Source organism: Ambystoma mexicanum, chromosome 4p (assembly GCF_040938575.1).
Source record: "Ambystoma mexicanum isolate Mex_15411 chromosome 4p, UKY_AmexF1_1, whole genome shotgun sequence".
NCBI lineage: Eukaryota > Metazoa > Chordata > Amphibia > Caudata > Ambystomatidae > Ambystoma > Ambystoma mexicanum.
Window position 1 is genome coordinate 784,338,985 of NC_090927.1, and position 72,089 is coordinate 784,411,073.

Below are 72,089 nucleotides of genomic sequence, written 5' to 3' on the forward strand. Positions count from 1 at the left end.
CCAATGACGTTCACCATATTCAAGTGCAGTCACTTCACGCTACCTCTACTTGCAAAATGTCCTCCACAACCATGCTGTCACATTAAGCACCCACAGGAGACATACATATTTCCAACCGCGCACGCTGCAGTTACACATCAGTATAATAATTGACCCAAAGAAGGCAACATTCTGAAACCTACTTCCAAACAATGTCCACATTGTTACTTCAAACACCCGTAGCAATCCATACAAGGCAGTAGGCGCTTGTCACTCCAAACACAACATGGTACACTGTTTACAGAAATGCCTATATCATCTGCAATACACGCCCCATCCCTAATAGGCTCTGAAGGTTGTTGCCTGCACACCTACCCCAGAACTTATATGTTAGTATCTGCGTACATGGGCCATGTCGCAAACGTCACGCAGTGAAACAATCCTTTCATGTCCCACTTTCTTACTACATTCCCTGAAGCAAAGCTCTGTTCACGTCCACACCACTCCTAAAGCAAATGGTGTCTTATCTCACCCATTCTCCTTTACGAACTGGACCATGTCCTCCACAGTGATTCTGCAAAGGCGGGAACCTTACGACACTTACATATATGCAAATGTACTGTATGGCACAAGATATGCTAATAATAAATTATGCAAATGACCTAAGACAAAGTGAAAGTACTCTTTGTACATATGTCTGCAATCCACATACAAATATCACAGTACTCCCATGCATAGCAGCATTGCGTTGCCGGTTTGTTAACAGGCTACTCCTTCACCACACCCACTGCAAAGCAATAGAACCATGCATGGAACATGTCACCACTTAACTTTTCTGTCCACGCATACATATCAATTCAGTAATGAACACAAACAAGGCAACTTTCTGTTACCTACTTCCAACCAGTGCCCGCCCTGTAATCTCCAAGGGCCCCAGCCATGCACACAAGGCAGTGTGGGTTTTGCAGGCACAATACAACATAGCACTTCCACTGCAAATATCCTCATATTACCTCCAATGCACTCCCCAACCCCAATGGAGTCTGCCTGCACTCACCAAAAAAATGATAGTCGTCCTACAAGTACCCACCGATAAAGTATATGCGAGTACCCAGGGGCGCAGAGTACGGGGGGGCTACGGGGCCCGACCCCCCCCGGCAAAATCAAGTGGGGGCTGAGCCCCCCCCACCCCCCGGGCCGGAGAGAAGTGATGCAGTATCGATGGCCCTTTCCATCGATACTGCATCACTTTAATTTGGCCCGGGTAAAAGCGCGAGAACGTCCGATTAAGCCCTCCCCTCCAGGACATACACCAATAGGAGCCCTGTTGGTGTATGTCCTGGAGGGGAGGGCTTAGGGGCAAACCGGAAGCTTCTGTGTTTTGCTTCCGGTTGGCCCATGTTTAAAGCAGGAGCGGCATCCATCGCATCCAGCAAGCAGAGAGAGCAGTATGTTCGGAAAACGGCAGCAGCAGGTAAGTGATTTTATTTTTGTTTTGTGGCCATGGTTAGGGGGTGGGCGCGAATGTTTGTTGATTTTGTCGGGGGTGGGCTCGGGCCCCGAAATTATTCTGTTAATATTTATGAGGCTCACACAACCATGTGAACCTGGGACATAGGTTTATATGCGATTACCAGAAATCCATGCAGCGTGGCACTGGTTATGTCTGGTGCCATGGATTTATCATAACATCCAATTCTGCGTGTTATTTAATAGGCAACCATTGCATATGCTGAGCAAGGGGGGAGTTGTGATAGCAGGGGTTCAGGTTAACCGTGTCCTGGCTACTGTTCATGAGTTGAATCCATTTCACGATTGTGACCTTCAGTGTTTAATTGGTGGAATTCCCACAGACCAGGAAACAGCTGAAAAGACTAAGGAGCTTTGTTCAATCTTTAAATAAGCAGTGAGTTTGTTATGTGTGTGTAAGAGTCGAGGGCCGTTTGGAAAAGCAGTTACATATAAGAAGGTAAGATTCATGGTGACAAACTGTACCTGGAGCAGTCCATGGTTACCCTGGTTCCTAGATATGCCAGTGCCCAGAGGCCTTCCCTCAGTGCATATCTCCCACAACTGCTATGCACTGTGCATAGCATGGTTATGCTAGTTCCTAGATATGCCAGTTCCCAATAGATTTGCCTTATTGCATTGCTCCAACAACTGCTATGCCCCATGCATAGCTTGGTGTATTCCATGGTTATCCTGGTTCTTACATATGCCGGTGCTCGATGTTGTTGCCTTAGTGCTTAGCTCCTGCAACTCTGTCCCTTATGCATAGCAGGAGTGTTCCATGGCCACCCTGGGTCCCACATTGGGCGGGAATGTCATGGGTGCAAGCCCGGGGTGCATGCAGTCCTGTTAGGTGGACCATGGTTCTTCAAAAGGGAGAAGGATATATCCGGCAGTGTTGTGATAATTAGGCTCCCTTTCCAGGGCCGACTTGGAGAAGTTCAAGTTAGTACACAATGTAATGTTGGATTCCCGAGGGGCTCAAGAATGTGCTTGGTTTATCCTGGCAGTTTTGGGCTCATTTGCCTGGGACCTCTACACTTTGTGCCCCAGGTAAAACTACAGAACGTTAATTCTGTGACTGCAAAGCCTGAGCCATGAGTGGCAGAGTCCAGGACAGACTGTGTATAAAGGTGAATGTTGTTGGTAACAGGAGGCACAGGAATGGAGTGGCCAATCAAGAGTGTGATTATATCATGTTAGGCTGGTTATGTTGGTTGTACAGCACTCATACAGTGGTAGAGCAGTCTCATAGCTCTGAGTTTAAGGGTAAGAGCGGGTGCACAAGAGGGAGGATGAAAGCAACAGGGGAGGGATGGACTGAACCAAGAGAGGAGCGTTCTGCTTTCAAATGCTCCAAGAGACTGCATGGTGTAGAAGGACCGTTTTGTGGTTGATGAGTTCCGCTGAGCCCATGAAGATCTGCCAGCTAGCGCTTGCAGTAGGGTGGTGTGTGGTGTCCAGTCAGCCTGCTCCCCCTCATCTGCCTATTCCAAGTGCACACTGTAAGAGAGAGATGGAGATATGGGGCCTATCTCCAGAGACCAATGCTCGGAGGGCAGGCAGGGGGTCTTTTTTTACGGCCTTGTTATGCCTGCATGCTTTGCTGTGAATGATGCTTATGTCTTGTAGACGGGGGGGAGGAAGTGGGGAGGGGAGGGGCAGGAGTTTTATGGATATTTCCCCACAGCCCACTCCCAAGATAAAGTATTTGTCTGGCTCAGCAGCCGAGTGGAGGGGTGCAGTGGAAAGAAAAGTCGGCAGCAGATGCTTGATTGTCTAATTTGTGGATATGTAAACTGTTAATAATGCATTGTGTGCTTCATATTTTCTCTAGATGCTGGTTTGAAACAGTGGCTTCTGTGTTGTGAATACAATAAGGCAGTATAAAGAGGTGTATGCTTGTTTCTTGGAAGGTAAGACGTTAAGCATAAGTGCGGTGCACTTTGTCTTACTGACTCCTTCATTTTTTGAATAAGTGGTGTTTCAAATGAATGTTGAAAACCAGGAAAGTGGGAGTTTTTAAAACATGGAGACAACCATGGCTATAACTTTTAGACGCGAGTGCTTCCATTAGTCCCAAACATCGCCTGGGTAACTGCTTTTTATCATTGTACACTACTTTACCAGAATGAACACTCTTCTCCCAAGTCTGAAACCACACTTGATTGCATTATACTTCACCAGAACATCTGATGTGTCCACTGAAAGGTTTAAGATTAAGCCACATCCCTAACTATCTGGTTACCCAGAGGTAACATCTTAGCAAATGTCACTTGGGTATGGCATCTTTACAGTAGGTTAATGCAAGAGGTGCCAGCCATAATAGCCAGGGTGCCTCTATACAGCATTTGAAGTGTATGGGGTCATAAATAATGGACACAATGATATGCACGATGTGCAGGATGCTATGTACTAGCTTCTTGTTTCCAAGTGGGAGAATCATAGGTCATCAAATCATAAGAAACCTATGGATATCTACTGTGAAATTACCAGGCATCTGGACCTCGTGGCCCTTGGAAAAAGACAAAACTAAAGATCACCCCCTGAAGGTGATACATTGATTGGTGATGAATTAAACCTAATACAACGTAAAGTTACTAAGCACAAATAGAAATATAAGAAAATGTCTTGCATCAAGAAATACATTTTGCATGGATTATAGCAACCAATTTTCTTTCTTGCAGTTGTATGCCAGTTAGATGTTTTCTGAGACATTAGACATAGCAGCGACCGCTTAACCCACGTCCCCTGGAAAAGACGCAAAGTGATCATGGAGAGGTTTATTACAAGAACCCCTGCTAAACCAAAGCAGAGTTCCCATGTGTCTGACGAAGCAGTTGTAGCAATTTCGAGCTCCACAGTTGCATCAATCTGCCAGGCACAATGCGTGATAAGTATACCAGATGCGCCTACAGTCATTGATGTTGGCAGCATCAATGTGACACAAGAATGCTGCCCAAACATGAGTGATTTGAATGTTTTTAAGTCCCAGCAGGGCCGCACTTTTCAAAAGAAATGGTTAGAAATGTATAATTGGCTTAAATATGAGTCTGTTCAAAAATGTTCTGTAAGGTATGTCAGTCTGCTGATGAAAAGGGCGTGCCATTGCCAAAAAGTAGCCGTGATAAGGATGCCTGGAATGCTTTTGTTAAACATGGCTTTAATAATTTTAAGACGGCCATAGAGAGATGTAACGGGCATCAGACTTCAAATCTTCATCGGGCGGCTGCAATGGTGCTAGTATCTGTGGAAAGGGGTACAAATGTTGTAGCAGCTCTGTCGAATATCTTGACCACATTGTTGGCTTTAGCTCGGCAAGGTCTTGCAATTCGGGGCCATACTGATGAGGACTCTAATTTAAATGCAATTCTGTCGCTTTGTGGAAGTGATGTCCCAGAACTTCAAACTTGGCTACAAAGAACAGAATACAAATGGATGTCGCATGACATAGTAAATGAAATGCTGGCAATTATGTCACATCATTTGCTCCGTGGTCTAATGAAAGAGATTCATGATGCAAAATTCTTTTCGATTATTTTGGATGAGACTGCTGATGTGTCAATAAAAGAGCAGGCCTCTATAGTCTTTTGTATTGCAAAAGAGGATCTTCAGGTAGGAGATTTTTTTGGGCTTTTATCAAACGTCTAGCACTACATCACAAACTCTGTTTACCATTTTAAAAGATGTTCTCCTGAGGTTTGGCTATGAAATGGAAAACTGTCGGGGGCAGTGTTATGATGGTGCTTCCAATATGGCTGGACATTCGACATGGTTTGCAGACATTGGTGCAGGAGGTGGCAGCTTGAGCTATTTATTTGCACTGCTTTGCACACAATCTGAACTTAGTAGTTCAGGATGCAGCTATGGGCATTGCCAAGTTCAAGGATCTGTTGGTATTTGTAAGGGAATTGATTGGGTTCATTCGAAATTCCCCAAAACGGCTTGCTTGTTTTGAACGTTGTCAAGAAGAAGGGAGTGTCAAACTGCTTCCATTCTGCCCTACCCGATGGACCGTTCCAGCAAAATCTTTGAAGACTGTACTAGCTAACTACAGTTCTGTAATTGAATTTCTGGGACTTGCAGCCGGTGACCACAATGAAGCGGGAGCAAAAGCACATGGGTTGCACTTGCAGCTCCATAAACTCGAAACCTATCTAGGTCTTCATCTTCTGTACTTGGTATTTTCCCGTGTTGAAACTGAACACTGCTCTACAGAAGGTCAATTTAAGGTTTCATGAAGCAGCGGTTAGGATTGAAAACCTTAAGACCATAGTTGCACAACTGCGTGAGGGATTTGGAGACTTCTTCTCAAAAACCACATCAGCGGCCAATGATTTAGATGTGGAACTAGAGGAACATTTTGTGCAAAGAAGGGCCAGGAAAATCCCACGGCGCCTGGGTGAAGGGTCAGTTCCTCATGTTTTTGAGTCTCCCAAAGACCTCTATAGACAAGGTTATTATGAACTCATGGACCGTACATTGGTAGCTTTGTCAGAACGTTTCAATACAACTGCATGTGACCATATGGTTAACATTGAAAAATTTGTTACAGGGAATGCCACCAGTGATTATGTCATTAATTTTTATAAGACTGACTTCCATGAATGCAATCTAGAGTTGCATAGAAATATGTTCCTTGAACTTATACAGAGGGCTAAGACTCTGGTTATGTGTTTTCAGGATGTCCTTGACTTGTTCCAAGGTGAAAGGGGTCGTCCTATGCGCAATTTGTTCCCAGAACTGGCACGACTGCTTCAGATTGCAGTAACCATCCCTGTATCCTCTTGTTCTTCGGAGCTTTCATTTTCATGCCTTCGGCGCATCAAACCCTACCTGAGAGCTACAATGGGCCAAGCTCGATTAAATACTGTTGCTTTGCTACATGGACACAAATATGAAGCTGCACATTTGGATGTTGAGGCCATTGCAGATGAATTTATTCAACGAACTATTGTCCGTAAAAATACATTTAGCCTGGGGAAGGTGCTGCAATGAAAACAGTTCACCTGTTCTCCTCTACAGCAGCACTATTGTAAGTTTGAATTGTTGATGCTTTGCTGAACTATGGGACCACACACGTCTTGCTTGGTAGTTTCTAATCGGTAAACGTCTTTACTTCTCGTTTCTCTTGAATTGGGAACTTTTTTTTGGTGGAGGTGGTGGTACTCCACCTTGCAGCTGTACCTTCTGTTTAGCAATCATTTCATTCTCCCATGTTGCTCTGCCTTTTGAGAGAGGGCTACTCCAACCTGGATGATTATAGAGGGGTGGAGTAGGGGCAGTGATGGCTAACTGGAATGCAACTTGATGGCTTAAATCTCCTTCTTTCTTGACTTTAGTATATGCAGTACATGCTAGCCAATGACCCTACCCCCGCGTGCCGTTGCATTAAGTTGGCGACTATATGCACATTTTCGGTCATGTAACTGCCAGTGATGTCACTTCCTGTATTTGGCCCCCCCCCCCCGGGAAATTCATAAGTCAAGTCGGCTCCCCTGTGAGTACCTGCATACAAATTCTTTCCATGTGCTAATGTCTTACTGGCCTCCCTAAAACAAGGCTGTGCCCAAGCCCTACGCTCTTGGGTACATAGGCAGAGGCCTATGGCCTCCGCCCATACGCCCAATAGCCTACTCCTTCATCACACCCACTAAAATGCAATATAGACATGCATGCTACCATTTGGCCAGATACCTTTCCCGACTACCAGTACGTATGGGTACACTAACAAACTCACACAACACTACATTCTCCAACCTACTTCCAACCAGTGGCCAAACTGTTACATGCAATAGCCCTAGCCATGCACACAATCCAGTACACCTTTACAGGCAAAACACACCATCATACATCAACTGCAAATACCCTCATATTTTCCAATTCACACCCCATCCCCAATGCACTCTACCTGTACTCAATGCACTCTTTCTACATATGTGTGCAATTCACACACCATTATCACAGTCCTCTCATACATGCCTACATGGCATTTCAGGTATTGTGCCGAACACCTATGCTACTCTTTGTACATGTGTGCAATCCACATACCAATATCACAGTACTCCCATACATTACAGCATTTCGTTGTGGTTTTATTGCCAACAGCCCACTCCTTCGCCACACCCACTGCAAAGCAATGGAGCCATTCATGGAAACATGTGAGCACTTATCTTTCCTACTTCCAACCAGTAGCCACCCTGTTATGTCCAAGGGCCCCAGCCATGCACACAAGCCATTAGGGGTTTTGCAGGCACAACACAACATAGCACTCTGACTGCAAATATCCTCATTATCTCCAGTGCACTCCCCATCCCCAATGGAGGCTGCCTGCACTCACCGAAAAATTATAGTGACCACTACAACTGCCAACCGATACAGTATATGTGAGTACCTCTATACAAATTCCTTCCATGTGCAAATGTCGGACTGCCCTTCCTACACCAAGGCTGTGCCCAAGGCCTAGACTCTTGGGTACATAGGCGGAGTCCTACAGCCTCCACCCATGCACCCAAAAATCCACACCTTCAACACACTCAGTAAAATGCAATCGAGGCATGCATGGTACCATCTGGCCACATACCTTTCCTGACTACCGGAACGTATGGGTACACCAACGACCTCACACAACGCTGCAAGCAAGCAAACATCTTGCCACAAAACCACCGCCGCAAATCAACGTAAACACACTAAGTCAACATAACCACTGGCAGCCGTGTGCTACAGCAGAAAGCATTTCCACTAGCTTTTCTTCGCTCTCTTTAACCCAGCCAAACCTCGCCCAACTTTTCAGGGGAGCAGCCAGTCAGCCAGCCTGACAACAGAGGAGGAGACGGGGGACACTGTCCTTGCGCTGCATTGCCCCTGCCGGCCACGAACGGCCAAGCCTTATCTAAGGGGTGCACTCGGGGGGATCCTACCCCGAGAGCAGTTCGGGGTGACATTCGGCCCTGGCACCGATGGAAATGTGGGGGCGGAGCCATGCAAAAATGTACCTACCCTACCGCTGGGCCTGCTAGACTCATGCAAACGCTAGGCCCGGCCAAGGAGTCTGCAGCAGAGCGTGGCTGAGTCAGCAGGAGAGCTGATCAGTGGTCTTCCAGCGGACCCTTTCGGGGCATCGCTTCTCGGCCTTTGGGCAAAGAGAGTGCAGGGACTTCCTTCGTAGTCTGGCTTGTCCAGTCCGGAGAGACTCTTTGCAGCTGAACCCCACAGGCCCACGGATCTGGGGGTGGGCTACTGATCCTGCTTTGAAAGGTCTGGAACTTTCGTTACTCGGCTTGGGACCTTGTTCCGCATAGAGGTGGAAGCAGTCACCCTCTCTCCCTGAGGAGGGGGTTGGCTAGCACCATCATTTGGATTTCGTTTGGGAGGATTGGAGCAGTGCGCTTCGGGCCTTTCCGTCATTATGGCTGCACCACCACGGACCATACAGCCAGCGACGCAGTTGCGTAATTCTGCTCTGAATTACAGTTCAGCAGGAAGTTCTCGAGGTGAAGGATTTTGACTATGTTCTCAAGAATGTTCTTTTTGATGCTCTACAAGTGGAGAAGAACACGGTTTATTGCATGCAGGAGCACAGGTATGCCAATACCTATGATTTCACCTTTGTAGATGCGGCCTCTTCCATCAGTGCTCATGAAACCTACAAGGTGGAAAAAAAGAAGAATGTTTTGAAGGGTATACTGGTTGAACTTTATGTTCGTCAGACGGTGCCTTTGACAGTCCACATGTATAACCCGTTTGTGTCTGCAGATAAGATCAGCAACTGTCTAATAACATATTGTGATGAGGTGAAAGGTGGTCATGAACAAAAAAAATATTTTTGGCTACTTTAATGGCAATAGAAGGTTTGTAGTTGTGCTGAAGAAAAACACAGCAGGAATATGAGGACTGTGTTACCCCCAGGGGTTTTCAAGATAAATGATCAAAATGGGTACCTTTATTACCCCAATCAGAGTTTTTTGCAGGAAATTTGGACATGTGAAGCAAAATTGTCCAAAGGATAAATGTCGGAATTGCGGTAGCACTGAGCATAAATTTGCGAATTGTGATAAGCCTTTGCGATGTAGCCATTGCTATGGACTATCCGACTACTCCCCGTACATATGCACAAGCGGCAGGTGGGGATGATGTTTACAAGGAGTATCACGAAAGATCCGCACGTCTGACTGACACAGTGGAGAAATTGAGAGAAAGGGAGGATACGGTTGAAGAGGCAGTAGATGTGTCACCTGATCTGAGGAAAGAGGAAGTCTTAGAAATAGTACGAGAAATGGTGAAGTGATGGCCGAGAGGCCCGGAGAAGGGTGGTAAAGGTGTGTCGTGTTTATCTGAGAATGATGAGGTTGGCTGAGCGTTTTATACATCTTTGTGAAACAAGAGATGTCCTTGGTACGCCAGCAGAGTTGGCTTTAGAATATCATGATTTTCGGCAGTCTTCAGCCAGCACTGTTATTTCAGAGGCAGGTGTTGTGTTGCAAGAGGATGTGTTACCTGTTGGAATGGATTTGGAATCTGGAATGTCTCTGGAAGGTGAGATTCCATCTATATTGTCCTCTGGTGACAGGGATGTGAAAGAGAATATGGAGTTCATGAAGAGTGAGAGTACATCTTCTTTGGGAATTGATGTATTATTATTACCGGCTCAGATTTCAGTTCCTTCTCTTCCGTTGCCACCACGAGTCAAGGAACAATCAGAGCGGGACAGAGTTACTGTTTTGCAGACCAATAAATGTATGGGTAAAGCAGAGGTGGCCTGAAGTACCATTGTGAGTTCCAAGAAGGGTAAGATTAAAGGTGTTAGTTCGGATTTGGCTGAACCACGTGTCCTCATTAGTACACAGGATGTAGATACTTCGAACATTTATGATATTTTGCAGAGTGATTCTTTGGACCCTGTGGACCCTGTGGATTCACAAGTTCTTGTGAAAAATAGTCCTTTTACCGATTCTTCATCAGAACCAGAGAGTGAGGAAGAGGAGGTTCGGCCTTTTCAAAGAGGCTCAAGGCGTCAGCGGAGGAAACCAAAAGCAGACCGGAGTCGGTCCGTGCTCAGAGAAGCAAGGTTATCTTTAAAACCAAACCAATGATGGAGCCTCTTAAAGCTGCTACCTTGAGAGTTGCGACCCTCAATGTGCGAGGGATTACCTTGTGATGTGTTTTGTTTGCAGGAATGTGCTATGTCTTGGGATGTTTCTAATGCTAAGTAGAGTGCGGACTGGACGAGAGTCTATCTTTCCGGTCGGGCTCCAACGTGAACAGAAACGCAGGCACTGCTGTGTTGCTGAATTCTCACTTGATGTCTGATGTTAGACTTGTGGAGTTGATTTCAGGTTGAGTCCTCCGAGTGTCTTTTAATTGGCATAATATTCACCACCGGCTGATTAGTGTGTATGATGATGTACACAAACAGGACCAGATTTCTTTGTTCCAGTCGTTGCAGACTTTTTGTGCAGGAGGTGCTCCTTTGATGGTCATGGGTGACTTCAATTGTATTTTGCAATCTGCAGGTAGGGTGCGGGGAGGTGTTCCGGTTGGTACAGGGAACCAGGATATCTCGTCCAAAGTCTTGAAGGAGTTGAAGATTTGTACCTTATAGACACTCATGCAGTTCACAATGCTCCAGGTTCTGTGTTCACTTATCGTGAAAATAATGGTTTGGTCCAATCTCAGATTGACTTTATTTTTGTATCTAAGGCGTTCACTACGAGCGTTACGGAGGTGGTGCCTACCCTTTATTCGGATCACCATCTGGCGATTTCCACTGTAATGTTGCCATCTTATTTACCGAGTGGTCGTAATTCATGGACGTTAAATGTTCAGTTGTTAAAAGATGAGGAAACGTACACCCGCTTTCACCTCCTGCTTCGGGAGTGGGTGTTGCAGCGCAATTTTTACCCTTCTGTCCAAGATTGGTGGGAAGATATTAAGAGGAGAACAAAAAGGTTTTTCATTAGCAGTGGTCAAGAGGCTGCGAGGAAACGCAACTCTGTATATAAGATGTTGGTGGGTTCCCAACAGACATTACATCAGTTGCAGGATATGGGGGTGGAAGTTCAGGATGAATTGGATGCTGTAAAAAGGGACATACAAGGATGGATACATGAGAAGGGGAAGTCTATTTTTAATTCCAGAGTTAAGAATTTTGAAGAGGATGAAAAATGTTCAAAGCTGCGTATTATCAGAAGGTAGTGCCAACTGAGTTTTTTGACACACAGGGGGTGGTGCAGGACACAACACAGGGGATGTTGGCAGTCACGCATGCTTTTTATTCTGATTTGTATTTACCAAAGGTGTTGGATGAAGAGCAGGTGGAATCCTTTAGGGCCACCGAACAAGATAAATTGGAGGCAGTTCAAAAGGTCACAATACTGGAGCCTTTTACTTTAGAGGAAGTGCGAGTTGCGGTGATGGCTGCTGCACAAGTGAAGGCCCCGGGTAGCGATGGTCTCCCGTGTGAGTGGTATACCACTTTTTGGGATATTTTGGGTCCAGTGGTCTTGGAAGTTTTGGATGTTTATTTTGAATCAGGCAATTTGGTCTCCAGTATGCAACAAGGTATCCTTACCCTTTTATACAAAAAAGGTGACAAAACGGACATCAGGAATTGGCGGCCGATTACTTTGTTAAATATGGATTATAAAATGTTGGCAAATGTTATTGCTAATCGCCTTAGGGCTGTAATTCAGAGCCTGGTGCATGCTGACCAGACTTGCGCAGTCCCGGGGTGGCGTATCCATGAAAGTTTATTGGTTGTCCGGGATTCAGTGCAGTCAGCTATTGACCGAGGGACATCCTTGGGGGTTCTTGGGTTAGATTTTGAGAAGGCTTATGACCAGTTTCTCATAAGTTCATGTTGAGTATTTTGAAGAAAATGGGTTGTCCTGTTCGTTTTTTGAGTATTGTTTCCACACTCTATGCAGGAGTTTTTAGTCAAATCCGGATTAATGGAGTATTGACGGGTAGAGTGCCGATTTTGTCAGGAGTGAGGCAAGGTTGTCCTTTGTCAGCCTTGTTATATGTTTGTGCGATAGAGCCCCTGCATATTAGACTTCATGACTATCCAGGGATAGTGGGAGCTCCAATCCCGGGGACACCAATCCAGGCAAAGACTATTGGGTATATGGATGACGTTACTGCTTTATGCAGAGATGCTCAATCAATCGGGTGTTGGTACAAACAGAATTGTTTTGTCGAGCTATAGGTTTTAAGTTAAACACTCGCAAGTGTGAGTTACTGACTGTAGGCTCATGGGATAACTTGCTTCTTTGCCCCGTTTGCAGAGCTGTAGAAGGGGTGAAAGTGCTAGGTGTAGTCTTTAATGAACGTATGGATGGGGCGGAGCAGTGGTTGGCTGCAACAAAAAGAGTGGAAAAAAAGGTTGGTTTGTGGGCTCTACGGAGTCTGTCAATTGAAGGGAAGATACTACTGATGAAAGCAGTGCTCCTGCCTATTTTACTTTTTTTGGCTTTAGTTTCTCCCCCCCCCATGGTACGACAAACCCAGCAGTTACAAAGACTTTTCTTTTTTTTATGGCGCTCGAAAATGGATCGAGTGAAAAGGAGTACCATGTATAAACCTAAGACATTTGGGGGTAGAGGGGTTCCAAACTTGGAACTTTTTCTTAAAGGGCATTATGTTGGTTTTTGTGTAAATACTTTAAAGCATTCAGCATCGTTGGCAGCACCCTTGGTAAGGAACGCATCAGCAAATATACTGGAAAGATTTCTTGTTATTTCACGCAGCAATGTGTTGCCAAAAGCATTGATATTACCAACCTTTCATCACTGTTTTGATCCATTCTTGCCCTTGGTGTCTCCTATAGAGTTGTTGCACACAAAATGGATGGTCCCCCAAGATATTTTGATGGCGCTCCATTTGAAAGATATGCCTGAACCGGTGGGTAATCTGGGGGGGGGGGGCAAGGTTGTTGAGGGTGTGGGAGAGTTTTTCATCTGCTAAAGTGACTAACGTGCAAAAGGATATCAATTGGTTGATTTTGGTGGACGCATTGGCACTGAAAGCTTTTATGCATCAGAGGCAGTTGGTCAGGTCAGCAGTGTGTCCAAGGGAGGGTTGCTCACATGATGAGACGACCTTCCATTTCATGTGGCAGTGTGGTTTTTTAGCACAAGTGTATGATTTGTTCCAGCCCTTGATTTTTGCCGTAACAGGGGTGCAGTTTTGAAATGGCGCTCATTGGGTTTCAGTGGAGGAGGAAAAAGTTAAATAGACTTTTCGACCAGATTACCTCATCCATAAAGGAAGCCTTACGGAAGACTATATCGTTTCTGGTTTGGCAGCATAAATCCATTTCCCCGCAGGAGTGTGCTAAATTGGCGTTGTGTTTTTTGTATAAGTATTTTTTCATAGATGCCAAGCGCAGCAGCTTTGGCAGCAGGGCAATTGGCAAGCATTGACATCCTAGAATCTGGGATAGTGTGAGTTTATGCACACATTTTTTCACAGTTTTTTTCTACAAATGTATTTTTGATTAGTGAACATTTTAGCGTTTGATTGGCTTTTTTTGATTTGTTGTTGGTTTTGTAATTTTTTTTTCAAAATTGGAGGATTGGGACAGGTAAAGGGGTGATGTGGAGACCGTAAAAAAAAAAGAAAACAAAAACACTTATTATTGTCTTGATGCCAAAGACAAGGGAAAGGAGGAGGCACAAATACTTTGGCAACAAGACAATTGGAGAACGCTAACCATTTGAATAATCTGGGTTCGATTTTTATTCCAGTTTACCAATTTTTCTTTTTCCGATGATGGAAGATTGCCACCTTACAATACTTTAATTTTTTTATTTTTATTTTATTTCTTTATACGGTTTATGCAAACCTTTAGAAGAAAACAAACAAACGCACAGTGATAGCTCCCCTCCACATCTTAATGTTCGCCTTTAAGGATGGTCCTTCTCACTGCGTATACTTTAAGCTTTGAAACAAACTTTAAAATGGAGAAAATACCAAGAACAATCCCACCAGCAACTGAATTGAGACACTCAATCAGAATAACAGTAGATCATAATATAAGTCAAGAAAAAGACTGACTACATAGTCAAAACCGTCTTAATTGAAACCTTGAAAATAGAAAAAAGTAAGTTAGTCTGCATTCAGGAGCATATGAATGCCAATACATATGACATTACATTCATAGATAAAGCTGCAGCCATAACGGCGCATGAAAACTCAAAATTACCAAACCCCACACTAAATGGGGTTAAAGTAGAACTTTGCCATGTGAGACAGGACACACCACTAACTGTACATATGTACAACCCTTTTGTTTCTGTAGAGGCAATAACTACCTGGTTAAGCATATACTGTGAGGAAGTAAAAGTAGGTTTTTCCATTGAAAAATAAATACAACTTCTTCAATGGGAACAGCAGATTCACAGTAATATTAAGAAAAGATGCCAACGGCATAGAAGGACTAAAACACCCTCCCGCCATGTTTAAGTTTAATAAACATAAAGGGTATTTATATTACCCCAGTCAACCCTTATTCTGTAGATTTTACAGAAATTTTTGACACGTCAAGCAATATTGCCCCAAAGATGCATGTCAAAACTGCGCAAGCAGCGAGCACAAAGTGGCTTCATGTGACAAAACTTTACACTGCAATGATTGTAACCAGGATGGGAACTATATGGACATATGCCCAAAACGAAAATTGTCCTACGCACAAACAGTCCAAAAAAATGGGCGAGCTCAGCGCAGATGAATTGGAAAATATGCATGTGGATATAGACATCAGTGAAATCATAAACAGTGGCAGAGATCCACAAGATTACTTACAACCAGAAGCAGATATGAAAGAGGAACAAGCGGGTCCGTCAACGCGGGACCACAAGATGCTGGGGCCAAGAAAAATCATGGAGCTAATAAACACGGACAAAGCAGCCGCGAATAAAAGAATGGAGAAGAATGCTGAGGCAGAGCACACGATGGTTGCGAGTGCACAACAATGCTCATATCCTCCCAGCACGCCACCTGGGGACGGAAATGAGAATGCACTTGCCGGCACAGGACAGAGAGCCACAATGAGTGCAGATGAACAAGGGGGACACAGCAATATGCCCTCTACAGGTGAAAGCACTCAAATCAGGAGCGAAAACTTTTCAAATGCGAAAATGTCCGCATTTGTCATAAAAAACATATGGAGCATGAGCGGAACACAGAAAGGAGAAATAAACCTGCAAAGCAGCACACCGCAACTCATGGTGTCCCCGTTTGACACGCAGAGTGGGAACAGTGCAAGCAGTGAGCACGTAATATCTGACACACAAGAGGAACTACAAAAACACGCTTTAAGCAGTGACGTGATTTTAAATCACCTAACGAACAGAAATAGCTCAAGCACACAAAGGGGCATTGTCCACTGCAGTACCACATCCTAGTGCACTACCGTTCCTAACACCACAGGACTTTGGATACAACGCACCAGGGAGCAACAGGACACCACCTTTACCCAGACTAGGAGGGAAAACAGGTGGAAGAAACTGTTGTCACGCAAGAGTTGCAACAAACAAGCTTGTAAGCCACACCAGGCTTGTCTGACCTACAGCAAGTTGTGGAAGCTGGAGAAGCTTTAGCCATAAAGACAAAACAAATATTAGTGGAGAACAAAGATGAAGAGGGCTGGACAGTACTAGCAAGAAAAAAAACAGAAAGAAAATGATAGCAGCAAGAAGAACACACCCACATACACAGAGAGCACCACAGTCAGCTCACTTGATAAAGAAGCATCCAACATGTCATGAACACCTGTAGAATGCCTCAGTGACTCAGAGAACTCAGAGGAAATAGAACAAACAGGCAGTTTACATAGAACACCTACAGTGTTCAGAAAAATGGAAAAGTTAGCAACAAGAGTCAGAAGCCGATCCAGAACAAGAGAGGCTAGAGCAACACTCCAAAAAATAATAATGGGGGTACAGAAAATAGCAACACTAAATGTAAGAGGAATAAATAATATCACTAAGCAACTAGCTTAATTTGCTTACCTAACCACAATTCCTTGTGATATCATTTGTTTACAGGAATGTGGTTTAAACTGGGATGTAACCAACAAAGGATGGAGCAAAGATTGGATGTGCAGACCATCTATCTGCTCTGGCTCCAATATAAACAAGAATGCAGGCACAGCAGTCTTGTTCAATTTACGCGCGGCCACTGATATTAGACATGCAGAATTAACTCCAGGCCGGATACTGCAAGTAAACTTCTCATGGTACGGTATCCAACATACTCATAAGTGTATATGCAGATGCAAAAAAAACAAGAACGCTTAACCCTGTTACAAGGATTACGCAATTTCTGTACTGGAAATTCCCCTTCGATTTTTGCTGGGGATTTCAATTGCACAATAAATAGGATAGAGTATGAAAAGGCACCCCAGCTGTTTCAGCAAACTGGGACCCATTGTCCAAAATCCTGAAAAGTATTGTTGAAGATCTCAATCTAACCAATAGACACGCATCTCGCAACGTACCAGGGTCGGCCCTAACATATAGGGCAGACAACGGTTTGGTACAATCTCAAATAGATTTCATCTTTACATCCAAAAACTTTGAAATAGTCAAAACTGAAGTGAAACCAAACCTTTTTTCAGACCACCACTTAATAACAACGGAAGTAACTTTAAAAGAGTACCCTCCAAAACAACAAAACGCTTGGTCACTAAACGTAAACCTATTACAAGACAAAACAATGACAGGTTTAGACCACTGCTTAAAGACTGGGTATCACAGCACATTACTCTCTAATAGACAAGAGTGGTGGGAGGATATTAAGGAAAGAAGTAGAGAGTTTTTTTTTTTTTTTAAAGTGGCAGTATAGCTGTGAGACAGCGAAATGAAGCATGCAAAACTTTGCTAGGCAAACAAACACTACACCTACTCCAGGAAATGGGAGTAGATGTCCTAAATGAACTAGAAAAAGTAAAAAACGAAATTCAGGCATGGATGCTTAAGAAAGGGAGAACCATCATCTTCAACTCAAGAGTGAAAGATTTTGAAGAAAACGAGAAATGCACTCACTTTTTCTTCAAAGCAGCACAACATCACAAGGTTTTACCTACTGAGTTTAGAAACTCACAAGAAGTAACAAGGGACACAGTATCAGGAATGCTTGAAATAGTGCAAACCTTTTACTCACCAAAGCCATTGGACGAACAGCTGATAAAATAGCCAACTGGCTTCTCACTTATTGTGATAAAATTAGGAGGTGATCAAGAACTGAAAAAATCAATTCGGAATCTTTAAATGGCTATAGGTTTAATGTCATGCTAAAGAAAAATCCTTCAGGGATTGGAGCTTATGTCACCCTCCTAGTGTATTCACAATTAATGAGCAGAATGGATATTTATATTGTCCTAACCAGCCCATGTTTTGCTGCAATTTTGGACATGTAAAACAAAACTACCCCAAGGACAAATGTAGAAATTGCAGCAAGAAAGACCACAAGGAAGCCCGATGTGACAAACCATTCAGATGCAAAAATTGCAATTAAGAGGGTCATATCACTATGGAGTGTCCTGAAACTCCCCAGACTTATGCTCAAAAAGCAGCTGGGGCTGCTAATATGTTTGCCGATGCAAACACTGATAAAAGGCCTTCTTACAGCACTCCCAGCAATTTTCGTGCAAGTTCCAGCACAGAAAATGGTCCTAGGAAATTGAAAAAGAAAAACTAAAACATGAGGCTTTACTCAAGGCACAGGAAATACTAAACAGATGGCCAACAGGCCCTGCATCAAAAAACACCTCACCTGTTCAAAACAGGAAGAAGCTGCAATGTTCAGTAAGGAAACAAACAGGAAATAGAGCAGTGCATACCTTTTGCATCCGATTATGCAAATTCGCCTGCACTACCCAAAAATCCTGGGGAAAAATGGGAAAAGCAGACACTTTTCAGGAGGGTTTCTCTCTAGGAAAGATACTGCAAATTATGTACAACCATAACTACTTATCTTAATTCCTCTATTGCACTTAATCTTTTGCTTTCACAGGTGTTGTATTTTTACCCAGATTTTATGCACATTTCTACAACAATGGAAGGCAGGGTCCTTTTTTGGTTTTTGAAAGGGTAGATAGCTTAGACACAAATGGAGAATGTACAAAGGACAATACCTCCTGCTACTGAACTACGGAATTCCATAAGAATTACTGTTGAGCTCAAATACAGTAAAGAAAAAGATTTTGACTACGTAGTCAAAACTATTCTTTTTGAAGTGTTAAAAGTCCAAAGAGACACTTTATTCTGTATTCAAGAACACAGAAGCGCTAATACATATGATTTCACCTTTACTGAAGAGCCAGCTGCAATCACAGCACATGAAAACTCGAAAAATGCACATCCAGCCCTGACCGATGTAAAGGTTGAGTTATGTCATGTGCGCCAAGAAACCCCATTAACTATGCACATGTATAATCCCTTTGTCACAGCAGAGGCAATAGCAAATTGGTTAGGTTTGTACTGTGAGCAGGTTAAAGGAGGCACCCCATTTAAAAATTAATATTTTTAATGGGAGCAGACGTTTTACAGTAGTCTTAAAGAAAGACCCAAATAGTATTGGGGGGTCTGAAACATCCACCAGCAATGGTGGACTTCAACAAACATAAGGGATATTTGTACTACCCGAACCAACCTCTTTTTTGTAGGTTCAGTAGGAGTTTTGGCCACCTAAAGCAATAGTGCCCCAAGGACGCTTGCAGGAATTGTGCAAGCAGAGAGCATCAGACCAACATGTGTGACAAGCCCTTTCTGTGCGAGGACTGCGGTCTGTGTGGTCACAAGACATTTGCCCGAACAGGAAACCCACATATGCACAAAAAGTGTGAAAACCGAGTGAAATCATTGCGGACGATTTAAATATTAGCAACAATGAGATGGATCTGGGAGAAGCGGCTAATTGAGCCAATGAGCAGCAGGGAGAAGATCAGGACAAAGACATCTCAAACGGAGATGAGGGAACCTCAGCCCGTGATCCAGTAGGCCCCAAACGACTGGAGGAGGTGCGTCACGCAAAGAAAAACAAAATGACGGCCGCGTCGAATAAAAATGCACAAATACCGGCAGAAATGAGAGAAGACACCACACTTATTGACATCATAAAGCGGGCAGCAGAGTAGACTGTCCAAGTTCTCAATATCGAGGCACAAGCACAGGAAGACACACGCTGTGTAAGTGCGCCCCCTAAGATATGATGAAAGTAGTGCAGCGGATGCAGCTTTGCCCAGTTTTTTGACAAAGGGGAAAAGCGTACATACGCCAAGCGTGGACACAGGAAAAGGGAGCATTGGACACTCAAAGGAGGCGCACCCTACAGGCGAAACCATACATGAAAAAAAAGTAAAACAAAACAATGCGGATGCGAGTCAAAAACACGGCGAAATGCAAGATTTGCAGAGTGGGCAAGAAAAAAAAGAGTAAGATGCAAAAAATCAAAAGACTCAGCAAACTGACTCGCAGAGCAGAGAAAAGGTCTCACCAATCACACCGCTGCTCATGGTATCACCATTTGATACCATCACTGCCAAAAGCACGCAGAACTCGCTAATAGTGGTGGAGACACAGCTTGATTCCCAGGAAATGGAACAAGAGTCTTGCACAGGAGGAGCAGAGGGGGAGTACGCTTACGCAGACCCAGAGTCATATTCCACTCCTGTTTTATCCACTGTAGAAGACATGATCCAAGAGACAACGCCACAAGGTGGTTCTGGGAGCAGGGGTAAGCCCCAGCGAGGTCCTAAGCTTCCAGGACTACCTGTCATGCGAGGTATTCCTCCTAACATTCATCTCGCAGGCCCTCTGCGAGAAATATTGGGACATCTTCCAAGGGAAGAAAACGGAGGCCCCATACAGCACGTTCGAGATGGAGACGCAACGGGAGTCACGAGAGAGAAGGATAACGGTAGAGATGACCAACCCACACGTCTCAGAATCGGACATAGGCGCCCTGCTGAAGCGGTATGGCACCATCAAGGATGGGCCCACCAAAATCAGGGACGCCAATGGGGTTTGGAACACCTCATGGAGGGCCACGATAGAACTCGATCAGGGCTTCGGAGGTCGAGATGACCTAAAACACCTGCCATCGGTGTTCTACCTCGGAGCAGATGAAGGGAGGATAAGGTACCAGGGACAACCCTTCACCTGCAGGAAATGCAATGGCAAGGGACACAAAGCCAACGCATGCCCCCAGCCATTCTGCCGGAAATGCAGGGGGACAGACCACGACACATACGAGTGCACGGGACAGAAAAGGTGTAATTTCTGCGGCACACAAGGGCACACGTACTACGGGTGCCCGTACTCGGCCAAGTCCTACGCCCAAGCGGAGCAGTCAAGGTGCTGCAGCCGACCGGTAGGCCAACGACCGAGGCGGCTAAGGCACCGCCAAGCGACAGGAGGACAGTCATCAGCAAAAAGACCTCGGACTGGCTGATGACCCTGATGACGGAGATCAGGAACGAGGGCCTGGAAAGAGAACGGGCACAGCAGGCACAGGAAAAGGCTAAACCGAGCAAGGCACACCCGGAGAAAGCGGCAAACCCGCAGACCCGGACAAAGCCGAGCACGGCAGAGCCAACCCCCGGACCAACCCTGGTCATCACGATACCGACAGAGCCGGAAGGACCAACCCTGGTCGCCGCGGCACCGGCAAAACCGGAGGTAGCTGGAACCACCACCCCAGCTCCTCAGGCCCCAGCCACGGGGCCACCCGAGGCAGAGGAGGAGGCGACAGCACCCGAAACGACAGAGGCAGCTGTACCACAAGCCCCTCAAACAACAGCCACGATACATCCCCACCCCTCCAAAGTGGAAGACCTCTCGGACCCCGAAGACCAAGGGAAAGGCCGGGCAAAAGGGAAGAGAAGGTCCAAGCTAAGGAGGGACAGAAAAGGGAAGCAGGCAAAGGATGGGTCTGGCAGACTCAGGAGCAGAAGCAGGTCCGACCGCGAAGCTGCGTCAGAACAAGCTGAGGAAAGCGGGAAGGAGAGCCCCGTGCGGCTCTCCCGGGCCATGAAGAGGATGGCCCTGCAAGCCAGGGTAGACCTCCTCAAAGGAAACAAGGCAGGAGCAAGAGAAGAGGTGGTGGTGATCCCCGGCTCGGACTCCGAGGAGGAGGACGACGACTGCACACCCCTCAGCGAGATCGCGCTCCTGCACTAGCGGCTAAGGACAATAGAAATGCTGCAAAGCCTGGAGAGGCCGAACAGCTGGAAAACGGACAAGGACAAGGAGGGGCCGGGCACAGACTCAGACTCAGACGGAATGGAACTCGAGGGGGAGGGATGTTCGGAGCAGGATTGACCCAAGATCCGAACAAGAACACCCCCTCAGAGAACCAGAACCCGTAGCTTACGCATTGCAAGATGGCCATATCACTGCTCACCTTGAATGTCAGAAGCTTGAAGGACAGGAACCGAAGGGCAGGCACAATGAGCTATCTGGCAGCCCAGAACTGCGATGTGTGCTTCGCCCAGGAATGTGGAATACCGTATGACCGGTCGTACAAACAACTCGAGGAAGAGTGGAGTCACGGGCCGTCCTTCTGGTCAGGAGGGAACGACTGCAAATCCTCAGGAGTGGCCATCCTTGTAAGGGGAAGGCACTTCACAGCTGAATCAGTAACAGAGCAGGTGAACGGCAGAGTGCTGTCCGTCGACGGCTCATGGGCAGGAGAACCCGTACGGCTGATCAATGTGTATGCCCCCCCGACCAAGAATGAAAGGTTAGAAGTCTTCGAAAACCTGAGACTGCTGCTCGTTACCTCCAGGACCATCCTGATGGGGGGGTGACTTCAACTGCACCATCGAGGAGGGCGGACGCACGGGCCCCGGCTCTGCAGGAATGGACGCAACGTCCCGGCTGCTCCGGGGGATTGTCGAGGAGTCCTCCCTGAGGGATGTCATCGGGGCCATGGGGGCGAACGCCAGGAACTACTCCTGGAGTTGGCCCGATGGCTCTGTGCGCTCCAGGATCGACTTCGTCTTCACCTCCCAGACGGTAAAGCCGGTACAAAGCTCCATGGTTGCCGTACACTTCACCGACCACAGAGCAATCAGCTTCACAGGGGAACTTTCGGGGAAGTTCCCAACCGGGCCGGGATCCTGGAAGCTGAACTGCACGCTGCTGGAAAGCGAAGAGGCTAAGGCAAACCTCAGGCTAGCATACGCAGAGTCCGGAGCTTCTTCCAGGGTGTCAGCAGGGCTGCGGCATGGGAAAAGAAGAGGACATTCAGGGCCCTGCAATCGCGGTTGCACGGACTGATCGACCTCGAGCTCAGAGGCTGGGACGTGCAAGACGACCTAGAGGAAACCAGGAGAGGTCTAGACAACCACTTCCAGGCGGAAGCTAGGAAAGTCATGTTCCGTTCCAGGGTCGAGCGACTTGAGAAGGACGAAAAATGCAACGCATTTTTCTTCAAGAAGCTACACTCCACTACCACACCCCTACTGGAACTACGGGACCCAGAGGGAAACCTCCAAGACGAGAAAGAACTGGTGATGAAGGTCGTCACAGACTTCTACAGCAGCCTCTACTCGCCTAAGGTGTCGGAGAGAGCCCAGGCAGACAAGTTTCTGGCTGGGATCTCGAGGACACTGGGACCGGAGGAAAGAGAGGGCCTGAACGCTCCCTTCACGCTGGGGGAGCTGCACCAGGCGGCCACCTCCTTCAAACGCGGCAAGACCCCGGGCTGTGACGGGCTCCCAGTGGAACTCTACACCGAACTCTGGGACCAGATCGGGCCGGACTTGCTCGCGCTATACGAGGAGATGGCGGAGAAGGGCAGCATGCCACGGACCCTGAGGGAAGGTACGATTGCCCTCTTGTACAAGCAAAAGGGTGAGAGAGATGACCTCAAAAACTGGAGACCCATCTCGCTCCTAAACGTGGACTACAAGATCCTGGCAAAAGTGATGGCAACCCGGCTCAAGAAGGTAATCGGGAAGCTAGTCCACCCGGACCAATCGTGCGGGATACCAGGGCGCCAGATAGCGGACAGCTTGGCCCTGGTCAGAGACACGATCGAGTACGTCAGGGACCGCAGGATCCGAGCGGCCCTGGTATGCCTCGATCAGGAAAAGGCTTTCGATAGAGTGTCCCACGAGTTCATGGACCGTGCCCTGCGAGCGATGGGTCTGGGAGACTTCTTCTGTGACATGGTGCGGACCATGTACCGAGACATCTTCAGCAGCGCAATGGTAAACGGGTGGAAGGCGGACTCCTTCCCGGTGGAGTCAGGTGTCAGACAGGGCTGTCCACTCTCACCCTTGCTGTTCGTCTGCGTCATCGAGCTCCTGGCGGAACACATCCGGCAAAACAAGGACATACGAGGGGTGAAAGTGCCGGGCAGCGAAGGCAAGGGGGAAGTGAAGTGCTCCCTGTACATGGACGACGTTACCGTCTTCTGCACAGACGGGTGCTCGGTCAAGGCCCTCGTAAGGACCTGCGAGGACTTCGGCAAGGCGACAGGGGCCAAGATAAACTGCACCAAGTCAGAGGCCATGCTCTTCGGAGACTGGGACCCAACGTATGACCCTCTGCCCTTCCCCATCAGACCGGTCCACATGAAAATCCTGGGTGTGTGGTTCGGCTACGAGGGGGCCGCAAGAAGGTCATGGGACGAGCGTGTGGCGAAAGCCAAACAAAAACTAGGGCTATGGAGCTTGCGGAAGCTGACCATAGAGGGGAAGACGCTGGCTCTGGCGAACAACGTGCTCCCGGTCCTACAGCACCTGGCACAGGTCTGGCCGGTGCCGAAGTCCACCGCAAAAACCATCACGAGGATGGTATTCTACTTCATCTGGAACTCCAAGATGGATAGGGTGAAGAGAGCAACCATGATCAAGACACACGACAAAGGCGGGAAGGGGGTGCCGGACATCCCCACCATGCTGAGAGGCTTCTTCACCTGCAACTGCGTGAGGCTCACGCTGAGGAGCAGTGATGAAAGTCACGTAGGCTTCCTGATGGCCCGCTTCTTCCTACTCCCGGTATGGCGGAGGCTGGGATGGGTGGTGTGGGACACCAGGATCCCATACAACTGGACGGCCCCCTGGTACTACGCTGAGGCGGAGCGTTTTGTACGGGAATTCCAGCTGGAGGCGGCGGCGCCGGACCAGTGGAAGAATGGGGCCATCCACAAAAGCATTCGTGACAGGGACGTTTGCGAGCCGATCAGGACCCTATCATCCGAGGCCGCAGAGCGCGTATGGGGCAATGTGGCATCGAAACGGCTCACAAACAAGCACAAAGACATAGCCTGGATGGCCATCCAGGGAGGTCTACCGGTGCGAGCGTTCATGCACGCCAGAGGTCTCAACCGCTTCAAAAACTGCCCCCGGGGCTGCACGGCAGACGAGACAGAGTACCATCTCCTCTGGGATTGCCCCTACGCACGCAACTTGATGCGGGACTTGGCCACGGAACTAGGGGGCAAGATCCCGACAGCAAACATCAATGCCGACGCAGTGATGTACGGTTTGTTCCCGGGGACCCACGCACAGGAAGACATCCAGGCCTGCTGGAGAATCCTGTGCTGCGTAAAAGATGTGCTCCTATTTTCCAGAAACCGCCTGGTGGTAGGGAAGAAATACAACGACGGAATCCTGCCGCCAGATGATCCACAGCCTCCTGAGAGACTACGCAATCATCGACGGGCCAGAGGACGACAACGAAGAAGAGTGAGTAAACGTACATTTACACAACATGTTCTTGTGCTTTTTCTCAAACAGGACCCACCTCTGAGTGGAGAAAACGAAGGAATCGTCGGCCGCACGCGAGGCGGCATGACGAGGATACGTAAGTAATGTACACCATAACCTAACACGACCTGTTTCCTTTCCAGCTGAAAAGGTCGACAAAGTCAGGCTCGGGCACAAGCGTCTAGGGAGACCGTGCTCGAAGCCTCCCTTTTTGACAGTTTCCAAACCAATACACGGATAACCTGTGAGAACCTTTAATTGGAAACCTAATTGGCATATAGTCGCAATGTAGTACATCCTACCTTGCTGGAAGAATGGGACGGTTGTAAGGGGAGATGTGGAGACCGTACAAAAAAAAAATCTGTTCTTATCAGTTTAATATCTGATACGTCCTCTATCTGGGGACCATATATTAAATTGATTTTTGGAACAGGGAGATGGAATGGGAGCTTGCTTTGTCCACTCCACACATCAACCTGGTATTGCAGTACCTCCAGGACTGGTGCACTTCCCCACTCGGGGAAAACAAAGCTGTCAAAAAGAAAGACTTGGGCGATTCTTGAAAAAGAGCACACACGGCAAAATATAGCAAAATATATCTGTACTTATGCAAATAATTTTTTTTTCCCCTTTCTTCCTTCTTTTTTGTTTAGATGTCCTGTTGAACATTCCGTGTCTTGGAGCAAGTTGTCGGAAGGAAAAAAGTCTGCCGTTTGGCTCCTTTTTCAGGGGAGCAGCCAGCCAGACAGCCAGCCGGAGGAGGAGAGCATGGGGGACACTGTCCTTGCCCTGCTTCCTTCCTTCCTTCCTCGCCCCTGCCGGCCCCGAACGGCCAAGCCTTATCTAAGGTGGGCGCTCGGAGGAGCCTGCCCCCCAGGCAGCTCGGGGTGACTTTGGGCCCTGGCACCGAGGCTGCTGGAGATGTGGGGGCGGAGCCATGCAAAAACAGACCCGGGGCTGCTGGTCTTTCATGCAAACGCACGCTAGGCCCGGCTGCCTCCGAGGTGCCTGGGAGTCTACGGCAGAGGGCGACTTCGAGTCAGCGGGGGAGCTGCCGAGCAGCGCTCTTTCCGACGGACCCTTTCGGGGCATCGCTTCTCGGCCTTTTGGCTAAGATCAAGTGCAGAGAGTCAACTGGTTAACTGGCTTGTCCGGTACAGGAGGACTTCTCTTTGCAGCTGATACCCCCGGACCTACGGGTCTGAGGGTGGGCTTCTGATCTTGCTAAGAAGGTTCGAGAACTTTCGTCACTCTGTTATTGGTTTCGGAAGAAGAAGGAGGTAGTCACCCTCTCTCCTGGGGAAGGAGAGAGGGGTGACTTGCATCAAAACGAGAGGAATTTGGCTGCTTTATCCAGGATGGCGATGCCCTCGAGAAATATACCACCGGCAACAGAATTAAGGAATTCGATTCGGATATCAGTTCAGCATGGATATACAACGGAAAAGGATTTTGACTTTGTCAAAAAGGTACTTTTTGATGCATTACAAGTAGATAAAAGTACAGTGTATTGTATGCATGAGCATAGACAGTTTTTTACATATGACTTTACCTTTATGGATGAAATATCATCTTTGAATGCACATGAAGTTTATAAGGCGGATAAAGAAAAGAATAAAATTTTGGAAGGTGTTTTAGTCGAATTGTGTTATGTTCGGCAGAAGATACCGCTAACGGTGCACATGTACAATCCGTTTGTGCCAGCCGAAAGTATAAAAAATTGGCTCTCAACTTATTGTGAGGAAGTAAGAGGAGGGCACGAGATGAAAAACGTTTGGTTTCTTTAATGGGAACCGAAGATTTGTATTAGTGTTAAAAAAAGATCCGGTGCAAGTAGGAGGAGTGTGTCATCCTCCGGGAGTTTTCAAAATCCAGGATCAAAGTGGTTATTTGTATTATCCAAGTCAGCCTGAATTTTGTAGAAAATTTGGGCACACTAAACAGAAGTGTCCAAAGGATAAGTGTAGAAATTGTGGAAGTTCAAGCCACAAAATGGCAAATTGCGATATTCCAATAAGATGTAGTTATTGTGATCTTGAAGGACATGTGGCAGAGAATTGTCCGGATACCACAAAAACGTATGCTCAAGCTGCCAGTGTGAATACTGATTTCTATACTTATCGTGGTGAAAGTGATCAGAGGAGAGTTGATGAAGAAAATCTGAGAAAGAAGGAAGATATTTTGGAGAGTGGGGTCGGTGGAGAAAGGAATGAAGATGGAACAGATTCTATGAAAAGAAGGGTTTTGGAAGAAGTGAAACAACGGATAAGTAGAAGACTAATAGGTCTAAAAGGCAGTAAACAGATTTCAGTTCAGGAATTTGAGGATTTGGTTGGAGCGTTTATGCAGGATTGTGAAAAGAGAGAAAATGTGGGTACTGTGGAGGATTTGACCATGGAGTTTCTGCAGAAACGGGTATAGTATTCTCAAAGTGATGACGAGATATTACAGGAAGAATTAGTTCAGAGTGGAGGTGAAGATGTTGGTATATTGGATGAAGAGGTTGAAATGATGGAAAAAGAGGAAACGGTAACAGTAAGAAGTAAAGGACAGTCGGATAGAGATAGAGCTACTATTGATCAAATGAATAAATGTACGGGACGGGCAGAGTTAAATTGGACGCAAATAGTAAAAAAGCCAAGTAAAGTAGTAATGGAAGAGAGAAGTAAAGTACAGGAACAACTGGAGAGATCGGAAGTGGAAACTATGAATAAGTATGAAGTTTTGCAAGAGGAAATTGCAGATCCAGTATTTTTTTTTCCTACACAGGAATTGGATGTAGAACAAGATAGTGGAAGTGAGGGAACACGGATGAGTTTCAGAGGAAATTTGCGTAAAGAGAAAAAAAAGAATAAAGACCATAGTCGGTCTGATCACGGAAAATGATGAAGAAAGGGTGTATATAATTGGGTTTTGTGATGGAGCCTGTCAATAATGCTACCTTGTGAGTGGCTACTCTGAATGTGAGAGGAATTAATAGTAGTACGAAAAGAGTAGCATTGTTCGCATTCTTAGCGACAATTTCATGTGATATATTTTGTTTACAGGAGTGTGCCATGTCATGGGATAGGACAAATCAGAGATGGTGTTCAGAGTGGACAAATGGTATATCAATTTGGTCAGGAGCAAATGATAATAAGAATGCGGGTACAGCGATTTTATTTAATTCCCATTTAATGATGAATGTGAAGCATGTGGAGTTGATTCCTGTGCGTATATTACAAGTGTCTTTTGAATGGCAGAACACAGTACATAAATTATTAAGTATATATGCGAATGCAAAGTTAAGAGAAAGGGTTTGTTTGTTTCAGAGTCTGCAGTCTTTTTGTGTGGGAAGTACCCCGTTGATAGTGGCAGGGGACTTTAATTGTATATTACACCCAGCAGATAGGATAAGAAGTGGTAGACCAGTGTGTGAAGGAAATAAAGACACATCGTCTAAATTATTGAAAGAATTAATAGATGATTTACAACTTATAGATACACATGCTGTACATAATGATCCAGGGACGAGGCTTACTTATAGTGAAAATAATGGGTTAGTATTATCTAGGATTGATTATGTTTTTGTATCGAAAATTTTTGTAATAGACGATACGGAAATTATTCCTACTCTTTTTTCAGATAATCATTTAGTACTTTCTACAATCAAGTTATTGTCTTACACACCAAAGAAGAAGAGTTTGTGGAAGTTAAATGTACAATTGTTAAAAAATGAGGATATATGTTTACGTTTTAGACATTTATTGAAACAGTGGGTGTCGCAGTAGGAGTCTCATCCTTCCATATTAGATTGGTGGGAAGAGACGAAATTAAAAACGAAAAAGTTTTTTATAGAATGTGGTCAGGAAAATGCTAAGAATAATAATTTTGTTTACAGAATGTTAGTGGGATCACAGCAAACATTACATCAATTACAGGATATGGGAGTAGAGGTACAAGAGGAATTGGATTTTGTAAAAAGAGATATACAAAAATGGATGGAGGAGAGAGGAAAGACGATTATTTTTAATGCAAGAATAAGAAATTTTGAGGAAGATGAGAAGTGTACACGGTTTATTTTTAAATCAGCCCTTTTTCAAAGAGAGAGTTCTGTAGAATTTAATAATACACAAGGAGTAGTACGAGATAGTTTGAATAATAGTTTGAATATTGCACAGGAGTTTTATTCGGAACTATATTCTCAGAAAGTGTTAAATAAGGAACAGGGAGAAAAGTTTTGTGAGCCTATACGAGATTCATTAGGGACATTGCAAAAAAAAAAAATGGTGGAAACTTTTTCATTGGAAGAAGTAAGTTTAGCAGTGATGTCAACTGCGCAGGGTAAGTCACCAGGTAGTGACGGACTCCCAAGTGAATGGTATGTTAAATTTTGGGATATTTTGGGTCCAGTATTGGTGGAGGTGGCGGATGTGGTGTTTAATACGGGAAGATTGAGTTCAAGTATGCGAAAAGGTATAATAACTTTAATATATAAAAAAAAAAAGGAGATAGATATAAAAAACTGGTGGCCAATTACCTTATTGAATATAGATTATAAAATTTTGGCTAAGGTAATTGCAAATCGCCTTAGGGCGGTAATAAAAGATTTAGTACAGGCTGAACAGACATGTGCAATTCCAGGAAGACGTATTCATGAAAGTTTGTTGATTCGTGATTCTATATGTGCAGCTAAAGAAAGAGGGACATCTTTAAGAGTTTTAAGTTTGGATTTTGAGAAGGCATATGATAGGGTTTCACATGAATTTATGTTGAAAGTGTTGGGAAAGATGGGATGTCCGAGTCGTTTTTTAGATTTTGTTTCTACTTTGTATAATGGGGCTTTTAGTCAAGTTCGTTTAAATGGTGTGTTGTCCGGAAAGATACCGATTTTGTCTGGAGTAAGACAAGGGTGCCCGTTATCGGCATTGATTTATGTGTGTGCGATAGAACCATTGCACATAAGTATACAGGATCATTTAGGTATTGTGGGTGCTCCAGTTCCAGGAACAAAAATACAAGCAAAATCCATAGGTTATATGGATGACGTAACTGTTTTGTGTAGAGACGCTCAGTCGGTGGGACATGCAGTTTCACTCACTGAGTTGTTTTTTCAAGCAGCAGGGTTTAAGTTAAATACTAATAAGTGTAAATTGTTTACGGTAGGGGTATGGGATAATTTGTATTCTTGTCCGGTTAGTAGAGTTGGGAAAGGAATACACGTGTTGGGAGTAGAATTTAATAGTTGTATGGATGGTTTGGAACAATGGGAAAAAGTAGTAAAAAAAGTGGAGAATAAGGTGTGTTTTTGGAAATTAAGGAGTTTGACGATTGAAGGAAAAGTCATGCTAATGAAAGCGGTATTATTGCCTATTGTACTTTTTTTGGCATTGGTTTTTCCACCTACAATAAGACAAATTGTGAGATTACAGCGTTTGTTTTTTTTTATTGTTATGGGGTTCTAAAATGGACAAAGTACGCAGACATGTAATGTATAAACCCCAGATGTTAGGTGGTAGAGGAGTTCCAAATTTAGAATTATTTTTAATAGGGCATTATGTGGGGTTTTGTGTGAATACAGTAAAGCATTCTAAATCGTTGGCAGTTTTTTTTGTAAAATATGCCACAGCAAATGTCTTAGAACGTTTTCGAATAATACCACGGAGTAATTTATTACCAAAGGCGTGGTCATTATCAGTTTTTTATTTATGTTTCCAGAGTTTTTTGCCGTTAGTATATCCATTAGAATTGTTATATGAGGAAAGAATGGATCCCAAGAAGATTTTGAAAACATTACAGCAAAGGGAATTGCCTGAGCCAGTAGGTAATTTGGGAGGTCCAAGATTGTTAAGGGTGTGGAATTTTTTTTCAAGTACTGCAGTTACAAATAAACAAAAAGATATAAATTGGTTGATGTTAGTGAATGCTCTTCCATTAAAAGATTTTATGTATCGGAGGCAAATATCGAAAACGGCAGTGTGCCCGAGGGAAGGGTGTGCGCAAATTGAGACAATTTACCATTTCATATGGCAATGTAATTATGTAACTCAAGTGTGGGAGTTATTTTATCCTTTGATTTTTGCTTTAACTGGGGTAAGGAATGTTACGTATGATATGGTATTGTTGGGTTATCAGTGGAAGGGAGAGGTTTTGAATAATAGGCTCCTTTATCAGATTGTTTCATCGATAAAGGAGGCTTTATGGAAATCTAGAGTTATGTTAGTTATGCAACATACTTTTGTTTCTCCTCAAGATTGTGTAAAATTGGCGTTAAGTTGTTTGTATACATATTATTGCTTAGATGTAAAGGTTTTGGGGGAAACGCAAGCTCAATATATGTGGCAACAGAGAAATTGTAGACTTTTAACATCTTAGGCCATGTGGTATTGAACCTTGAAATTGTGAAGGTGAAAAAGATGTGAATATGGAGTATTTGTGTTTTATTTTTGTCGATTGGCTTTTTTGATTCTGTAATTTTTTTTCAATTTTTATAAAATTGGAGGATTGGGACGGTTAAAGGGGTGACGAGGAGACCGTATTTAAAAAAAAAAAAATCTGTTCTTATCTTTTTTTGATTTGAATTAATACTATAGGCACTGGTGATCATTTCTGGCGCATAGGTGGATTTATGCTGGAGAATTTATTCTCCTAACACCTTACCCAGGATCCTTTTTGGACTCGGCCCTTTGAGGTGGGGATTTATGCTTGGTTGCTTGCAGCCATAACCCACTTCCTAGCGCTTGGCAGGACAAAAAGTGACCCAGTAGGACTCGGAGTGCAATTTCCGAATTTTCGCAGGCTTTTTGGCTCCTTTTTCAGGGGAGCTGGAAAGGCAAAATCGAGCAGGGGCCATCCTAGACATGACAGAGAACTCAGGGCAGCAAGGCGAAGCGCTGGTCCAAGGGGGACAAGGCCCCCACGAGGACTCCATGGAAGTGGGGCCGGCGCTAGCAGCAGAGACACCCAGCAGGGTGGACCCGGCGACAGGGGCTGGGAACACCCCGACCCCCCTGCCCAGGGGAATCCCAACGGCAGGGGCTGGGGGAAACCCGGCAACAGGGGCCGGAAGAGCTGGAAAAGGAGACCCTGGGACCCAGGCGGGGGCACCCCCAACAGCAGGAAAAGGCGGCAGCGAAGCACAGCCCAGCCGCCCCAGTACAGTGGTAGGGAAAGGAGGTCACCAGTGGGACCGGTCACCAGTGGGACCCAACCAGTGGCCGGAGGCCCAGGACCAGGGCAGAAAGACAAGCCAGGGACCTCCGGCAAGGCGACAGGGGCCAAGCCAGACCCCCATGGCAAGGCGACAGGGGCCAAACCCGGGGGAAACGGCTCGGCCTGGGTGAGCAAGCCCTACCCCTTGAACCACTGGATGAAACAGACCATCCGGATGCAGGTCAAGGAGGTCGACGGCAAGCGGGCAATGCTTGACCGCAAGATGTGCTGGGACAAGGTGGTTCTGGGAGCAGGGGTAAGCCCCAGCGAGGTCCTAAGCTTCCAGGACTACCTGTCATGCGGGGTCTTCCTCCTAACATTCATCTCGCAGGCCCTCTGCGAGAAATATTGGGACATCTTCCAAGGGAAGAAAAAGGAGGCCCCATACCGCACGTTCGAGATGGAGACGCAACGGGAGTCACGAGAGAGAAGGATAACGGTAGAGATGACCAACCCACACATCTCAGAATCGGACATAGGCGCCCTGCTGAAGCGGTATGGCACCATCAAGGATGGGCCCACCAAAATCAGGGACGCCAATGGGGTTTGGAACACCTCATGGAGGGCCACGCTAGAACTCGATCAGGGATTCGGAGGTCGAGATGACCTAAAACACCTGCCATCGGTGTTCTACCTCGGAGCAGATGAAGGGAGGATAAGGTACCAGGGACAACCCTTCACCTGCAGGAAATGCAATGGCGAGGGACACAAAGCCAACGCATGCCCCCAGTCATTCTGCCGGAAATGCAGGGGGACAGACCACGACACATACGAGTGCACGGGACAGAAAAGGTGTAATTTCTGCGGCACACAAGGGCACACGTACTACGGGGGCCCGTGCTCGCCCAAGTCCTACGCCCAAGCGGCAAGCGGAGCAGTCAAGGTGCTGCAGCCGACCGGTAGGCCAACGACCGAGGCGGCTAAGGCACCGCCAAGGGACAGGAGAACAGTCATCAGCAAAAAGGCCTCGGACGGGCTGATGACCCTGATGACGGAGATCAGGAACGAGGGCCTGGAAAGAGAACGGGCACAGCAGGCACAGGAAAAGGCTAACCCGAGCAAGGCACACCTGGAGAAAGCGGCAACCCCGCAGACCCGGACAAAGCCGAGCACGGCAGAGCCAACCCCCGGACCAACCCTGGTCATCACGATACCGACAGAGCCGGAAGGACCAACCCTGGTCGCCGCGGCACCGGCAACACCGGAGGCAGCTGGAACCCCAGCTCCAGAGCCGGAGAAACCAACCCTGGTTGCCCCGGCACCTGCAAAACCAGAGGTAGCTGGAACCACCACCCCAGCTCCTCAGGCCCCAGCCACGGGGCCACCCGAGGCAGAGGAGGAGGAGGAGGCGACAGCACCCGAAACGACAGAGGCAGCTGTACCACAAGCCCCTCAAACAACAGCCACGATACATCCCCACCCCTCCAAAGTGGAAGACCTCTCAGACCCCGAAGACCAAGGGAGCGCCCGGGCAAAAGGGAAGAGAAAGTCCAAGCTAAGGAGGGACAGAAAAGGGAAGCAGGAAAAGGATGGGTCTGGCAGACTCAGGAGCAGAAGCAGGTCCGACCGCGAAGCTGCGTCAGAACAAGCTGACGAGGAAAGCGGGAAGGAGAGCCCCGTGCGACTCTCCCGGGCCATGAGGAGGATGGCCCTGCAAGCCAGGGTAGACCTCCTCAAAGGAAACAACACAAGAGCAAGAGAAGAGGTGGTGGTGATCCCCAGCTCAGACTCCGAGGAGGAGGACGCCGACAACACACCCCTCAGCGAGATCGCGCTCCTGCACCAACGACTAAGGACAATAGAAATGCTGCAAAGCCTGGAAGGCCCGAGCAGCCGGAATACGGACAAGGACAAGGAGGGGCCGGACAAGGACAAGGAGGGGCCGGGCACGGACTCGGACTCAGACGGAATGGAACTCGAGGGGGAGGGGCTTTCGGAGCAGGACTGATCCAAGAACCGAACAAGAACACCCCCTCAGAGAAACCAGAACCCGTAGCTTACGCATTGCAAGATGGCCATATCACTGCTCAACTTGAATGTCAGAAGCTTGAAGGACAGGACCCGAAGGGCAGGCACAATGAGCTATCTGGCAGCCCAGAACTGCGATGTGTGCTTCGCCCAGGAATGTGGCATACCGTATGACCGGTCGTACAAACAACTCGAGGAGGAGTGGAGTCACGGGCCGTCCTTCTGGTCAGGAGGGAACGACTGCAAATCCTAAGGAATGGCCATCCTTGTAAGGGGAAGGCACTTCACAGCTGAATCAGTAACAGAGCAGGTGAACGGCAGAGTGCTGTCCATCGACGGCTCATGGGCAGGAGAACCTGTACGGCTGATATGTGTATGCCCCCCCGACCAAGAATGAACAGTTAGAAGTCTTCGAAAACCTGAGACTGCTGCTCGTTACCTCCAGGACCATCCTGATGGGGGGGTGACTTCAACTGCACCATAAAGGAGGGCGGACGCACGGGCCCCGGCTCTGCAGGAATGGACGCAATGTCCCGGCTGCTCCGGGAGATTGTCGGGGAGTCCTCCCTGAGGGATGTCATCGGGGGCATGGGGGCGAACGCCAGGAACTACTCCTGGAGTAGGCCCGATGGCTCGACTTCGTCTTCACCTCCCGGACGGTAAAGCCGGTACAAAGCTCCATGGTTGCCGTACACTTCACCGACCACAGAGCAATCAGCTTCACAGGGGAACTTTCGGGGAAGTTCCCAGCCGGCCCGGGATCCTGGAAGCTGAACTGCACGCTGCTGGAAAACGAAGAGGCTAAGGCAAACCTCAGGCTAGCATACGAAGAGTGGAGGAGCATGAAGGACTGCTTTCAATCCACGGGGGAGTGGTGGGAGTGGGTCAAGACCCAGGTCCAGAGCTTCTTCCAGGGTGTCAGCAGGGCTGCGGCACGGGAAAAGAAGAGGACATTCAGGGCCCTGCAATCGCGGTTGCAGGGACTGTTCAACCTCGAGCTCAGAGGGTGGGACGTGCAAGACGACCTAGAGGAAACCAGGAGAGGTCTAGACAACCACTTCCAGGCGGAAGCTAGGAAAGTCATGTTCCGTTCCAAGGTCGAGCGACTTGAGAAGGACGAAAAATGCAACGCATTTTTCTTCAAGAAGCTACACTCCACTACCACACTCCTACTGGAACTACGGGACCCAGAGGGAAACCTCCAAGACGAGAAAGAACTGGTGATGAAGGTCGTCACAGACTTCTACAGCAGCCTCTACTTGCCTAAGGCGTCAGAGGGAGCCCAGGCAGACAAGTTTCTGGCTGGGATCTCGAGGACACTGGGACCGGAGGAAAGAGAGGGCCTGAACGCACCCTTCACGCTAGGGGAGCTGCACCAGGCAGCCACCTCCTTCAAACGCGGCAAGACCCCGGGCTGTGAAGGGCTCCCAGTGGAACTCTACACCGAACTCTGGGACCAGATCGGGCCGGACTTGCTCGCGCTATACGAGGAGATGGCGGAGAAGGGCAGCATGCCACGGACCCTGAGGGAAGGTACGATTGCCCTCTTGTACAAGCAAAAGGGAGAGAGAGATGACCTCAAAAACTGGAGACCCATCTCGCTCCTAAACGTGGACTACAAGATCCTGGCAAAAGTGATGGCAAACCGGCTCAAGAAGGTAATCGGGAAGCTAGTCCACCCGGACCAGTCGTGCGGGATACCAGGGCGCCAGATAGCAGACAGCTTGGCCCTGGTCAGAGACACAATCGAGTAAGTCAGGGACCGCAGGGTCCGAGCGGCCCTGGTAAGCCTAGATCAGGAAAAGGCTTTCGATAGAGTGTCCCACGAGTTCATGGACCGTGCCCTGCGAGCGATGGGTCTGGGAGACTTCTTCTGTGACATGGTGCGGACCATGTACCGAGACATCTTCAGCAGCGCAATGGTAAACGGGTGGAAGTCGGACTCCTTCCCGGTGGAGTCGGGTGTCAGACAGGGCTGCCCACTCTCATCCTTGCTGTTCGTCTGCGTCACCGAGCTCCTGGCGGAACACATCCGGCAAAACAAGGACATACAAGGGGTGAAAGTGCCAGGAAGCGAAGGCAAGGAGGAAGTGAAGTGCTCCCTGTACATGGACGACGTTACCGTCTTCTGCACAGACGGGTGCTCGGTCAAGGCCCTCGTAAGGACCTGCGAGGACTTCGGCAAGGCATCAGGGGCCAAGATAAACTGCACCAAGTCAGAGGCCATGCTCTTCGGAGACTGGGACCCAACGTATGACCCTCTGCCCTTCCCCATCAGACCGGTCCACATGAAAATCCTGGGTGTGTGGTTCGGCTACGAAGGGGCCGCGAAAAGGTCATGGGACGAGCGCGTGGCGAAAGCCAAACAAAAACTAGGGCTATGGAGCCTGCGGAGGCTGACCATAGAGGGGAAGACGCTGGCTCTGGCAAACGACGTGCTCCCGGTCCTACAGTACCTTGCACAGGTCTGGCCAGTGCTGAAGTCTACCGCAAAAACCATCACGAGGATGGTATTCTACTTCATCTGGAACTCCAAGATGGATAGGGTGAAGAGAGCAACCATGATCAAGACACACGACAAAGGCGGGAAGGGGGGTGCCGGCCATCCCCACCATGCTGAGAGGCTTCTTCACCTGCAACTGCGTGAGGCTCACGCTGAGGAGCAGTGATGAAAGTCACGTAGGCTTCCTGATGGCCCGCTTTTTCCTACTCCCGGTATGGCGGAGGCTGGGATGGGTGGTGTGGGACGCCAGGATCCCATACAACTGGACGGCCCCCTGGTACAACGCTGAGGCGGAGCGTTTTGTACGGGAATTCCAGCTGGAGGCGGCGGCGCCGGACCAGTGGAAGAATGGGGCCATCCACAAAAGCATTCGTGACAGGGACGTTTGCGAGCAGATCAGGACCCTATCATCAGAGGCCGCAGAGCGCGTATGGGGCAATGTGGCATCGAAACGGCTCACGAACAAGCACAAAGACGTAGCCTGGATGGCCATCCAGGGAGGTCTACCGGTGCGAGCGTTCATGCACGCCAGAGGTCTCAACCGCTTCAAAAACTGCACGGCGGACAAGACAGAGTACCACCTCCTCTGGGATTGCCCCTACGCACGCAACTTGATGCGGGACTTGGCCACGGAACTAGGGGGCACGATCCCGACAGCAAACATCAATGCCGACGCAGTGATGTACGGTTTGTTCCCTGGGACCCACGCACAGGAAGACATGCAGGCCTGCTGGAGAATCCTGTGCTGCGTAAAACATGTGCTCCTATTTTCCAGAAACCACCTGGTGGTAGGGAAGAAAGAGATGACGATGGAATCCTGCCGCCGGATGGTCCATAGCCTCCTGAGAGACTACGCAATCATCGACGGGCCGGAGGACGACAGCAACGACGAAGGAGAGCGAGTAAACGTACATTTACACAACATGTTCTTGTGCTTTTTCTCAAACAGGACCCACCTCTGAGTGGAGAAAACGAAGGAATCGTCGGCCGCACGCGAGGCGGCATGACGAGGATACGTAAGTAATGTACACCATAACTTAACACGACCTGTTTCCTTTCCAGCGGAAAAGGTCGACAAAGTCAGGCTCGGGCACAAGCGTCTAGGGAGACCGTGCTCTAAGCCTCCCTTTTTGACAGTTTCTAAACCAATACACGGATAACCCGTGAGAACCTTTAATTGGAAAACTAATTGGCATATAGTCGCAATGTAGCACATCCTACCTTGCTGGAGGAATGGGACGGTTGTAAGGGGAGATGTGGAGACCGTTCAAAAAAAAAAAAATCTGTTCTTATCAGTTTAATATCTGATACGTCCTCTATCTGGGGACCATATATTAAATTGATTTTTGGAACAGGGAGATGGAATGGGAGCTTGCTCTGTCCACTCCAAACAAATACAATATTTTTAATGGGAATAGAAGATTTACAGTAGTTTTAAGAAAAGATGCGAACGGCATAGGGGGGCTTAGACACCCACCAGCCATGTTCGAATTTAACAAGCACAAAGGCTACTTATATTATCCAAGCCAACCTTTGTTCTGCAGAAATTTTGGCCATGTGAACCAATTCTGCCCAAAAGACGCCTGTAAAAATTGCGCAAGTAGAAACCACAAAGTGGCAGCATGTGACAAGCCACTACAATGCACCGAATGCCAACAGAAAGGACACTACGCAGATATATGCCCACAACGCAAATTATCATATGCGCAGACAGTCAAAAAAACCGGGGACATCAGCGCAGAAGAAGAATTGGAAAACATGCATGTAGACTTTGATTTAAACGAGATTTTACAACAGGAGAAAAATAACCAAGACAATTTATGCGAAGACATAAATAATGACCATACAGATTCAAGAGAAGACAGATTATTGGGCCCAAAAGCGTTTATAACAACACAAGCAGACAAAAACATGATCACGAGTAAGACACAAAAAGAAAATAAAGAAGAAAACGGAGAGGCAATGGAAGCGGGTGCTTCCAAGCAAGAGCATCCAGCAGGCACGCCACCTAGATGTGGCGATGAGAATGCACCCGAATCAGGAAAGGGAAAAAAAGCAGAAAAAAGCCCACGCACGGGCTGAGGAACAAAATGAGAACCCGATGAGCACAGAGGAGCAGGGGAAGAGCACCGAAGCGCCCTCTAGTGGTGAAAACGAACCAAATACTAGCGAAGCATGGAAAAATGGGATTTTTCCGGCTGTTATAAAAAATATTTTGAGCACGAGTGGGTCCCTAAAACAGGACAAGAATAAAAAAAGTGGTACCCCAGGACTCATGCTGTCAAGTTTTGACTCAACAGGTGAAAGCAACACGAATAATGACAGAGATACCAGACACACAAAAAAGAGCAACAAATAACACCCTAAGCAGCGAAATCATTTTAAGTCATTTAAAAAAACAGAGGTAGTGAGAAAACCCAATCTGGACCTCTAAACCTAGCGATGATGCACCCAAGCGTACTACCTTTTTTATCACCAAAGGACTTTGGGTATAATGCAACTAACAGCGAAAAAACTCCCCCCCTGCAAGAAATACAGGACAAGACGGAAATAGAAGAAACCCAACTCTCCCAAGAAGCGGACTGCCTAAGGCTATCGCTAACCCCTAACCTGGCAGAACTACAACAGGTGGTGGAGGCGGGTGAAGCCTTAGCTACAAAAACAAAATACATCCTCTCTCAAAACAAAGAGGAAGAAGGGTGGACAACGCAAAGGAAAAAACATAGAAAAAATTAACCACCACAAGAAGCAGAAATAATACCCCAACAACCTCAGAGCTAAGCAAAAAAGACACACAAGACAAAGACACAAGAGAAGGGTCCTACACTCCCTTGGAATGCCTCAGCGACTCTTCAGAAAATTCAGACAATGAAGAAGAAGAAAATACAGATAGCTTACATAGAACGCCATCTGCTTACAGAAAAATGGAAAAAGAAGCTTCCAGAGCTAGAAGCAGATCTAGTCAAAGAGACAAGAACAACACAACCCAAAAAACAATAATGGGGGGTTTAAAAATAGCAACACTAAACGTAAGAGGTATAAATAATATTACAAAAAGACTAGCATTACTAGCATACTTAACCACAATACCGTGCGACATCATCTGCTTGCAGGAATGTGGTCTAAGCTGGGACGCAACCAACAAAGAATGGAAAAAAGATTGGACAAGCGGACCATCCTTTTGGTCAGGCTCCAACATAAACAAGAACGCGGGTACAGCAATCTTGTTTAAAACTCACGTAGCCACAGACAAAGCATGTGGAAATACATCCTGGTCGGATACTACAAGTGTTTTTTTTCATGGCACGGTATCCAACACAATCTTTTAAGTGTATACGCAGATGCAAAGAAACAAGAACGCATAGCTCTGTTACAAGAACTACGCAATTTTTGCACCGGAAACACTCCTCTAATCATAGCGGGAGATTTCAACTGCACAATACAAAAAGAAGACAGAGTGCGGACAGGTTCGCAAGCAACGACGAAGAACCGAGACCCATCGTCCAAAATACTCAAAAGTATCATAAGTGACCTAAACTTAACTGATACACATGCATCTGGCAATATACCGGGGACAGCCTTAACATATAGAGCTGAAAATGGGTTGGTACAGTCCCGTATAGATTTTATATTCACATCCAAAAACTTCGGCATCAACAAAACCGAAGTGAAACCAAATCTGTTCTCAGACCACCACCTAATCACCACAGAAATAACATTAAAGGAGTACACTCCAAAACAACGCAATGCGTGGTCACTTAATGTAAACCTCTTACAGGACGAAAAAATCTGTAAAAAATACAGACCATTGCTAAAGGATTGGGTATCTCAACATATGTTATACGAAGACAAAAGAGAGTGGTGGGAGGACATTAAAGAAAGAACCAGGGAGTTCTTTAAAAAGAGCGGACACACGGCAGCAAGAAAACGGAATGAGACCTACAGAAACCTGTTAGGCACACAACAAACACTACACTTACTACAGGAGAGAGGGGTAGACGTCCAAGATGACCTAGAAGAAATAAAAGACAAAATCCAGAAATGGATGCATGATAAAGGGAAAACTATTATCTTCAACTCAAGGGTGAAAGAATTTGAAGAGAACGAGAAATGCACACGTTTCTTCTTCAAAGCAGCACAACATCAGAAGGTTTTACTTTCTGAATTCAGAGACTCAAGGGAGGAAACAAGGAACACAGTATCAGGATTGCTAGAGGTAGCACAATTCTTTTACGCAGACTTGTATTCTCCAAAACAGTTGGACGAAGAACAGACAATTGATTTCGGAAAAGCTGTTCAAGACAACATAAGTACCGATCAAAAAGCAGACATGGTCGAGCCATTCACGTTACAAGAAACGCACAAAGCGGTGATGAGTGCTGCAAAGGGGAAAACACCGGGAAGTGATGGTCTGCCATGCGAATGGTACAGCACTTTCTGGGATATCCTAGGACCGGCAGTACTAGAACTAGTGAACGTGGTCTTCCAAACTAGAGAACTAACCCCCAGCATGAAACAGGGGATGATCACTTTGCTATACAAAAAAGGGGATAAAGCGGACGTCAAAAACTGGAGACCGATAACATTGCTAAATGCAGATTACAAAATATTAGCAAAAGTTATTGCTAACAGATTAAGAGCAGTAATCAGGCACTTAGTACATCCAGACCAGACGTGCGCTGTCCCGGGCAGACGCATACATGAAAGCCTGCTGATCGTTCGAGACTCGATACAATCAGCAAAAGATCGAGGAACACCTTTGGGGGTTCTAAGCCTAGATTTTGAAAAGGCATACGACAGAGTCTCTCACCCATTTATGTTGAAGATAATGGAGAAAATGGGTTGCCCAAAACCCTTTCTAACACACATCTCCACGCTATACGCTGGAGTCTATAGTCAAGTCCGCATCAACGGGGAGTTGACTAAACAAATTCCAATACTATCAGGGGTTAGACAGGGATGTCCGTTATCAGCACTTCTGTACATCTGTGCGGTAGAACCCTTACATATCAGGCTGAAGTCACATAAAGACATGGCAGGAGCCCCAGTGCCAGGGACCCCAGAGCAAGAAAAAACCATAGGGTACATGGACGACGTAACAGCTTTGTGCAGAGATGCCAAATCGGTGAACCAGGTCGTGACACAGACTGAACTTTTTTGCAAAGCGGCAGGATTCAAACTGAACAAACACAAGTGCCAACTACTAACGATAGGAACATGGAACAATCTCACTCCATGCCCTGTAAACAAAACAGAAGACAGTTTGAAGATACTGGGACTGCTGTTTGACAAACAGATGGACGGGACAAAACAATAGGAAAGCACAACGCAGAAAATAGAGAAAAAAATCAATTTCTGGGCTTTGAGACAGTTAACGATAGAAGGGAAAGTGCTGCTCATGAAAGCAGTCATCCTACCGCTGTTGCCGTTTTTGGCACTGATCTTCCCACCAAAAACTAAGCAGACGCGAAAAATACAAAGACTGATGTTCTACTTCTTATGGAACTCAAAGATGGACCGCGTCGCAAGAAAGACTATGTACAAAATAAAGGAGAGAGGAGGAAGGGGTGTACCAGAAATACAAGACTTCCTTACAGGACACTATGTAGGGTTTTGCTTAAACACGCTGAAGCACTCAGCATCGATGGCAGCGCCTTTCATAAGGTACGCAATAGCGAACATATTGGAAAAGCACAAGATAATACCGAGAAGTAATACACTACCAAAAGCAATGGAAACGCCTTTTTTCTATAAAAGCATCAGCAATTTCCTGCCAACAGTGGAAGATCAAGAACTCTTAACAAAAATATGGGTGGAACCCAGAGACATACTAAAACAAAAAAGACTAAATGAAACCCCGGAACCGGTGGGCAACCTAGGGGGAAACAAACTAGACAAAGTTTGGAAAACCTTTGCGAAAGCAAAAATAACGAACACCCAAAGAGACATAAACTGGCAGCTACTAACAAACGAACTGCCTTTGAAATCCTTCATGCACAGGAGAAAACTTGCCAAAACAGCAACATGCCCTAGAGAACAATGTATGCAAGACGAATCAACACTACATTTTGTTTGGAATTGCGCGTTTGCCAAACAAGTGTGGGCAAAACTTGAAGTACTGACCTTCGCTCTCACAGGAAAGCAGACCTTAACTTTCGAATCGATTTTGACAGGGATACAGGAGGGAGGAGGGAAACTAGAAAAAATCCTTTTCTATCAAATCACATCTGCAGCAAAAGAAGCCTTGTGGAAAGCTAGATCACTACTAGTGCTACAGCACAAAAACATAACTCCAGAGGAGTGTGTTAAGTTAGCGTTGTGTTATTTATACACATATTACTGTCTTGATGCCAAAGACAAGGGTAAACAAGAGGCACAAAAGATTTGGCAACAAGACAACTGGCGAACGCTAACTGTTTAACCAATCTGGGTTAGGGAGAGCTTTAGCTCAAAGTCTTTCTTTTGACAGTTTTTTAACCAAATTCTATTTTAATTCGTGACAAACTTTTAATTGGAGAACTAATTGGCGTATAGTTGCAAGTAGTATAAACTACTTTGCTGGAGGAAAGGGACGGTTGTAAGGGGAGATGTGGAGACCGTTCAAAAAAAAAAAAAATCTGTTCTTATCAGTTTAATATCTGATACGTCCTCTATCTGGGGACCATATAGTAAATTGATTTTTGGAACAGGGAGATGGAATGGGAGCTTGCTCTGTCCACTCCACGCATCAACCTGGTATTGCAGTACCTCCAGGACTGGTGCACTTCCCCACTCGGGGAAAACAAAGCTGTCAAAAAGAAAGACTTGGCGATTCTTGAAAAAGAAGAGCGCACACGGCAAAATATATCTGTACTTATGCAAATTAATTTTTTTTATTTTTTTTTTTCCCTTTCTTCCTTCTTTTTTGTTTAGATGTCCTGTTGAACATTCTGTGTCTTGGAGCAAGTTGTCGGAAGGAAAAAAGTCTGCCGTTTGGCTCCTTTTTCAGGGGAGCCGCCAGCCAGCCAGCCAGCCAGCCGGAGGAGGAGAGCATGGGGGACACTGTCCTTGCCCTCCTTCCTTCCTTCCTTCCTTCCTTCCTTCCTTCCTTCCTTCCTTCCTTCCTTCCTTCCTTCCTTCCTTCCTTCCTTCCTTCCTTCCTTCCTTCCTTCCTTCCTTCCTTCCTTCCTTCCTTCCTTCCTTCGCCCCTGCCGGCCCCGAACGGCCAAGCCTTATCTAAGGTGGGCGCTCGGAGGAGCCTGCCCCCCCCAGGCAGCTCGGGGTGACTTTGGGCCCTGGCACCGAGGCTGCTGGAGATGTGGGGGCGGAGCCATGCAAAAACGGACCCGGGGCTGCTGGTCTTTCATGCAAACGCACGCTAGGCCCGGCCGCCTCCGAGGTGCCTGGGAGTCTACGGCAGAGGGCGACTCCGAGTCAGCGGGGGAGCTGCCGAGCAGCGCTCTTTCCGACGGACCCTTTCGGGGCATCGCTTTTCGGCCTTTTGGCTCTTTTCAAGGGAGGTTTTATCTCCAGGAAAGTTATGGCAAATTATACGATCACAACTATTTTGACTTAAGCTCTCTACTGCACAACAGAGAGCCCAGTAGAGGTGTTGCTGTCACACACCCGCGCCACGAGGTGGGCAGCGGTACGCAGTAGAGCCTCGTGTTCTTGGAGTTCTTTTTCAATGTCTGCAGGAGATTTCCCAGAAGTTGCACTAACATTGCTGGGAGTGCTTGTAGAAGGCCTGTTATCTGTAAAGACATCTGGAAGTATCTTCGCAGCCCCAGCTGCTTTTTGAGCATACGTCTGGGGAAAAATGGGGCACTCTATAGTGAAGTGTCCTTCTTGATTGCAATTTTTGCATCGGTATGGCTGCTCACACTGTGCCTCCTTATGGTCCTTTTTGCCGCAATTTCTACATTTGTCCTTTGGGCAGTTTTGTTTAACATGCCCAAAATTGCAACAAAAACGGCAGAACATGGGTTGATTTGGATAGTATAAATATCCATTCTGTTCATTAATGTTAAACACACTGGGAGGATGGCATAATCCTCCAATTCCAGAAGGGTTCTTCTTTAATGTCACATTACACCTTCTATTGCCATTAAAGTTGCCAAATTGGTTTTTTAGCTCATGTCCACCTCGAATTTTATCACAGTATGTGAGAAGCCAGTTGGCTATTTTATCTGCAGATACAAATGGGTTGTACATGTGTACTGTGATGGGTATTTCTTGTCTTATGTGGCAAAGTTCAATATCTACACCTTTCAGAACTTCATTATTACTATTTTTGTTAATTTTATAGTTCTCATGAGCGGTGATGCACGCAGCTTCTTCTGAGAAGGTAATATCATATGTATATGCATGCTTGTGTTCTTGCATGCAGTACATCTTGTCTTTCTCTATATGTAATGTTCCAAATAAGATATTTGTAACAACATAATAAATGTCTTTCTTGTTGAGCCTCAGGTAATATTGTTATTCTTATAGAATTGCGCAACTGCGTTGCAGGTGGTATGGTCTTTGATGGCTGAGCCATGGTGTAAGAGCGGTGGTACACCCCCCTATAGGATCAAAAAAGGAGCATTGATAATGGCCTCCATTTTTGGAAGAATTTGCATATCTGTGTTTTAAATTAAAATGGAAATCCTGCGGAAGGAAAAAGATTCGGGTCTATTTTTCCAATCCGCTTCGGGGAAGGAGATTTTAAGCAGATGGCCAAAAGGACCAGCATCAAAAAACACCCTTCCTATACAAAATATGAAGAAAAGCGAAGCCGCTAAACCGCAAGACGGCCGCAAACAGGAAACAGAGCAGTGCATGAATTTAGCATCTAATTATGCAAATTCGACTATTTTACCCATAAATCCTAAAGAAACAGAAACAAACACCCTAAGTGACACAGGCAATTCCACAAATGCATCAGTTTTTGAATCCAGACCAGTTGAAATGCAGGAGGAGATTGCAGGAGTTACAGAGAATCCTAGCGAACAGCTCCCTAGCGGTGAAAACGGGAATGTCACTGTTTCGGACCAAGAAATGGAAAAAATGGATGTTTCCAACCCAGAACAAGAAAGTGAAAGTGATGTTTCGCCGACCGTATGCAGCCAGAAAACTGCAATACCAAAGCAAAAAAATATACCAAAAACATCTATAAACAAAGACAATAATAAGCATACAAATAAGAAACCTTCACAAAGTCCTATATCCGAAACACCCCCTTCCCAACTACCTCCAAAATCCCTGCAACTCCCCAGAAAACCACCACGGAAAGAGATAGAGCAACACTTCTGCAAGTGTGCAAAACAAACAATGAGGCCCAAACAGCATGGAGCACCATTGTACACAACAAGAAACAGAGAAACAAAAATGACAAAGCTGAGTCCCCCATGGAAATCAGTCAACCAGCAACTGTTATTGAAACGTGCACATCAAATTTATTCGATGTGCTGCTATGTGATGTTCTAGACCCAATAGACACACCAAGCCAAGAAAAAAACACAGTGCTCTCAGATTCTTCATCTGAATCTGAAGAAGAAGACACAAATACAACGCAAAGAGGGCAGAAAAAGCACCGAAAGCGAACAAAGTCAGACCGTAGTAGATCGGTGGTCAGACAACACAAGTCAACACCTAAATAAATATCATCATGAATACTTTAAAAATCATTAATTTCAACGTAAGAGGCATCAACGACGTTGTTAAGAGAACCACCTTTTTGGCCTTCTTAGCGACATTGACTGCAGATATTATTTGTCTGCAAGAGTGTGGATTACACTGGGACCCAACACTAGCCAAATGGCAAAAGACTGGCCTATGGGCCCATCTCTATGGTCGGGAAGTACAGTCAATAAAAATGCAGGTACAGCAGTGTTGTTCAAGACACAAAACATTACCATACAATCTAGCAAAGAAATTATACCTGGAAGAATACTCCAAGTTGATTTTCTCTTCCAAGAAACAGAACATAGACTTTTCAGCGTCTACGCTGATGCGACTAAGAAAGACAGAATAAAGACCTTCGAAACACTGAAAATCTTCCTAATTGGCACAGAACCCACCATAATTGCAGGAGATTTCAACTGCATTTTGCACCCTGCTGATCGGAAATCTAAAGCAAATCAGCGAGAAGCACAAAAACTGGATACTTCATCAAAAAGACTACAAGAAATTTTAGAAGATTGCCAACTAAAAGACACTCATGCAGTCAATAAACCACCTGGCTCTATGATGTCATGGAGAGACACCGCAGGACAAACAGAATCCCGCTTAGACTATATATTCACCACGAAACATTTCAGAACACATGCAACAGAAACCCTTGTGAACTTATTTTCGGATCACAAAATCATCGTGTCACATCTAACAAAAGCAGACTACCTACCAAAAAAACAAAACACATGGGCCCTGAACACTACACTACTCGAAGATAAAGACATTGTTCAACGCTACAAAACTGCACTACATCAATGGGTAAATAACAAAAGCCACTCACAAAGCATTTCTGACTGGTGGGAGGATATCAAAAAGAAAACAAAATATTTCTTCATCAAAGAAGGAAAAAATAAGCATACAAAAAAAATGAAGACTATAGACTCTTGGTGGGATGTCTACAAACCCTTCATCAATTACAAGACATGGGAATAGACGTCAACCAAGAGAAAAATAATATACAAGACAGGATCCAGAAATGGCTAACGGACAAATGCAAGACTATCATTTTTAACTCTAAAGTAAAGGCCTATGAAGAAAATGAAAAATGCTCTCGCTTCTTCTTTAAAAAAACAAATACGGCTAAAGTCATACCAAAAGCATTCATAGACCAGGACGGCATAAGACAGACAAACATCCCAACACGGTATGGAACAAGTCGCCGAACAATTTTATCAAGATCTATATACTCCAAAAGAACTGGATGAAGAACAAATACTGCATTTCGAATCACTAATCCAAGATAACCTTTCTATCGACCAAAAAACGAGTCTTCAGGATCAGTTATCTCCTTTAGAGGTACTCGATGCCACTAAACAATTGTCAAAAAACAAAACACCAGGCAGCGACGGACTACCAACAGAATGGTACATCGCTTTCTGGAACGAAATTAGTCCCCACCTTCTTAAAGTCTACAAGGAAAGCTTAGACAACAACGTATTACCAACAACTATGACCCAAAGCAGAATCACTCTACTACACAAAAAAGGCTGCAAGGAGGACATCAAAAATTGGAGACCTATATCTCTGCTGAATGTAGACTATAAAATATTAGCAAAAGTCGTAGCAAATAGAATGAAAACAGTCATTTCATCACTCATTCAAGAAGACCAAACATGCGCTGTCCCACACAGACGCATACACGAAAGCCTTTTGACCCTTAGAGACTCCATTGAACACACAGTACAGAGGAAATCATCCCTAGGCGTTACGTCCTTGGATTTTGAAAAGGCCTACGACAGAGTGTCCATTACGTTCATTAAAAGGATATTATCAAAAATGGGGTGCCCACAGAAAATCATTGAATACATATCGACCCTATATCAGAATGCCTTCAGCCAGTTGCGAGTAAATGGACACCTCTCTGGAAGAATAGCGATACTGTCAGGGGTAAGACAAGGATGCCCCCTATCAGCCATCCTATACATCTGTGCAATTGAGCCTTTACACAGGAAAATCAAAAACGACCAGAATATCCAAGGAGCATTCATACCAGGACTACCAAAGGAACAGGCTAAATGTATGGGGTACATGGACGATGTTACAGTGCTCTGTACGAACGCACAATCAACAAAGCCATTCAACACACAGAAGATTTTTGCAAGGCGGCAGGCTTTAAAATAAACAAAGAAAAAAGCAACCCGTTAACCATAGGCACCTGGGACAACCTAGCTAAATGTGAAGTGACGAAAGTGGCAGACACAATCAAAGTACTAGGCATCCACTTCCAAACCAGACAACCTGGGATACTGGCGTGGAATAAAGTACAGGAGAAATTAGAAAACAAAATAGTCTTTTGGAAATCAAGACAACTCTCCATTGAAGGGAAACTACTTCTAATCAAAGCAGTTTTAATGCCTATAATATTATTCGTGGCATTAGTATTTCCACCCACAAGTACACAAACAAAAAAACTACAAAGACTATTTTTCAAATTCATATGGAACTCTAGCATGGATCGGCTACGTAGAGACATTCTACACAAAAAACAAAACAATGGAGGAAGAGAAATTCCTAATCTACACACAGTCCTGCCAGTGCACTATATATGTTTCTGCATAAATACTTTGAAGCATTCGCAGTCGAAGGCAGCAGTATATATTAAATACGCTATCAGCCGCCTCCTGCATAAATACAAATATATCCAATCCACAAACATCAGCCCAAGAGCTCTAGACCCACCAAAGTCATACGAAATATTCTAAATTTTTCTCCCAAAAATACAACATCTAGAAGCTTCAAAACAATACATTTTGTATCCTAAATGGATTTTACAAGAGATGGTAGAAACCGAAACCACAGAGCCAGTGGGAAACCTTTCTGGAGATCATTTGGAAAAAACTTGGAACTTGTTATCCACATCGAAAATCACAAACGAACAGAAAGACATTGCCTGGCTTGCATTACACAATGCGCTCCCCTTAAAGGCATTCATGCCCAAAAGACGACTGGCAGTATCTGCGGAATGTCCTAGGAGCAGATGCAAACATGAAGAGACTACTCTACACTTCATATGGAATTGTCTTTTTGCAGCGCAAGTTTGGATTCTAGTAAAGCCACTTTTGGCTGCACTAACCAAACATCAACATGTATCCTTTGACCAAGTACTCACAGGGATTGGAGGGGGTGGAGGGAAAGAAAATGCAGCACATTTTTACAAAATCACAGCTTCCACGAAACAAGCTTTGTGGAAAGCAAGATGCCTGGTTGTACTCCAGCATAAAGAGATAACCCCTCAAGAATGTGTACAACTGATGCTGTGTCACTTGTACACATACTTTTGTGTTGATGCCAAGAAATCAGATAAAAATACAGCTAACGATTATTGGCAACAAGACAAGTGGAGGAATCTCACCACTTGAATAATCCGGGATAGAGTGAGTACTCACTCACAGTCTCTTCTTTTTGACAGCAAGTTTTTTATCCAAATTCAAGTTTAATTTGAAACTTTTTTAATTGGCGTATAGTCGCGGATTGGATTTTTCCAATTTGCTGGAGGAATGGGACGGTTGTAAGGGGAGAAGTGGAGACCGTTCAAAAAAGAAAAAAAAAAATCTGTTCTTATCCGAGTGCGATTTCCGAATTTTCGCGGGCCTTTTGGCTCATTTTTCAGGGGAGCTGGAAAGGCAAAATCGAGCAGGGGCCATCCTAGACATGGCAGAGAGCTCAGGGCAGCAAGGCGAAGCGCTGGTCCAGGGGGGACAAGGGCCCCACGATGACTCCATGGAAGTGGGGCCGGCGCTAGCGGCAGAGACACCCAGCGGGGTGGACCCGGCGACAGGGGCCGGGCGAAAACCAGCGACAGGGGCTGGGAACACCCCGACCCCCCTGCCCAGGGGAATCCCAACAGCAGGGACTGGGGGAAACCCGGCAACAGGGGCCGGAAGAGCTGGAAAAGGAGACCCAGGGACCCAGGCGGGGGCACCCCCAACAGCAGGAAAAGGCGGCAGCGAGGCACAGCCCGGCCACCCCAGTACAGCTGGAGGGAAAGGAGGCGCCTCACCGGGCACCAGCGGGACCCAACCAGTGGCCGGAGGCCCAGGACCAGGGCAGAAAGACAAGCCAGGGACCTCCGGCAAGGCGACAGGGGCCAAGCCAGACCCCCAGGGCAAGGCGACAGGGGCCAAACCCGGGGGGGAACGGCTCGGCCTGGGCGAGCAAGCCCTACCCCTTGAACCACCGGATGAAACAGACCATCCGGATGCAGGTCAAGGAGGTTGACGGCAAGCGGGCAATGCTTGACCGCAAGATGTGCTGGGACAAGGTGGTTGTGGGAGCAGGGGTAAGCCCCAACGAGGTCCTAAGCTTCCAGGACTACCTGTCATGCGGGGTCTTCCTCCTAACATTCATCTCGCAGGCCCTCTGCGAGAAGTATTGGGACATCTTCCAAGGGAAGAAAAAGGAAGCCCCGTACAGCACGTTCGAGATGGAGACGCAACGGGAGTCACGAGAGAGAAGGATAACGGTAGAGATGACCAACCCGCACGTCTCAGAATCGGACATAGGCGCCCTGCTGAAGCGGTATGGCACCATCAAGGATGGGCCCACCAAAATCAGGGACGCCAATGGGGTTTGGAACACCTCATGGAGGGCCACGCTAGAACTCGAACAGGGCTTCGGAGGTCGAGATGACCTAAAGCACCTGCCATTGGTGTTCTACCTCGGAGCAGATGAAGGGAGGATAAGGTACCAGGGACAACCCTTCACCTGCAGGTAATGCGATGGCGAGGGACACAAAGCCAACGCATGCCCCCAGCCATTCTGCCGGAAATGCAGGGGGACAGACCACGACACATACGAGTGCACGGGACAGAAAAGGTGTAATTTCTGCGGCACACAAGGGCACATGTACTACGGGTGCCCGTACTCGGCCAAGTCCTACGCCCTAGTGGCAAGCGGAGCAGTCAAGGTGCTGCAGCCGACCGGTAGGCCAACGACTGAGGCGGCTAAGGCACCGCCAAGGGACAGGAGAACAGTCATCAGCAAAAAGGCCTCGGACAGGCTGATGACCCTGATGACGGAGATCAGGAACGAGGGCCTGGAAAGAGAACGGGCACAGAAGGCACAGGAAAAGGCTAACCCGAGCAAGGCACACCCGGAGAAAGCGGCAACCCCGCAGACCCGGGTAAAGCCGAGCACGGCAGAGCCAACCCCAGGACCAACCCTGGTCACCACGAGACCGGCAATACCGGAGGGAGCTGGAACCCCCACCCCAGCCCCAGAGCCGGAGAAAACAACCCCGGCCGCCGCGACACCGGCAAAACCGGAGGTAGCTGAAACCACTACCCCAGTTCCTCAGGCCCCAGCCACGGGGCCACCCGAGGCAGAGGAGGAGGCGACAGCACCCGAAACGACAGAGACAGCTGTACCACAAGCCCCTCAAACGACAGCCACGATACATCCCCTCCCCTCCCCTCCAAAGTGGAAGACCTCTCGGACCCCGAAGACCAAGGAAATGCCCGGGCAAAAGGGAAGAGAAAGTCCAAGCTAAGGAGAGACAGAAAAGGGAAGCAGGCAAAGGATGGGTCTGGCAGACTCAGGAGCAGAAGAAGGTCCGACCGCGAAGCTGCGTCAGAACAAGCCGACGAGGAAAGCGGGAAGGAGAGCCCCGTGCGACTCTCCCGGGCCATGAGGAGGATGGCCCTGCAAACCAGGGCAGACCTCCTCAAAGGAAACAACGCAGGAGCAAGAGAAGAGGTGGTGGTGATCCCCGGCTCGGACTCCGAGGAGGAGGACGACGACAGCACACCCCTCAGCGAGATCGCGCTCCTGCACCAACGGCTAAGGACAATTGAAATGCTGCAAAGCCTGGAAGGGCCGAGCAGCTGGAAAACGGACAAGGACAAGGAGGGGCCGGGCACGGACTCAGACTCAGACGGAATGGAACTCGAGGGGGAGGGATGTTCGGAGCAGGATTGATCCAAGATCCGAACAAGAACACCCCCTCAGAGAACCAGAACCCGTAGCTTACGCATTGCAAGATGGCCATATCACCGCTCACCTTGAATGTCAGAAGCTTGAAGGACAGGACCCGAAGTGCAGGCACAATGTTACTGCTCTGTTACTGATTCAGCTGTGAAGTGCCTTCCCCTTACAAGGATGGCCACTCCTGAGGATTTGCAGTCGTTCCCTCCTGACCAGAAGGACGGCCCGTGACTCCACTCCTCCTCGAGTTGTTTGTACGACCGGTCATACGGTATTCCACATTCCTGGGCGAAGCACACATCGCAGTTCTGGGCTGCGGCACGGGAAAAGAAGAGGACATTCAGGGCCCTGCAATCGCGGTTGCAGGGACTGTTCGACCTCGAGCTCAGAGGCTGGGACGTGCAAGACGACCTAGAGGAAACCAGGAGAGGTCTAGACAACCACTTCCAGGCGGAAGCTAGGAAAGTCATGTTCCGTTCCAGGGTCGAGCGACTTGAGAAGGACGAAAAATGCAACGCATTTTTCTTCAAGAAGCTACACTCCACTACCACACCCCTACTGGAACTACGGGACCCAGAGGGAAACCTCCAAGACGAGAAAGAGCTGGTGATGAAGGTCGTCACAGACTTCTACAGCAGCCTCTACTCGCCTAAGGCGTCGGAGGGAGCCCAGGCAGACAAGTTTCTGGCTGGGATCTCGAGGACACTGGGACCGGAGGAAAGAGAGGGCCTGAACGCTCCCTTCACGCTGGGGGAGCTGCACCAGGCGGCCACCTCCTTCAAACGCGGCAAGACCCCGGGCTGTGACGGGCTCCCAGTGGAACTCTACACCGAACTCTGGGACCAGATCGGGCCGGACTTGCTCGCGCTATACGAGGAGATGGCGGAGAAGGGCAGCATGCCACGGACCCTGAGGGAAGGTACGATTGTCCTCTTGTAAAAGCAAAAGGGAGAGAGAGATGACCTCAAAAACTGGAGACCCATCTCGCTCCTAAACGTGGACTACAAGATCCTGGCAAAAGTGATGGCAAACCGGCTCAAGAAGGTAATCGGGAAGCTGGTCCACCCGGACCAGTCGTGCGTGATACCAGGGCGCCAGATAGCGGACAGCTTGGCCCTGGTCAGAGACACGATCGAATACGTCAGAGACCGCAGGGTCCGAGCGGCCCTGGTAAGCCTCGATCAGGAAAAGGCTTTCGATAGAGTGTCCCACGAGTTCATGGACCGTGCCCGGCGAGCGATGGGTCTGGGAGACTTCTTCTGTGACATGGTGCGGACCATGTACTGAGACATCTTCAGCAGCGCAATGGTAAACGGGTGGAAGGCGGACTCCTTCCCGGTGGAGTCAGGTGTCAGACAGGGCTGCCCATTCTCACCCTTGCTGTTCGTCTGCGTCATCGAGCTCCTGGCGGAACACATCCGGCAAAACAAGGACATACGAGGGGTGAAAGTGCCAGGGAGCGAAGGCAAGGGGGAAGTGAAGTGCTCCCTGTACATGGACGACGTTACCGTCTTCTGCACAGATCAAGGCCCTCGTAAGGACCTGCGAGGACTTCGGCAAGGCGTCAGGGGCCAAGATAAACTGCACCAAGTCAGAGGCCATGCTCTTCGGAGACTGGGACCCAACGTCTGACCCTCTGCCCTTCCCCATCAGACCGGTCCACATGAAAATCCTGGGTGTGTGGTTCGGCTACGAGGGGGCCGCGAAAAGGTCATGGGACGAGCGCGTGGCGAAAGCCAAACAAAAACTAGGGCTATGGAGCCTGCGGAGGCTGAACATAGAGGGGAAGACGCTGGCTCTGGCGAATGACGTGCTCCCGGTCCTACAGTACCTAGCACAGGTCTGGCCGGTGCCGAAGTCCACTGCAAAAACCATCACGAGGATGGTATTCTACTTCATCTGGAACTCCAAGATGGATAGGGTGAAGAGAGCAACCATGATCAAGACACACGACAAAGGCGGGAAGGGGGTGCCGGACATCCCCACCATGCTGAGAGGCTTCTTCACCTGCAACTGCGTGAGGCTCACGCTGAGGAGCAGTGATGAAAGTCACGTAGGTTTCCTGATGGCCCGCTTCTTCCTACTCCCGGTATGGCGGAGGCTGAGATGGGTGGTGTGGGACGCCAGGATCCCATACAACTGGACGGCCCCCTGGTACTACGCTGAGGCGGAGCGTTTTGTACGAGAATTCCAGCTGGAGGCGGCGGCGGGACCAGTGGAAGAATGGGGCCATCCACAAAAGCATTCGTGACAGGGACGTTTGCGAGCAGATCAGGACCCTATCATCAGAGGCCGCAGAGCGCGTATGGGGCAATGTGGCATCGAAACGGCTCACGAACAAGCACAAAGATGTAGCCTGGATGGCCATCCAGGGAGGTCTACCGGTGCGAGCGTTCATGCACGCCAGGGGTCTCAACCGCTTCAGAAACTGCCCCCGGGGCTGCACGGCGGACGAGACAGAGTACCACCTCCTCTGGGATTGCCCCTACGCACGCAACTTGATGCGGGACTTGGCCACGGAACTAGGGGGCAAGATCCCGACAGCAAACATCAATGCCGACGCAGTGATGTACGGTTTGTTCCCGGGGACCCACGCACAGGAAGACACCCAGGCCTGCTGGAGAATCCTGTGCTGCGTAAAAGATGTGCTCCTATTTTCCAGAAACCGCCTGGTGGTAGGGAAGAAAGAGACGACGACGGAATCCTGCCGCCGGATGGTCCACAGCCTCCTGAGAGACTACGCAATCATCGACGGGCCGGAGGACGACAGCAACGACGACGACGACGGAGAGTGAGTAAACGTACATTTACACAACATGTTCTTGTGCTTTTTCTCAAACAGGACCCACCTCTGAGTGGAGAAAACGAAGGAATCGTCGGCCGCACGCGAGGCAGCATGACGAGGATACGTAAGTAATGTACACCATAACTTAACACGACCTGTTTTCTTTCCAGCGGAAAAGGTCGACAAAGTCAGGCTCGGGCACAAGCGTCTAGGGAGACCGTGCTCGAAGCCTCCCTTTTTGACAGTTTCTAAACCAATACACGGATAACCCGTGAGAACCTTTAATTGGAAAACTAATTGGCATATAGTCGCAATGTAGTACATCCTACCTTGCTGGAGGAATGGGACGGTTGTAAGGGGAGATGTGGAGACCGTTAAAAAAAAAAAAAAAAATCTGTTCTTATCTTTTTTTTGGATTTGAATTAATACTATAGGCACTGGTGATCATTTCTGGCGCATAGGTGGATTTATGCTGGAGAATTTATTCTCCTAACACCTTACCCAGGATCCTTTTTGGACTCGGCCCTTTGAGGTGGGGATTTATGCTTGGTTGCTTGCAGCCATAACCCACTTCCTAGCGCTTGGCAGGACAAAAAGTGACCCAGTAGGACTCGGAGTGCGATTTCCGAATTTTCGCGGGCTTTTAGGCTCCTTTTTCAGGGGAGCTGGAAAGGCAAAATCGAGCAGGGGCCATCCTAGACATGGCAGAGAGCTCAGGGCAGCAAGGCGAAGCGCTGGTCCAAGGGGGACAATGCCCCCACGAGGACTCCATGGAAGTGGGGCCGGCGCTAGCAGCAGAGACACCCAGCGGGGTGGACCCGGCGACAGGGGCCGGGCGAAAACCAGCGACAGGGGCTGGGAACGCCCCGACCCCCCTGCCCAGGGGAATCCCAACGGCAGGGGCTGGGGGAAACCCGGCAACAGGGGCCGGAAGAGCTGGAAAAGGAGACCCAGGGACCCAGGCGGGGGCACCCCCAACAGCAGGAAAAGGCGGCAGCGAGGCACAGCCCAGCCACCCCAGTACAGCTGGAGGGAAAGGAGGCACCTCACCGGTCACCAGTCACCAGTGGGACCCAACCAGCGGCCGGAGGCCCAGGACCAGGGCAGAAAGACAAGCCAGGGACCTCCGGCAAGGCGACAGGGGCCAAGCCAGACCCCCAGGGCAAGGTGACAGGGGCCAAACCCGGGGGAAACGGCTCGGCCTGGGCGAGAAAGCCCTACCCCTTGAACCACAGGATGAAACAGACCATCCGGATGCAGGTCAAGGAGGTCGACGGCAAGCGGGCAATGCTTGACCGCAAGATGTGCTGGGACAAGGTGGTTCTGGGAGCAGGGGTAAGCCCCAGCGAGGTCCTAAGCTTCCAGGACTACCTGTCATGCGGGGTCTTCCTCCCAACATTCATCTCGCAGGCCCTCTGCGAGAAATATTGGGACATTTTCCAAGGGAAGAAAAAGGAGGCCCCGTACAGCACGTTCGAGATGGAGACGCAACGGGAGTCACGAGAGAGAAGGATAACGGTAGAGATGACCAACCCGCACGTCTCAGAATCGGACATAGGCGCCCTGCTGAAGCGGTATGGCACCATCAAGGATGGGCCCACCAAAATCAGGGACGCCAATGGGGTTTGGAACACCTCATGGAGGGCCACGCTAGAACTCGAACAGGGCTTCGGAGGTCGAGATGACCTAAAGCACCTGCCATCGGTGTTCTACCTCGGAGCAGATGAAGGGAGGATAAGGTACCAGGGACAACCCTTCACCTGCAGGAAATGCAATGGCGAGGGACACAAAGCCAACGCATGCCCCCAGCCATTCTGCTGGAAATGCAGGGGGACAGACCACGACACATACGAGTGCACGGGACAGAAAAGGTGTAATTTCTGCGGCACACAAGGGCACACGTACTACGGGTGCCCGTACTCGGCCAAGTCCTACGCCCTAGCGGCAAGCGGAGCAGTCAAGGTGCTGCAGCCGACCGGTAGGCCAACGACCGAGGCGGCTAAGGCACCGCCAAGGGACAGGAGAACAGTCATCAGCAAAAAGGCCTCGGATGGGCCGATGACCCTGATGACGGAGATCAGGAATGAGGGCCTGGAAAGAGAACGGGCACAGAAAGCACAGGAAAAGGCTAACCCGAGCAAGGCACACCCAGAGAAAGCGGCAACCCCGCAGACCCGGGTAAAGCCGAGCACGGCAGAGCCAGCCCCAGGACCAACCCTGGTCATCACGATACCGACAGAGCCGGAAGGACCAACCCTGGTCGCCGCGACACCGGCAAAACCGGAGGTAGCTGGAACCACCACCCCAGCTCCTCAGGCCCCAGCCACGGGGCCACCCGCAGAGGGGGAGCCGACAGCACCCGAAACGACAGAGGCAGCTGCACCACAAGCCCCCCAAACGGCAGCCACGATACATCCCCCCCTCCAAAGTGGAAGACCTCTCGGACCCCGAAGACCAAGGGAGCGCCCGGGCAAAAGGGAAGAGAAAGTCCAAGCTAAGGAGGGACAGAAAAGGGAAGCAGGAAAAGGATGGGTCTGGCAGACTCAGGAGCAGAAGCAGGTCCGACTGCGAAGCTGCGTCAGAACAAGCTGACGAGGAAAGCGGGAAGGAGAGCCCCGTGCGACTCTCCCGGGCCATGAGAAGGATGGCCCTGCAAGCCAGGGTAGACCTCCTCAAAGGAAACAACGCAAGAGCAAGAGAAGAGGTGGTGATCCCCAGCTCGGACTCCGAGGAGGAGGACGACAGCACACCCCTCAGCGAGATCGCGCTCCTGCACCAACGACTAAGGACAATAGAAATGCTGCAAAGCCTGGAAGGCCTGAGCAGCGGGAATACGGACAAGGACAAGGAGGGGCCGGGCACGGACTCGGACTCAGACGGAATGGAACACGAGGGGGAGGGGCTTTCGGAGCAGGACTGATCCAAGATCCGAACAAGAACAACCCCTCAGAGAAACCAGAACCCGTATCTTACGCATTGCAAGATGGCCATATCACTGCTCACCTTGAATGTCAGAAGCTTGAAGGACAGGACCCGAAGGGCAGGCACAATGAGCTATCTGGCAGCCCAGAACTGCGATGTGTGCTTCGCCCAGGAATGTGGAATACCGTATGACCGCTCGTACAAACAACTCGAGGAGGAGTGGAGTCACGGGCCGTCCTTCTGGTCAGGAGGGAACGACTGCAAATCCTCAGGAGTGGCCATCCTTGTAAGGGGAAGGCACTTCACAGCTTAATCAGTAACAGAGCAGGTGAACGGCAGAGTGCTGTCCATCGACGGCTCATGGGCAGGAGAACCCGTACGGCTGATCAATGTGTATGCCCCCCGACCAAGAATGAACGGTTAGAAGTCTTCGAAAACCTGAGACCGCTGCTCGTTACCTCCAGGACCATCCTGATGGGGGGTGACTTCAACTGCACCATAGAGGAGGGCGGACGCACGGGCCCCGGCTCTGCAGGAATGGACGCAACGTCCCGGCTGCTCCGGGAGATTGTCGGGGAGTCCTCCCTGAGGGATGTCATCGGGGGCATGGGGGCGAACGCCAGGAACTACTCCTGGAGTAGGCCCGATGGCTCTGTGCGCTCCAGGATCGACTTCGTCTTCACCTCCCAGACGGTAAAGCCGGTACAAAGCTCCATGGTTGCGGTACACTTCACCGACCACAGAGCAATCAGCTTCACAGGGGAACTTTCGGGGAAGTTCCCAGCCGGGCCGGGATCCTGGAAGCTGAACTGCACGCTGCTGGAAAGCGAAGAGGCTAAGGCAAACCTCAGGTTAGCATACGCAGAGTGGAGGAGCATGAAGGACTGCTTTCAATCCACGGGGGAGTGGTGGGAGTGGGTCAAGACCCAGGTCCGGAGCTTCTTCCAGGGTGTCAGCAGGGCTGCGGCACGGGAAAAGAAGAGGACATTCAGGGCCCTGCAATCGCGGTTGCAGGGACTGTTCGACCTCGAGCTCAGAGGCTGGGACGTGCAAGACGACCTAGAGGAAACCAGGAGAGGTCTGGAAAACCACTTCCAGGCGGAAGCTAGGAAAGTCATGTTCCGTTCCAGGGTCGAGCGACTTGAGAAGGACGAAAAATGCAACGCATTTTTCTTCAAGAAGCTACACTCCACTACCACACCCCTACTGGAACTACGGGACCCAGAGGGAAACCTCCAAGACGAGAAAGAACTGGTGATGAAGGTCGTCACGGACTTCTACAGCAGCCTCTTCTCGCCTAAGGCGTCGGAGGGAGCCCAGGCAGACAGGTTTCTGGCTGGGATCTCGAGGACACTGGGACCGGAGGAAAGAGGGCCTGAACGCACCCTTCACGCTAGGGGAGCTGCACCAGGCGGCCACCTCCTTCAAACGCGGCAAGACCCCGGGCTGTGACGGGCTCCCAGTGGAACTCTACACCGAACTCTGGGACCAGATCGGGCCGACTTGCTCGCGCTATACGAGGAGATGGCGGAGAAGGGCAGCATGCCACAGACCCTGAGGGAAGGTACGATTGCCCTCTTGTACAAGCAAAAGGGAGAGAGAGATGACCTCAAAAACTGGAGACCGATAACATTGCTAAATGCAGATTACAAAATATTAGCAAAAGTTATTGCCAACAGATTAAGAGCAGTAATCAGGCACTTAGTACATCCAGACCAGACGTGCGCTGTCCCGGGCAGACGCATACATGAAAGCCTACTGATCGTTCGAGACTCGATACAATCAGCAAAAGATCGAGGAAAGCCTTTGGGGGTTCTAAGCCTAGATTTTGAAAAGGCATACGACAGTCTCTCACCCATTTATGTTGAAGATAATGGAGAAAATGGGTTGCCCAAAACCCTTTCTAACACACATCTCCACGCTATAACGCTGGAGTCTATAGTCAAGTCCGCATCAACGGGGAGTTGACTGAACAAATTCCAATATTATCAGGGGTTAGGCAGGGATGTCCGTTATCAGCACTTCTGTACATCTGTGCGGTAGAACCCTTACATATCGGACTGAGGTCACAAAGACATAGCAGGAGCCCCAGTGCCGGGGACCCCAGAGCAAGTAAAAACCATAGGGTACATGGACGACGTAACAGCTTTGTGCAAAGACGCCAAATCTGTGAACCAGGTCGTGACACAGACTGAACTTTTTTGCAAAGCGGCAGGATTCAAACTGAACAAACATAAGTGCCAATTACTAACGATAGGAACATGGAACAATCTCACACCATGCCCTGTAAACAAAACAGAAGACAGTTTGAAGATACTGGGACTGCTGTTTGACAAACAGATGGACGGGACAAAACAATGGGAAAGCACAACGCAGAAAATAGAGAAAAAAATCAATTTCTGGGCTTTGAGACAGCTAACTATAGAAGGGAAGGTGCTGCTCATGAAAGCAGTCATCCTCCCATTGTTGCTGTTTTTGGCACTGATCTTCCCACCAAAAATTAAGCAGGTGCGAAAAATACAAAGACTGATGTTCTACTTCTTATGGAACTCAAAGATGGACCGCGTCGCAAGAAAGACTATGTATAAAATAAAAGAGAGAGGAGGAAGGGGTGTACCAGAAATACAAGACTTCCTTACAGGACACTATGTAGGGTTTTGCTTAAACACGCTGAAGCACTCAGCATCGATGGCAGCGCCGTTCATAAGGTACGCAATAGCGAACATATTGGAAAAGCACAAGATAATACCGAGAAGTAATACACTACCAAAAGCAATGGAAACACCTTTTTTCTACAAAAGCATCGGCAATTTCCTGCCAACAGTGGAAGATCAAGAACTTTAAAAAAAAATATGGGTGGAACCCAGAGACATGCTAAAACAAAAAAGACTAAATGAAACCCCGGAACCAGTGGGCAACCTAGGGGGAAACAAACTAGACAAAGTTTGGAAAACCTTTGCGAAAGCAAAAGTAACGAACACCCAGAGAGACAAACTGGCAGCTACTAACAAACGCACTGCCTTTGAAATCCTTCATGCACAGGAGAAAACTTGCCAAAACAGCAACATGCCCTAGAGAACAATGTATGCAAGACGAATCAACACTACATTTCGTTTGGAATTGCGCGTTTGCCAAACAAGTGTGGGCAAAACTTGAAATTCTGACTTTCGCTCTCACAGGAGAGCAGACCTTAACTTTCGAATCGATTTTGACAGGGATACAGGAGGGAGGGAGGAGGGAAACAAGAAAAAATCCTTTTCTATCAAATCACATCTGCAACAAAAGAAGCCTTGTGGAAAGCTAGATCACTACTAGTGCTATAGCACAAAAACATAACTCCAGAGGAGTGTGTTAAGTTAGCGTTGTGTTATTTATACACATATTACTGTCTTGATGCCAAAGACAAGGGTAAACAAGAGGCACAAAAGATTTGGCAACAAGACAACTGGCGAACGCTAACTGTTTAACCAATCTGGGTTAGGGAGAGCTTTAGCTCAAAGTCTTTCTTTTGACAGTTTTTTAACCAAATTCTTTTTTAATTTGTGACAAACTTTTAATTGGAGAACTAATTGGCGTATAGTTGCAAGTAGTATAAACTACCTTGCTGGAGGAAAGGGACGGTTGTAAGGGGAGATGTGGAGACCGGTCAAAAAGAAAAAATCCGTCTTATCAGTTTAATATCTGATACGTCCTCTATCTGGGGACCATATATTAAATTGATTTTTGGAACAGGGAGATGGAATGGGAGCTTGCTCTGTCCACTCCACGCATCAACCTGGTATTGCAGTACCTCCAGGACTGGTGCACTTCCCCACTCGGGGAAAACAAAGCTGTCAAAAAGAAAGACTTGGGCGATTCTTGAAAAAGAAGAGCACACACGGCAAAATATATCTGTACTTATGCAAATTATTTTTTTTATTTATTTTTTTTTTTCCCCTTTCTTCCTTCTTTTTTGTTTAGATGTCCTGTTGAACATTCCGTGTCTTGGAGCAAGTTGTCGGAAGTGAAAAAGTCTGCCGTTTGGCTCCTTTTTCAGGGGAGCCGCCAGCCAGCCAGCCAGCCAGCCGGAGGAGGAGAGCATGGGGGACACTGTCCTTGCTCTGCTTCCTTCCTTCCTTCCTCGCCCCTGCCGGCCCCGAACGGCCAAGCCTTATCTAAGGTGGGCGCTCGGAGGAGCCTGCCCCCCCCAGGCAGCTCGGGGTGACTTTGGGCCCTGGCACCGAGGCTGCTGGAGATGTGGGGGCAGAGCCATGCAAAAACGGACCCGGGGCTGCTGGTCTTTCATGCAAACGCACGCTAGGCCCGGCTGCCTCCGAGGTGCCTGGGAGTCTACGGCAGAGGGCGACTCCGAGTCAGCGGGGGAGCTGCCGAGCAGCGCTCTTTCCGACGGACCCTTTCGGGGCATCGCTCACCTACCGCCCTCAACGAAAGTGCATATTGCACCTCCGCCCTCCTGCTGCATGCAAATAGCGGTCACCGCAAATAGCGGTGACCGTTAAATTGCGGAACAACCGTTAAATTGCGGAACCAGAAATAGCGTCATCGCACAGGAACGGGAAAAGAGCACGGCGGCCATCTTTAAAAACACAATCCATTGCCATCCTCTGCCCCCTGGACCCGTTTTGAGGTGTTTGCAGTTCAAAATCATCCGGGACACCTGCATCATGCCCAAGGCATTAAAAAAAAAGTACTGACAGGCAGCGCAAGGAGAAATTTACAGCAGAGGAATTGAATATGCTGACACAGACCCTGGCTGAGAAAGCAGAGGTTGTTTTTGCAAATGACATGCGGCGGCCAACACTACTCCAAAAAAAAGCCATCTGGGTTCAAGTTGCAGTCCAAGTCAGTGCAGTGAGCACCAGCACCCGCACGGTGCGCGAGTGCAGGAAGAGGTGGGACGACAGACTGCGGGTGAGGGGCATCCTTGCGGAAAACCACCGCATTGCCAGTGCAGGTGGAGCTGGTTCACCAATCAGACTAAAAGAATGGGAGGTGACCTGTGGAAACCTGATTGCTGTGGAATCCATTGAGGGAGTAGGCACCATGGAGCACGGCTTGGGTACCACTTCGGATGGAGGTGAGTGTACACATGACAGGATGTGATGTGAATGTACTGTTCCCCCATATGTGAGCACAGACTGCCCTCATGCATGGACACACATCTACACATGCCTCCATCCCTCACCATGTCAGTGTCAGACCCAAACACACACATGCACACATCACCAGATACAAGTTCCAAACACAACCATGCATGGATGAGGCACTGAACTGGCACATCACCTGCATCCACAACTACTAAGTCCCAATGGCCAAAACTGCATCATTTATGTAATCTGCATTAAGTATATTGAAACACAACCAATGCCATCCCCCTTCTTGTCCCTGACAGGCTCACATACATATGGTGAGGATGCCGCTAATGCATCCCAGGCACAAGCTACGAGTAAGAGGCCAAGGGCACAGGACTCGGAGGACACCCCCACAACATCCAGGGGTAAGGGGGGGAAGGTCACACCTGATGAGTGGGAAATATCGTAGGAGTGCCACTGCCAGGGCAGAAGTAGCTGCACCACAAACTGCAGCCCCACCACCGGAGGTGAACCCACAGGCACCAATACCAGCCACCGAGGGCCCACCATCAGCTGCAGCAAGCTCTGCTAGTGAGGCAGCCGCCACTGCCCCCCTATCTGATCCTGAGGACACCCTAGTTGGGCCAATGGAGATGCACACCCCAAGTCCCCCTAGAACTCCAGAGCCAGCACAATTCCAGACACCTGGGTCTGATGTGACTGTTGAGGACAACAATCCAGCCATTATGTCCCCCATGGTGGCTTCACCTGCTGCAGTGGATGCATTTGAGGGCACAGCATCCAGTACACCATCACCCAGCACTGCCCTCCAACTGACCACCATCCTGCAGCGTCAACACGAACTGACTGTGCTGGTTGGCCAGCATGTTGAGGAGGCTGCCCATCTCAGGGAGAATATTGTGGAGACGGCGAAGCACTCCACTGAGAGGATGGACGCAAACACTGACAGGCTGTGTAACGAGATATCCAGGCTCAGGGTGGTCCTCCTCGCATGGCCGACACAATGGACCGCCACTTCTCACAACCAGGTGTTAGGGAGAATTCTCTGTTTAGGCTGAATTTCCTAACATAGTGAGTCCCCCAGCAGCTTTGCTGGATTTCTGGAGTTTGTTTTTTTCCATCCTGCCAAGAGTGAGACTCTTTTCCTCCCACTCTTGGACATGAATGTGTGTAATTCCTTTGAATGTCAATGTGTTCTATGGGCTATGGGGTCTTTTACTCCATAGGGTCTCATATGTTTTTCTATGTGTGTTACACCGCACCCTATGTGCCGTAACACTGGGGCGTCCTAGCGGACCTCCATCATAGACTCCATACCCGGGGACTGACTACTGTTTCCCCGGGCATGTAAAGTCACCATTGGCTTTACTAGACCTCAATTTACTAACAGAACTAGTACAAACCATCTTATTGTGGATGTACTAGTAGGGGTAATTCGATTACTCCTGGATCTGTTATTCGAGGGGGCACTGTCCCGTCCCCCCTCGTCGAGTTTTGGCTGGTGGCAGTGGAAACTACTTGTTATGTCCGACCCCGAACATAACCCTATGGGATTCGTCCCATTGTTAGAGATTGATACTGTTTCTCATTAATCTCTAACGTACCACCGGTCTACTTATCTTAAATAAGTTTATCGGATGGTATTTTCTGCCAGAACTCGGTTTGTAAAATGGCGTCTGTGTTCGTCTCTGTGACTCCTAAACCAAAGGTTGAGCCCTTTGTTCCACTTTTGGCGGGCCTCTGTACAGAGACCCTCCAAAGTGGTGCCATTCTGTCTGGGTTACCACTGGGGTGTGAGAGGGGGTTTAGGCACCCTGGACCGAGTTGCCTTGCCAACTCCGGTCGCACTCTGGTGTGATTGGCCCAAGTGGTGAGCCTCCCCGCTCACCACTTAGCATGTGTTGATTGACAGCTAGGCTGAATGAATGGGGGTTTTCTGCATAAAAGCAGGGCTTTTGGGACTGGATCTTCAGAAGTCGCCACAGGACCTAAGAATCCGACGAGGGTAAAGCTGAGCGGACCTGCAACGATGACACCTCCGGTGGAGCCCTGCGGAACCGACTCACCACTTCCCGACGACAGAGGAGATCTCCCTGCCGGAGAGTCTCTTCCCCTGACTGGTGGGAACAACCAGTCCCCTTTGCTTTTTCTTCGCCTCAGGGCGCAGTGGTCGAATTGCCCGTGCAGAGCACCTCGGCAACCGGATAGCCACTACCCCTGTACCGCGACCAAAAGGTGGTGCCTTGTGACAGAGCACTCCGCGGCTGGTCTCTTCCCTGGTGGTGCACCGGACTTCACTTTTCTTCGACGACGAGATCATCTCTACTCTTGGCAAAGACCCGACGTGCATCCACCACCAGGAACAACTGCCCCCCGCCGGAGCGGTCTCTCCACAAACAAGGTACCGTGTCCGCCTGACTTCCCTTTCGATCGGTTCGAGTGAGGTGTCTTAATCCTCTCCTTTGGGTCGCCTCCAAGCTTTCTCACGTATTGTTCTGAACTGGTTCAATCTGCCGATAACAATTTGCTACAAAGACTCGAACGCATTTCCACTTACAGACTTTTTGGGACATATCGCCTTGCCTCTCCCCGAGTGGGCCTGGCCTCTGAACTTTATGATCTATTGTGGTTCTTGCCTACTTGCCTTGCATTTTTCCGTGAAGTATTGAACTGTGTTGATTTCGTAACCTGCTTATTTTTCTCTCCCGTCCTAACTAATATTAGAGTGTCATCTAGGTTGAGGCATACACCTCTGTCTGCAAATAAGTGGTGCCGGTAGAACCTAGACCTGTCGAAATATTGTTAGGGGGATTGACCGTTTCTTCTTCGTAGAGTAATTGTATTTGACTTGTTTGCCGTGATAGTGCCATAGTGTTTTCGATAGATGTTTCGTTATAAATAAATACCTTAATATCTTTACACTGAGCCTCGTTGCGTGTTTGCTTGTCTTACGGTGAAGAATTGCCCTATATTGTATACTCCACATACTGCTTGACTCTTCTTGAGGGAAGTCTGACTGCTCAGCCACAGCTACCAAGTGAATCTGTGTGGTACAGACTGCTACCGAGTGGGTTTACTGCCAAACACCTGTAGTCCTAAGCCTTTTGAAGTGGTCCCAGAGGGAACTGCACAGGTTTCCGCTTAACACCAGGCCAGTCTGCCCCATCGTCATCTACCGGCTCTAGTCAGACAAGCCCCCTCCGGCGCTCAACACGCACCGCCAAGCGCACGTCTGCCCATCCTCCAAATGCTGCTACAGACAATGGCAAATAGGGGTCAATGGAGATTCCTCTGCGTGCATGGGCCAACGCAAACATGGCAGACACATGAGGGACGGGTGGGGGGTGGGGGGGAAGGATGTTATGGGTCTGTTGTGGGGGAAGGATGTTATGGGTCTGTTGTGGGGGGAAGGGTGTTATGGGTCTGTTGTGGGGGGAAGGGTGTTATGGGTCTGTTGTGGGGGCTGGGGGGATGTTTGGGGACTTGCACTTTATCACCTTTCCGTTACTCAATACACTGGTTTCTGATCGAAACACAGGCTTGGACATCTTCATTGTGTTTGTGTACTTTATTGGCGACAGGGTCCATTGCGTGCTTCCAAACATACACCAGTGCATTACTACCCATATCGATGTGACAGTACGAAAACATGTTCTTCAGAATATTTGGTTGATCAGATGCTGTCTCACAGCACGTCCCTCCTGCCCATCCCCTCTTGCAAGACCTGCATCCCCTTCACCTCCGTCCTCATCACCATCATCATCCTCATCAGGTGCTTCTATTTCAACGTCAGGGGGCAGTGGCACATTCCGTCTGATACACATATTGTGCAGCATGACACATGCCATGGTGATCTTGGCCACCTTCTCATGTCCATACAGGAGAGCGCCAGCAGACCTGCAAATGCACCTAAACGTGACTTCAAAAGGCCAAAAGTCTGCTCGATCACGATGCGGGTACGGGTATGTGCATGATTGTATTCCTCCTCGTGCCTGTTCTGTGGGTTCCGTACAGGTGTGAGGAGCCAGGTCTTCAGGGGATAGCCCGCATCACCTGTATGGGGGAACAAACGGGGTCCTGTTACTGTTCACCTCAAGTGCGTCCTGTTCATATCACACAAATTGACATTGCATTGTGATTCAAGTACACAATTCACAGCATACATGACAGCAATGTGCAAGTGGGAGGTCGACCCTGCAAGTGGACATGCCCCATTGATGCCTCCAACAGTAATTGACATGCCCTGGGTGAGGCGAGGTCTTCGGTGTCCCTGGGCCCAGGCAGATTTGGTTCAACACTGCTGGTGTACTGCCATTCCAACATTGATGTTGCCATGCAGAGAGGCATCACTGCAGTGGTGCTATAGGTGCGTGGTGAAATGCTATGGCTAGGGGTGATCCCTTTGCATGCATTATAGGGCACATTGCATTATTGATGTTGTGCTGGACTAATTCAGGATGACTATCTTGATGGCATGTGTGAAATGTTTGTATTTTGTGGCCATGAATGTTGTGCAATGTGTATGTGGATGGATGTTTAATGTTACTAGACCTGGAATGTCATCTGTGTTGTGTAGCTTATACTCTTATACTTGCATGTCGGTTCATCTCAAGTACGTTGCCGCCTTCCCAGATGGGCATTGGCGTACATCTGTATGTGCATTTTGCCGACAGCCGACAAGCTACACCCATTTCGGGTATGTATCTCCCCCCCCCCCCAATCACACCCAGTTGGAGTATGTATCTCCCCCCCCCCAATCACGCTGCCATGTGCTTGCCCTGCTACGCACCAAGTGCCACGAAAGTGGTGCGGGTTGTCGCTCCATGTAGCGTGGGATAGTTGAGTTCCGCAGGACCATGGAATCATGGGTTGATCCGGGAAATCGGGCACAGCAATGTGTGATTATCTTGTTGGCGTCACATACCATTTGGACATTGATTGAGTGGAATTGCTTCCTGTTTCGGTAGACTACTTCATTGTGATGTGGGACCACCAATTCCACATGGGTACAGTCGATGGCCCTGATGCAACTTGGGATGCCTGCCAGTGAATAGAAGCCAACTTTTTTTGTTTGCAATATCCTGGGCAGTCCGTGGCATGTATATGTGTTCAGGTGCATGCTTCAGGAGGGCATCGAGTACCTGGTTCAGCGTGCGGGAGAATACTGGTTGTGAGATGACATGCATCTGTGCCACTGTATGCTGGTAGGTGCCTGTGGCCAGGAAGTAGAGCACACTCACCACCTTCAGTAGCGGGGGGATGGCAGTTCTGATGTCTATGAGGCTCACAATGTCGTTGTGTATCAGGTCCACGATGCTGGTGATGGTATCCCGGTCCAGACGGTACAGGGTGTGTATCTGCTCAGGGGTTAGGTTGAATGGACTGGCTCGTGCCTCTGTGGTATGATTAGGTGCCATGGTGGTGCTTGCTGTGCCTGTCTTGCCCTCCTCCTCCTCCGTCTCCTTTGTGCTGCCTGTTGTTGCAGCTGCGCTGCAATTAGGTCCTCCAGGCCATGTAATGCTGCCAGTATTGGAACCATCTTGGTGTGGGAAGGGGTGTGGTGTGCTCCTTTTGAGCTCACGCTGGAGACCAAGTAATAATACTGGGTCACACAACCGCTCTCATATGGGGCCCAAGATGGGCACGTATTTATATCTGATTCACGACAATATGTTCAAGTATCCATAATATACCATACTTCTTAGAGAAAGGAAGATGAGTCTTTCTGATTCATATCAAAAATGATTTATCCATAGTAGTTCAAACAAAAAGCTATCACTAATAATCCTTAGTGAGGAAGCAGTTGCCACAATCCACATGTATTAGACTAAAAAAGCCAATGCATTTCGGAAATTATTTCCTTCATCAGGGCGAGTCACATTGGTGTGGTCAGTGGTAAAAAACAGAACGTCCTGCGTTCATGCCCACTCAGCAGTGGGTTGTAAATGACATTATGCACAAAGTCATGGAGAAAATCCACTCGTGCTTACAAGGAAACCAATCTTGTAATACACAGAGAGAAACGATCCTCCACTGTGCAGCTGCAGGGCAATGACTCACACTGCAGTCTGAGTCATTGCCCGAGTGGATTTTCTCCATGACTTTGTGCATAATGTCATTTACAACCCACTGCTGAGTGGGCATGAACGCAGGACGTTCTGTTTTTTACCACTGACCACACCAATGAGACTCGCCCTGATGAAGGAAATAATTTCCGAAAGGCATTGGCTTTTTTAGTCTAATACATGTGGATTGTGGCAACTGCTTCCTCACTAAGGATTATTAGTGATAGCTTTTTGTTTGAACTACTATGGATAAATCATTTTTGATATGAATCAGAAAGACTCATCTTCCTTTCTCTAAGAAGTATGGTATATTATGGATACTTGAACATATTGTCGTGAATCAGATATAAATACGTGCCCATCTTGGGCCCCATATGAGAGCGGTTGTGTGACCCAGTATTATTACTTGGTCTCCAGCGTGTGTTGCAATTATAAGTCCGGGTGTCTCCAGACTTGTCACAGCCAGCTCCTTTTCAATTGGATGTATATTCTTTTTTGAAACATTTGATTTTTACTTGAATATTCTGAACATTTTTGAATACATGGTGGTGCCCACTCTCTTCTCTGTTTGTGCTCCTTTTGAGCTGCCACAGTCTCCATTGCCTCCACCTGTGCTGATTGTGTCCACCTGTGGCAGGTGGGAACACTGCTCAGTTCTCTTAACGGGTGGTTCGCGATGCCGGTATTAGCACCATGGCGGTAAGGGGTTTGGGGGGCTTTACCATGCCGCTATTGGCATGTCCACTAGCCTTGTGATGCTGTGCCAATAGCGGCATGGCGTCATTTACGGGATGGAGGGTCGCGCGCACGCGGCCTGCCCGCTATTAGTGGCACCGTACTTAGCGGTGCCGCTAATAGCGGTGAGCCGGGTCGTAATCCGCATGGGGATTGAACGTTACCGGTATTCTGTTACCAGCAACGTTAAATCCATAACGCCTACCGTGTAATGAGGCCCTATATCTCAACGTTATATCAGAACGCATTTAGCCAAGTGAGAGTGAATGGTCGTCTCTCCGACAAAATACCAATACTGTCAGGTGTAAGACAAGGATGTCCTCTATCAGCCATCCTATACATCTGTTCAATTGAACCACTACACAGGAAAATAAAAAGTGATCAACAAATTCAACGAGCATTCATACCAGGACTACCAAAAGAACAGGCCAAATGCATGGGGTACATGGATGACGTTATGGTGCTATGCACAAATGCACAATCAATTAACAGGGCCCTTGATCACACAACGTTTTTGCAAAGCTGCAGGTTTTTTAAAAAAAAACAAAGCAAAAAGCAACCTATTGACCACAGGTGCCTGGGACAATCTAGCAAAATGTGAGGTCCAAAAAACAACAAACACAATGGTATCCACTTTCAAATGTGACATACTATCATGGAACAAACTTCAAGAAAAGCTAGAAAATAAAGTACATTTTTGGAAAACCAGGCAACTGTCGATAGAAGGAAAATTACTTTTGATTAAGGCAGTTCTAATGCCTATGATATTTTTCATAGCATTGGTCTTCCCGCCTACAAACATCCAAACAAAGAGACTTCAAAGATTATTCTTTGAGTTCATATGGAACTCCAAAATGGATTGTTTACGGAGAGACATTCTACATAAAAAAACAGTTTTGCCTATACATTACATATTTTTCTGTATCAATACGATTAAACTCAATCCAAAGCGGCCGTATACATTAAATATGCAACTAGCTGCCTCCTGCACAAATACAAATTCATCCAAGCTTCAAATATCAGTCCTAGAGCTCTGGATCCACCAAGATCAAGAACTTTTCACAACCTTTTTACCACAAATACATAACTTAGACTCAGCAAAACAAGACATTGTGTACCCGAACCTGATATTAAAAGAGATGGTTGAAACAGAAACACCAGAACCAGTGGGCTATCTCTCTGGAACGCATTTGGAGAAAACTTGGGCCTTGCTATCCAATTCAAAAATCACTAATGAACAAAAAGACATTGCTTGGCTTGCCCTGCACAATGCATTACCCTTAAAAGCTTTCATGCATAGAATATGTTTGGCAGTATCAGCAGAATGCCCAAGAAACAGATGCAATCACGATGAGACAACGCTACATTTTTTTGTGTAATTGCCCGTTTGCTGCCCAAGGGTGGATCCTGGTGGATCCTGATCAATCCTCTTCTTACTGCATTAACGGGCCAGCAAGACATAACCTTTGACAAAGTTATTACGCGGATTGGAGGGGGAGGAGGGAAAGAAAAATTTGCAAGTTTTTATAAAATCACTGCTTCCACAAAACAAGCGTTGTGGAAAGCAAGATGTCTGGTAGTGCTCCAGCACAAAGAGATAACCCCTCAAGAATGTGTACAACTGATGTTGTGTCACTTGTACACATACTTTTGTGTTGCTGCCAAGAAATCCAACACAAGTGAGGCTAACGATTACTGGCAACAAGACAAAGTGGAGGACTCTCACTACGTAAATGATCTGGGGTAGAGTGAGCTAGCTTACAGTCTCTCTTTTTGACAGTTTTTTTAATCTAAATTCAAGTTTAACTTGAAAACGTTTTAATTGGCTTATAATCGCAGATTGGATTTTTCCAATTTGCTGGAGGAATGGGACGGTTGTAAGGGGAGATGTGGAGACCGTTAAAAAAGAAAAAAAGAAATTTTGAAGGCAAGGCATGCTTTAGTGCTCAGACACTTAGTTTTTTCTGCTTGGGAAACGGTTACGATTGCTCAGGTGGAG

General features: G+C 48.0%; 4 pseudogenes; all 4 read left to right on the forward strand.

The window, feature by feature from the left end:
- Positions 1–25,508: 25,508 nt before the first annotated feature.
- On the forward strand, positions 25,509–25,723 carry LOC138460385 (U2 spliceosomal RNA; annotated as a pseudogene).
- Positions 25,724–38,089: 12,366 nt separating this feature from the next.
- On the forward strand, positions 38,090–38,298 carry LOC138460402 (U2 spliceosomal RNA; annotated as a pseudogene).
- A 5,167-nt stretch (positions 38,299–43,465) lies between these two features.
- On the forward strand, positions 43,466–43,641 carry LOC138460380 (U2 spliceosomal RNA; annotated as a pseudogene).
- An 18,195-nt stretch (positions 43,642–61,836) lies between these two features.
- LOC138460399 (U2 spliceosomal RNA) lies at positions 61,837–62,009 on the forward strand (annotated as a pseudogene).
- The last annotated feature ends 10,080 nt before the right edge of the window (positions 62,010–72,089 follow it).